The sequence below is a fragment of the Ylistrum balloti genome, unplaced genomic scaffold, assembly GCF_031769215.1.
Source record: "Ylistrum balloti isolate Yb309-2 unplaced genomic scaffold, AGI_CSIRO_Ybal_v1 Utg369724, whole genome shotgun sequence".
NCBI lineage: Eukaryota > Metazoa > Mollusca > Bivalvia > Pectinida > Pectinidae > Ylistrum > Ylistrum balloti.
In genome coordinates this window covers 1,745,895-1,817,983 of record NW_026781942.1, presented here as the reverse complement: position 1 = coordinate 1,817,983, position 72,089 = coordinate 1,745,895, and the positions used below count along the sequence as shown (strand labels likewise).

The 72,089-nt window shown below is 34.9% G+C and overlaps 3 protein-coding genes across 3 annotated transcripts; 1 reads left to right on the top strand and 2 right to left on the bottom strand.

The window, feature by feature from the left end:
• Positions 1-17,172: 17,172 nt before the first annotated feature.
• On the bottom strand, positions 17,173-30,971 carry LOC132565511 (uncharacterized). Its single transcript, XM_060230162.1, has 3 exons — positions 30,801-30,971; positions 19,283-19,568; positions 17,173-18,407 (listed from the first exon to the last, which is right to left on the bottom strand). The coding sequence occupies exons 1-3, from the start codon at positions 30,969-30,971 to the stop codon at positions 17,173-17,175; spliced, it is 1,692 nt and encodes a 563-aa protein (XP_060086145.1).
• Positions 30,972-33,789: 2,818 nt separating this feature from the next.
• On the top strand, positions 33,790-40,570 carry LOC132565510 (sodium-dependent glucose transporter 1A-like). Its single transcript, XM_060230161.1, has 4 exons — positions 33,790-33,865; positions 37,361-37,562; positions 38,839-39,121; positions 39,501-40,570. The coding sequence occupies exons 2-4, from the start codon at positions 37,374-37,376 to the stop codon at positions 40,568-40,570; spliced, it is 1,542 nt and encodes a 513-aa protein (XP_060086144.1). The 5' UTR covers positions 33,790-33,865; positions 37,361-37,373.
• Positions 40,571-42,042: 1,472 nt separating this feature from the next.
• On the bottom strand, positions 42,043-55,466 carry LOC132565509 (solute carrier family 23 member 1-like). The gene is made up of 12 exons (XM_060230160.1): positions 55,284-55,466; positions 53,132-53,289; positions 51,731-51,819; positions 50,966-51,078; positions 49,505-49,686; positions 47,155-47,275; positions 46,775-46,931; positions 46,299-46,552; positions 44,267-44,540; positions 43,425-43,520; positions 42,681-42,854; positions 42,043-42,194 (listed from the first exon to the last, which is right to left on the bottom strand). Exons 1-12 carry the CDS (start codon positions 55,464-55,466, stop codon positions 42,043-42,045), a joined length of 1,953 nt encoding a protein of 650 aa, XP_060086143.1.
• Positions 55,467-72,089: the final 16,623 nt, after the last annotated feature.

The following is a 72,089-nucleotide window of genomic DNA, read 5'->3' as shown; positions in this document are numbered from 1 at the left end:
CTCCTAATCTAACTAATCACGACTAATCACGATACTCCACTAATTATAAAATTACGACCACTCCACTAATCACGACAAATTATAAATTACGACCACTCCACTAATCACGACTATTTATAAATTACGACCACTCCACTAATCACGACTACTCCACTAAATCACGACTACTTATAAATTACGACCACTCCACTAATCACGACTACTTATAAATTACGACCACTCCACTAATCACGACTCCACTAATCGCGAATACTTATAAATTACGACCACTCCACTAATCACGACTACTCCACTAATCACGACTACTTATAAATTACGACCACTCCACTAATCACGACTATTTATAAATTACGACCACTCCACTAATCACGACTATTTATAAATTACAACCACTCAACTAATCACGACCACTCCACTAATCACGACTACTTATAAATTACGACCACTCCACTAATCACGACCACTCCACTAATCACGACTACTTATATTAATCACGACCATTCCACTAATCACGACCACTCCACTGATCACGACTACTTATAAATTACGACCACTCCACTAATTACGACTACTCCACTAATCACGACTACTTATAAATTACGACCACTCCACTAATCACGGATACTTTTAAATTACGACCACTCCACTAATCACGAATACTTATAAATTACGACCTCTCCACTAATCACGACTATTTATAAATTGCGACCACTCCACTAATCACGACTATTTATAAATTACGACCACTCCACTAATCACGTCTATTTATAAATTACGACCACTCCACTAATCACGACCACTCCACTAATCACGACTACTTATAAATTACGACCACTCCACTAATCACGACTACTTATGAATTACGACCACTCCACTAATCACGACCACTCCACTAATCACGACTACTTATAAATTACGACCACTCCACTAATTACGGCTACTTACACATTACGACCACTCCACTAATCACGAATACTTATAAATTACGACCACTCCACTAATCACGACTATTTATAAATTACGACCACTCCACTAATCACGACTATTTATAAATTGCGACCACTCCACTAATCACGACTATTTATAAATTACAACCACTCCACTAATCACGACCACTCCACTAATCACGACAACTTATAAATTACGACCACTCCACTAATCACGACCACTCCACTAATCACGGCTACTTATAAATTACGACCACTCCACTAATCACGACCACTCCACTGATCACGACTACTTATAAATTACGACCACTCCACTAATCACGACTACTCCACTAATCACGACTACTTATAAATTACGACCACTCCACTAATCACGGATACTTGTAAATTACGACCACTCCACTAATCACGAATACTTATAAATTACGATCACTCCACTAATCACGACTATTTATAAATTACGACCACTCCACTAATCACGACTACTTATGCATTACGACCGCTCCACTAATCACGACCACTCCAGTAATCACGACTACTTATAAATTACAACCACTCCACTAATTACGGCTATTTATAAATTACGACCACTCCACTAATCACGACTATTTATAAATTGCGACCACTCCACTAATCACGACTATTTATAAATTACGACCACTCCACTAATCACGATTACTCCAGTAATCACGACTACTTATAAATTACGACCACTCCAGTAATCACGACTACTTATGAATTACGACCACTCCACTAATCAAGACTACTCCATTAATCACGACAACTTATAAATAACGACCACTCCACTAATCACGACTACTTATGAATTACGACCACTCCACTAATCAAGACTACTCCATTAATCACGACTACTTATAAATAACGACCACTCCACTAATCACGACTACTTATACATTACGACCGCTCCACTAATCACGACCACTCCAGTAATCACGACTACTTATGAATTACGACCACTCCACTAATCAAGACTACTCCATTAATCACGACTACTTATAAATAACGACCACTCCACTAATCACGACTACTTATACATTACGACCGCTCCACTAATCACGACCACTCCAGTAATCACGACTACTTATAAATTACAACCACTCCACTAATTACGGCTATTTATAAATTACGACCACTCCACTAATCACGACTATTTATAAATTGCGACCACTCCACTAATCACGACTATTTATAAATTACGACCACTCCACTAATCACGATTACTCCACTAATCACGACTACTTATAAATTACGACCACTCCACTAATCACGACTACTTATGAATTACGACCACTTCACTAATCACGACCACTCCACTAATCACGACTACTTATAAATTACGACCACTCCACTAATTACGGCTACTTACACATTACGACCACTCCACTAATCACGAATACTTATGAATTACGACCACTCCACTAATCACGACTATTTATAAATTACGACCACTCCACTAATCACGACTATTTATAAATTGCGACCACTCCACTAATCACGACTATTTATAAATTACAACCACTCCACTAATCACGACCACTCCACTAATCACGACTACTTATAAATTACGACCACTCCACTAATCACGACCACTCCACTAATCACGACTACTTATAAATTACGACCACTCCACTAATCACGACCACTCCACTGATCACGACTACTTATAAATTACGACCACTCCACTAATCACGACTACTCCACTAATCACGACTACTTATAAATTACGACCACTCCACTAATCACGGATACTTGTAAATTACGACCACTCCACTAATCACGAATACTTATAAATTACGACCACTCCACTAATCACGACTACTCCACTAATCACGACTATTTATAAACGACTATTTATAAATTACGACCACTCCACTAATCACGATTACTCCACTAATCACGGATACTTGTAAATTACGACCAGTCCACTTATCACGACTATTTATAAATTACGACCACTCCACTAATCACGACTATTTATAAATTACGACCAGTCCACTAATCACGACTACTTATAAATTACGACCAGTCCACTTATCACGGATACTTATTTTCGGTCGCGTTTTTTTTCTGCGTACAAGGATCCCTTCTTACAGCTCTAACGACCAGTAATAAAAGATATCTTACCAAACCATTGTGATGCACGGACCGTTATCGCTAAGTTTCCATAAGTTTCGAGCTCATTACGCGCAATGGTTTATTTTTCGCGTTTTGAACCATAAATAGTATTCCGTTTTCTACTCCAAAAGAAAATTTCGATCAACACCTGAATTCAGATTGTCATTGGCAAATATGTCATTTTCACCATTTTAGCCGTTCTCTCTAATGCAACTTAATGGCATCAATTTGGATAACACTTCTTCGGGATTGACAGTTTAAAATGTTTGACAAAGTAACCTGCGATAGACTTTGCGTGAAGTTGTACTAAACTCTCTGGTAAGTAATCCCACAAAATGGGAAGCATACGGACAAAAATGTTATTTTTGAGAGATTCTAATTTTCATTTTTCGAAGCTATAATAAAATCGCTGGAAAATGAAAAACTTGGAAATGAAATCAATCTTAAACGCACACACATACACACACAACTGCCACCACCACACACACACACACACACACATATGTATAATTTTATATTCATCGTCTGTTTCCTAATTACTGTGAAATATGCAAGGAAAAGCAAAATTTGATCAGTGATGATATGAGATATACTTTGCGTAGTGTAAGTGTATTTATCATATAACTTACCTCTTATCCAGTGAACTCGCCCACGTAAGATCTTTGCTAAATGTCACTAGTGTACTGCATCCTTGAGCGATTTTTCATTGGTTGTGCTGGACAGAAATCGATTATGATATCACAGTATAAGCAATGGCGTTACGTCACCAATTGGAAATGGCGCAACAAAATGGCTGCCTCATTACGATTTCTTTTGCTTTATATTGTGACATGAAAATCTGTAAAATTTTTAGAATTTTAAAAATTAAAAAAAAAAAAAATTCATTACATATTAATTAGTCTATCTAAATGCGAAACAACAAAACGTTTTCGCTAATAAATGTAGGTCAACTGACATCCTCAATACATAAAAATAGCTTTTTAGTACAATAGTGTTTTCTGTGAGAAACACTTACTTACACGACAATTGATTATAATTGATTGCAGTCAGTATATAGATGCATGTAGCGCTACAAGAACGCGAAGAAGCCTCGTTATGAACTTAGCTAGAATTAATTGGGTATTGATATCACTCATAAAAATTGTATAGAAATCATCCCGCATGGAAACATAGTCACGTGGTAGCAACGGAAGCTCGAGGAAAGTAAACAAACTGGTGTAACCGTACACTTTGTGTATGTGCACAGGTGTCACTTACATATTGTGAATACAGATGACACTTGAGAATTCATCAGAATTTTAGATTTAATAAAATTCAGACTACACCAGGTGATATCGATTAATTATAAGATGTAAATGATAAAATAGAATTTAATTCTTGACACGTTAAATTAATCTGTTTAAAAGATGAATATTTCATAACAGAAAAATATGCACAGTAAATCAAAAATATCATATGTGACTTAAGCGAACAGTATGCATATAACTGTACTATTGCCGATAACCGGATGTCAGTCTATACATAAATATCGATGCTTTTCAAACATAATTTAAACTCTAAATCTTAAATATATATCACTTACCTTTAATTGATGTTAGAAGGTAAACAAACCGGCAAAGAATAAATGAAAATTGTGATATGCTGTATGTACTGAACACGTGTACAATACCCAACACCTGCACTCCCTCAGGGACAGTGTCTTCTCTGTTTGATGGTCCGGAGAATTAGGCAAATAAATAATACTAACAGAACTTTCAAAATCAATAAATGACCCAGCCTGTGGACTAGAGCGTGAATCCACTCATGGAGATATAAAAAAAACGAGAGAAATTAATACGATCAGGATATTTAGGGTAGAATATCTATCACGGTTTCACGCATGGATGATTTTCATTTATAACCGTCTCATATGAGACACATAAGACCAAAAAGCAATTTAAATGTTAAAACTATTAATCTTTGTGTTATCTTCAATTTATCTTTTGAAGACTTTAAATTGAAATTCAATTTATTCAAAAACCAAATTGTTCCGATGTACAAGTTTCAACAAAATTTTGGATCCTTCAGAATATTGCTGTTTAACGAGAGCTTGATATGAAGATTGTACAAAAGACACACAGAGAACATTTTAAGACAACGATAGAGTAAGATAGAGAAAAGCCAAACAATGAATTAAACTGCATCATACAGCTATTTCGTCCTTGTAGAAATCTTCATTGATGCGAAGGGCCTGGATTTTGAAGCATAGGAGGCGACTTAGGAAAATTCAAAGTGATAAATAAAAACAAAGTCAAAATGTAGATGAGTAGGTGCGCTAGCCCTATAGTTCAATAGATGTCGTAATTTTCATATATCTGATAACATAATAACAATAAGTACACGTGTATATTCTAAACTGTGCCACTATTAGAATGAATTAAACTCGGAGACTAAAAGTCCACCTGCAGAGTCTACTACCTCCAATCTAAAAATTGTACAAAAAGCACACAAGCATTTTTCAACACAATTTTAGGACGAAGGAAATCTCATAGAACGAAGAAGATGACATGCCTGATTCACCAGACTTTGTCCAAACCTGACCGCTTCTTTAAAACCAAGTCGTCTCAAATATACCAGGAAGTCGATGAAACAGACTGAAAGGGATCCGCATCAATGAACTGACAGTGTTCAATCTCTCTCATTTCGTTGAGTCTTATTTCAAGTGTTACTCTTTTGTGAATAGTAGTCGCTTAATTCACTGTCTTTTAGATATCTTGTCTCAACCATGGACAGTTGAAAAAAACATTGAGGTGAACGTGTGTCACTCTGTTGGCTGACTTGCTTTTGTTTTTACACGAGGCTGAATTTATTGAAGAGCTTATCAAAATATATCATAACGACCTGGCAAAGTCGTTTGATTTCCGTTTTAGATGACGTCTTCTATCTTAATAAAGAGAAATTTAGGTGCAAGTGCTTGATACTCGTTAGTATGCCTGTTGGTTTCGTTGTTGTATACCGTTCTCATTAGAGATGGTGACATGACTTAGATGTCGTCGATGAAGCAATATTTTCATATTTTAAGACAAATTGGAGACAAATCTGGTGACACAACCAGCCAGGGTAGCTCGTGCTGTGGTAGATATACCCCTACAACACGTGTAGGAAGATAACGTGCGTTGCCCTATATTCGTTGTCTTAAAATATGAATATACACGTGTACTTTTCGGAACAAATATAATTATTCTCCCTGTACTTTTTCAGGAGTCTCCATGTTAGTCTTTCTTTTGTTCATACTTTGCCCTAGTTTTAGCTAATTGACTTTGGATAATGATTATGTTTACGTGTTGGTGTTTTCGGTTCCTTTGTTTTTTACATCGCGTATTTGTTCAACAACAGATAACTTATTCAAACTTCTCATAACCACGTTTTTGTCCACGAGTTGTCACGTTAATAAAGTAATGCGTTTCGGAAAGGTTAAGCATGTGTAGGGTAGTCGGGTGGGCTACTGGTTACGCGCTCGCCTTACACCAAAGTGGTCAGGGTTCGCGCGGCGTAAAAATGTATGGGGTTACCTGCTCTTTAAACTACCTACTGGGATTTCCTTTGGATAATCCGGATTGCTTCCATTTAAATATATCTGGCGCTTCCATCCGTACCAACAAAAGCGATTGACATAGTGACAACATGCTTCGCAAATATTGTCAAATAGAAAAAGTTTATGTAATAATGCAAACAAGAAACTATGTATTTCGACTGTTTAATTTATAAATTAATATCTTATATCTAATCTATAAAATGCATAATCGTCATAATGACATAGTGAATCGGGCAATCTGGCAATCAGCCAATCGGGATTGAAATTTATAGCCAAAGTAAAAAAGGAGTGCGAATTCAGTTTCACAAATTCAATAATATTCACCATTCCCATTACTTCATACAGCTTATATACGACGCAAGGAACTGGTGAACTGAAATGCTTAGGTAATGTTCTGTCTCTTGTTTGACGATGTACTAAGCAATGCGTTAGCACCTCAAGGGGATTTGGCTTCTGAAGCAGTCTTCGCTCTATTTCACCCCAAACATGCTCGATTGGAGACAAATCTGGTGACACAACCAGCCAGGGTAGCTCGTGCTGTGGTAGATATACCCCTACAACACGTGTAGGAAGATAACGTGCGTTGCCCTACTGCAAACTACTGTTATGATACTTATTACAGAAGAACATGATGGCGTATACTTTCGTAGCAGCGCATAACGGACAAGTTGCCTTCCACTATAGCCGAAGGGGACCTTCTCTGCGTTGTAATGCTACCACAGGCCCAACCACCCTCTTTCTGCCGAACTGACGACTCTGAATTAAATAAATTTGTACACTTGATACACTGGTTAAAATATTTCGATTATATTTTGTCTGAAATGCATGCAAAGTTTTTGCCCCTTTAGTGTGGTTATAGTCTTCAAGTCAGTCAAGAAAACCAGCGATCTCGGTTTCTTGTCCTTGAGAAACATCACAATATACAGATACATTACAAGATACGATCACATTAGGATCCTCATTATATTCATTTATGTCGATCCGTGTTTGAATTTGTTTACATTGAGTAACAACATATGGCAACTAGAATTGATGTAAAACGAATCTTGATTTAACGTCACTCAATAAGCAAGTTTAATGTTAAATTGCCTAAATATTTTAATTTAGCGACTCGCTTGGTCGACTACAGTTTATTTAATACCTGTTTTCAAATAATACACCACTTAAACTTGGTAATTACCTCGAAATCGAGGACAACAGAATGTATGGCTGAAGGCGTAATCACCGAAAGGCATTTTAACGATATTTTTGTAAAATCAAAGACTTAGCGATTTTTTTCAATTATTCAAAAGTTCAGCTGATAATTCGGCTGGTGCGGCAGTGCATAATGATTTACATATCGATAATAATGAGTGTGTTTATCTTGTGCTTGATGGAGTATCTAGTATTCATGAGTTACTTGGGTTCCTTAAACAGAAGTCTGCTGGTATGGACTTGTTGCTTAATGGTAATGTTATTGAATATTGCGAAATGTTTGAGTCTGTGTTATCAATACTTTTAACACTATATACTTTACATGGGATGTTTTTCCAAAAGATGGACACCGTGTGTTATTGTACCTGTATATAAAAAGGTGATAAAAATATCTTAACGAATATTGTGGTACTACATTTATTACTCAATCAAATATGTTTATGTCTCTTTAGGAGTAAACCATTAGTGTCATGAAGCGAGAGTTAGGATGTCATTTCGACATCCACTTTGGATTTCGGCATGGAATCATGGAAAGCTTGAGGGATAAATTGTGGATATCATTAACTTTCTATATTAATTGTACATTAAATCATGTGATAAATGGTAAACTCAAATGTACGAAATCTATATCAATTTATTATAAATGGAATTTATCACCAATATTATTTTCTTTGTTTGTTAATTTGATAGACTTAAATTAGAGTTGATTAATTCTAATTTCTAAGCAATCAACTAAAGCTGATTGGTTTGTTAATTATAATGTATGCTTACGATACCTTTCTGTTTTCAAAAGACATAAACGATATCCCAATCATTCTACAATTTAGTTTTTTGCATTTGTATTATGATTTAGATGTTACTTGACCAAAACCAAAATTGTAGTGTTCAGGGAATGTAGACATATTTATCAAATGGTATGCCCATTGAATTGTTATCTTGGTTTAGGTTTTAAATACAATGATGCTTTACGTATCTTTGCTGCTCAAGACAGAAAAGTTCGTTTTCTTCTAAACAGGATATTTAAATCATCCATGTTAGAATGAGAAATGAAATTGTTTCTATACCTATATTGGATGTTTACTTAAGAATGGTTGTGATATTATAACGAATTTGTGGTGCTTATTATAAACAAATCATATCTTGTATGGCTTTGGTTCATGTAACCTTACCAAAGTCATTCACCCTGTCAAGTATCGCTATACCATCTGTACTGACAGCGTGAAACGAAGGGCGGTAATTCCGCGAGATCAGAATGATGTGTATAAACCAATTCATGATCTGTCAGCAGACAAATAAAGGTCGTCTCCCCTTACCATAAGATGAAATTGAAAAGGAGGACTATTGGACTGCTTTTTGTTGACATGCCTAAGCATTATGAATACCGTCAACATGAAGCGTGTTTCATATTGCCTATGAATGTCAGTACAATCAAACCCTTAATTGCGAACATATATGTCGTGAGCATGGCATGTTCTCCATTCTTTTCCTGGCTCGTGTTCGTTACAATTCCTATACTCGATGTATTAAACAAGCCGTAATTGTCAATGTTGGGATCTTAACTAGTGAAATATGTGTCATGCAACAGCGACAAACACAGCTTCCGATAACTGAATGACGATTCGTTATGAAGAGGGTGAGACTGATGGAGTCGAATAGCTAGAGAAGAAACATTTCCACCAATTTTTTCCTGGGTAAATGAAGAAAGTGTTTGTACTCCACATTTTTCAGTATAGAGTAATGTAGGACATTATTATTATGAAATCCATGTTTCAAAATAATGACAACATGTGATAGCTTCGGATACAACTTTAGTTAGTTAAAGTTATCCAGAAACAGACCAGTAATATTACAGAGCAAGGTTCTGCAATACAACAAAGTGTACTTTAAATTTCGACTATTGGGTAGCTCGGAAAGTCTTAATGTACGCGTTGACCGTTGTTTTGTTACATTAAAGCCGTGTAAACAACAATGTACAGTCAGGACTTAGTCACTAATGTTGTTTTGTTTTAGATATTTTCAATTTGTAGACTAGTAAGCGCAAAGTTTGTTATTTTTGGCTTTGGAGTTAGTGCTGCGGCCTTGTAACAGCTATAATGACATATGACGATGTTGCCCATAGATGATGGAGTTGGCTGGTTGGTTAGTGCAAGATTTTTTTTTATAGCCTGGATACTGTAACAAAAACCTCCATCAGGCCACATTCTTATACCGATAAGATAGGGCCAGAAGAAATGTTCAAAATGTGAAAGCCAAGAAGGTTTCAAATAAACAGATGTATTTTTAAACCTGACAACACAGATACATGATTATTTAGTGTGTTTTGGTACATGTAACTTTCATGTCTTCAAGTAAGTTTGATAAACTTGTGAAAAATAGATGTAATTATTTTTGAAGGCTGCTTTTGAGAAACCAAGCAATGATGAGGATATTAACCAAGGTATCGGTGTATATGTTTATATCCAGGTCTGTCCGTCACGTCACATCCGTCCGGTTTCGATACTGAGATATTGAGAACACGAAAAGTCATAAAACCTTACCTTTTTATAATGCGTAGGATTATATAATACTTTTTTATGATTAATTTTCGCTGTTTGTACGCAACATTCTGCTTTCTGATTTGTCCTTTTTCATTCATCTACGAAAAAAACCCACCTAGCTCCGCCCGCTTAATAATGATCGGCAGGTCTGCTGATACTCCTTTTTAATGAATTTTCTTTAATACTATCTACTGCTGATTGATGTTTTATTGTTATTATTTTGAGTGATAGCACTCTTCCAAAACAAAATAGTAATTATCTACTGCTACTGTTTCTATAAACAGCTAAAACATGCACGGCGCGCTATTATTCATTGATGTCAACAAAACTAACAACAACAAGAAATATTAAAAAGGATATTCTGTACAAGTTCACAAAATTCTGCTTTGCACCTTTTTATTAATATTTCTAATGACTTTAAAATAATTATCCTTATCAATATATCTACTAAAATAAAATTGACTTTGTAAATATCAATCGGAAATCCGAACCTTTCCCTGGATCGTAATTCCATTCCTTTGTTTGGCTTATTTCCTGTCGATTTTGAGATATACAAGAATGTTTCACACTGTTTGATCGTAATAAAGTAAACCTGTTGTGGCTCAACCATGGTAATCTATCCAGACCAAGGTAGAATTTTCACTAATTAGATATCTTACGTCAGCGTGATATGAGGCGTACCATTTCCGTAACATGTTCAGTACGTCCTTTTGCGGTTTTTAATCATTATTATTTTCCCCTTTTTTTCTTTCTTTTTTTTCTTCTCTCACAAAAAAAAAAACAAAAATCTTAAAAAGTATATACATAAAAATAAAAAAATAATATATCATGAAGAAATGAGTCCATTTTTTATTACAGTGTATATCAGCGTACTTTATTGATACTAAAATATTTGATTAAAGTTAAGCGTATATAGTCTGGTAGGGAGATATGTATCGTTCATGCGTTTGTTTGATCATTACCCTGACTGTATAATGCCGAAGTTGTAAGGTTTATAGAATACCTGATGTCCTATCCTTTTGCATATATTTGCAATAAATCTTTGTTAAATCGAAAAATAATGGAAATGTCTGAAAAATAAATATAATTTATTTACAATTTCTGAACTTCGCGTTGAGTCCATTACTACATCACCACAACAAAACGTCACCTGTTTATCAAGTTTGGTTGTAACAGGACGGATTTCAATCTTGGTGATGTCTTTGGCTTTGATGCCGAAAATGATTTTTTGGAGGATTGATTTAAATGAGAATCTGTCATGAATAAAACCAACAAGGAAACCTCAGTAACACCTTATCTGTTGTATTCGAATCAGTTAGGATTACTAACGAAGTTGCTTTTCTCACACTGTCACAAATCGCTGCTGCATATATATATGAGTATAGAAAATAAGTGAAGAAAGGAATGAGGGAGAAAGGAAGAAAAGGGAACAATAGAGACTAAATGGAGTAAGATATGATATAATATACAAAAATGCTTCTGATCTTTTACTATTTTTTATGTATGTTTGAACGACAAGAAAAATACTTTCATTATCTTCATCAGACAGGTTTGGAGAACCAGAAAGAATAACATTAAGAGAAACGTTACAGTAACGTGTGATTCTGTCAAACATCGTTTGTCGTTGTTGTGTATACAGCACACAATCAAAAGAAATAATGTATTACATTTTCACACCTATTACCACATGCACATGTAGGATCACTTACAATATTAACTCTATACAAATCATATTTTAAAATACTACAAGAATGACGCAATCGTGTGTGTAAAATATTCAGTTTACGATTTCCAACATCAAAATATTTAGGTAACAAGTCATTTTCATTATACAATAAATGATTTAAAACTGTTTATGGATGGCTGTTCTCTAACACTGTTAGGTAATTCATTCCATAGTCTAATAGCAGACGGAATAAAAGACTGAAATGAACTAGACAGTCGGAAATTGGGAACAGTGTAATTTTCAATGTTTCTCACTCGATAGGTATTCCGTTCGTGTACTTTAGGAGGTAGAAGGTTAGTTAGATAAGAGGGTGTTACTTTATTGTGGATTTTATACATCAGTGAAAGTTTCTTAAGTTTTCTTCTATCAGACAGAGGTTTAAGTTGAGATTCATGATATAATGACTGTTTACTAGAAAATGAGGGCAGGCCCGTTATGATTCTAGCTGCTTCCAACTGAACGTGTTCAAGTTTGGTGAGATCTGCTAAAGAACAACCATCCCAAACTTCACAGGCATACTCTAATACAGGTAAAATAAATACTTTGTATATTCTTAACAAAGTTTTCTTGCTCAATAAAAACTTAAACTTCCGAAGTACTGATACCTTTTTCATACAGGTTTTTTGAATTTCGGATATATGTAACGACCATTTTGCATCTGCACTAAATACCACGCCTAAATGTTTATGACTTTTAACACAATTTAGGGTTTCATTACCAAAAGTAAGTTGTAAGGGCAAAATATTTCTTGAATTTGATATTAATGAAACATTAGTTGTCTGTGGATTGAACTTGGTGAGCCAATTTCTAGACCATTTATCAAGTTTTTCGAAATCTCTATTAACAGACCTTTCCATATCAACATAAGACGATGAAGAATACATCAAAGAGGTATCATCAGCAAATAAGCGTGAAATACTATTCAAATTATCAACAATATCATTTACATATATCAAAAATAATAGAGGACCTAAGACACTTCCTTGTGGAACACCAGCATTTGTATAACTTATTTTGGAATATGCGTTTTTTTACTAGAACCTGTTGTTGTCTGTTCGAAATGTAATTTTCTAACCACTGTAATAAACTACCTCTAATGCCATAACCATGTAATTTGTGTAATAAACCTTTATGCCAAACTCTGTCAAAGGCTTTTGATATATCGCAGAATATTAAACAAGTATGTTTTTTTTCTTCCAATGAACAACATATGCTATGATACATTTCTATTAATTGGTGAACAGTTGAATGATGAGTCATAAAACCAGATTATTTTTCATAAAATAGCGAATGATCAATAAAGAAATTACAGATATATTTAAAAACAACTCTTTCAAAGACTTTACCTATGCAAGACAACAAAGTAATTGGTCGATAATTCGACACCAAATGCCTATCGCCCTTTTTGAACAGAGGTAAAGTAATGCCTTTTTTTCCACTTTTCGGAAATATCTTATGATCAAGTGACATATTGAAAAGGATTGTTAATGGCTTGCATACGGAACTCGCTGTAAATTTTAGCATGTGATGACTTATAGTATCATGAACAGATGCTTTTCCTAATTTCAGAATCTTCTGGTCTATAAACTATACATATTAATAAAGTAGTATTGCCTAAATCAATCTGTATCCAAATCACTTCCCCGTCCAGAAATTCCAGATCATTCCTCCGGACACATTTTAAAGAATTAGAACAATATACTAAGATACCACCGCCAGAGAAATTTCTGTCTTTTCTAAACGGTTCTGCAAAACCAGGTAGAATTAACTCAGTAGTAGGTACATTCATATCCAAATGTGTTTCAGTCATACATAAAATATTAAATTCATTTGTAAGGTTTTCAATATATTCTATTTTATTTCTTACAATTCTTACATTTAAATGGAAAATAGATAATTCATTTACTGACGGACCCGAATTAGTTTCCACATCCATATCCAATACAAGTAATAATAGCAAAATAAAACAAAAATTTATGTTTTGAAAGTGTGACTGTAAGCACATCAGCATGAGAGAACATACGCCTGCTTTAACAGCAGTTAATAAAAGGTTTGTAAACAGTGTATATTCATTGAAAAAATAGTCAGCATTTAACTGTATCACACAACGTACTTTTTTAAAAAACAGTCCTCCATATGATTTGTTATAAAAGCACCCGATTGAAATCCTGTGCGATATTGCTGACAAATCACCGACTAACCGTTATCAAAAATAGCATATTGCACAGGATTTCTCCCGGGAGTACTCAATGAAAACGCATACATGTAACACCCATCGTAAAGAAGAATTTCTTTATTTATACCCATGACTGACTGCATGTGCCAGGTTGTCGATATAAGGTCAAGGTAGCTAGGTAAATAGAGAGGGGGTCGAAAGAAGAAATAAAAGCAGAACAGTAGAATGAAAAATGAAAGAAAAAGTAAACATGGCTTCATTATTTTTCTAATTTGGAAAACATGAAATGGGATTGGTTGTTATATACAATATGTTCATTAAATTGTCAATAATATATGTACGTAACACATACATATGTGTCATATACAGATATTTGTCTCTGACTATCAATTCGATGTGTTCAATAAATGTATATTAAAATAAACATGAACTATATCCAACTATATATAGATATGTTTATATACAAGAATATGTACCAACCATAGTAGTACGGACTCCTTATATACTATGTATATATATTATACATTATGTATAGAGTACAGCAATAAATACAGTAATAAATGGTATGTTTAAGGTCAGTACACGGAATGGCAAGTAATATTAATTTTGCATATTGATACGTATATTTGTATATATACATGTACATGAATACATAAATCATATATATATATCATTAAAGTATTGATTTATTATTTACATATTTGTGAGGGTTTTTTTCCGGAAAGCCACTTTATGTAATGTTTGGCTGTGTAAACTATGACAGTCACTCAATGGCCTTCTGGTACAAGGTCGGATATGTCACTGAAGGTCTTGACAAGGACTTTGGGCGAATTCTGCTCTCGTTTATAGAATACACGTCCGTCATTTGTCCGATATGAGTGAATGTTTTTTTCTTTTCTGGCCTTGCCTAGACTTTGAATCAGAGCCTGACGATGTGTTGTTAAATCTTCCGATATAAAAATGCCTAGTCTGGAATCCTTCAGCTTACTTTTTGCCTGAAAAAATTGATTTTTGAGCGTCTAGTTTCGCAAGCGACAAATAATCTGAGCTTTGCCATTCCTCACTTTGCCTATGATATGTGACCTATTGATGTCGTCTGTAGAAATAGGAATACCAAGTTTCGAGACACATAGTTCTACTACTTTCTCGTCGGTCATTTGGGTCTCCTCTGGCTTCATCGGGACTCCGTGAAAACATAGCGAGGTCCTCCTCCCATATTGCTCAAGCTCCTCCAGAGAGGACTCTAGATTATCAACCTTGGACTCTAATTGCTCTACCTTACTCCTGAGAGATTTATTGTCACTTTGTAGAGCAGCCATTTCCTCGGTTAATTTAGAAACTTTAGTAGTGAAGGGAGTCATAGCTGATACAATGAACTCGTTAATGGATGGACCAAGAGCCAGAGCTAAGGATGGGGCAATACTGCTAGCAAAACCTGGCGATGTTATAGTTGCTTGGACGAGCTGGTTTAAGTTTATGACTTGACCCTGGCTCTGTATAACGAACGATTCCGACGGGGGGTTTGCTTGGGGTGGACATGGTAGATTTTGCAGACTTTGTAGATTTCCCAGAGTCACTAGAAATAACAGACATATCAGGTAGTGAGTTGCGTCGACGTAATGATACTTTGTACAGTGTAGGGTTAAGAATGACCGACATAGGCGCAGATGTTGTAAACAAATAAAGTACTCACTCACCTCGCTCACCGGTGCTTGTACGTGAAGGTCACCTGTACTCGGGTACGCAGTTCAAAACACGTAGCCACAAAAGCAACTTTCAGGTCGCTAAAAACATCGTTTCTCTGGAGTTTTCCAAAATTCACATCGAAATATATCAAGGTATGATAAAATTTGACTTCACATAATGGCAAAATATCATAAATCCCAAGGTTTACCTGGAGAGCTGTTAATAGCGTGCGGTCATTGTTGTCACGTGAACTCAGGCTTGTTGTATGTGAGAAAATACTTTTGAACAAAGCTGCTACTGGTGTAAAATGGTCTGCAGTCCGTGTTTCTAACAAGGTAAACAAGGTAAAAATATATATCACCTCAGTAAAACTAGGATTAGGTATGAGGTAAGATTGACAGTGCAATCCCTGAAAAAGTATAAGACCAGGTGTCCAGGAAGAGTAAGCGTCTTTTGTTTCATCGACAACATGATGTAGATCTTGGGCAATCTAAATGTAAGCTCTCAATTGAAAACAAAGTAAACAATAACGGAAACCAACAGGCGAACTAACGAGCACCAAACATGTCCACCTTTATATCGTACAACGGAAACCAACAGGCCAACTGACGAGCACCAAACATGTCTAATTTATATCGTACAACGTAACCAACAGGCCAACTAACGAGCACCAAACATGTCCAACTTTATATCGTACAAATAAAATGAAGATTTCTAAATAAATGGGGTAGGTCGTTATGAAATCTTTGTAATCAAAACGGATCAGTAGACATGCAAAACCGGAATCCGCCTGGCCACATTTCTTACGAAGTTCCCCAGTATTAAACTGAATAACAGGAATAAGAAAAAAAGCTATGCATTTTTTTAATTCTTAAATTATACAGAAACATTTTCTGATGGTTATATTCTAATATCACATGAAAAAATCTTCTCATTTTTTCTTTAACAAACCTGGCGGTTTCGTCGTTGGCAAACTTGTTCTGATTTGGGAACGTGCCATTACTCATTTGGATTGATCTTTTCACGGCAAGCGTTATAAATGAAGAAAAATACGCTTATTCCTTCGGTACATTTGGTCTTATTCTCGTCTCATCGATAGCGCGAAATATCGATCTCGCGAACTTTTCAAATTGAATTAACCGCCAAAATTTGGTAAAAAAAAAACTGTTGCATGTACTGGATGTTGCATTTCTACTCTAAGTAGTAATGTTGTTTTTCTTTTCCAGTCTGTAAACATAAATTGCCATAAACACAACACAAATAAAAGCGACACCGGACATGAATAACATACCGTAACAAAAAAATAAGTGACTATAGTTTGACATAAAAAAACTGAACACGGGTGGCGCTACCACCGAACCTATATACATCGTGCATAGAAGTGTAGCTGTCAGTTTACCGGTCAATGGTACTAGATATTGACTTGTCCAACCCAACTGTGACGGATAACACGCAGAAATTCCAAGGCCGATAATTCCTATGGAAATCCAGGTTCCTGGTGTTGAGTTGAAAGTTGTACTCATAGACAAAACAGCACTTCCGGCAATGATAAAAAGTACAAAGATACCTATAATTTTTGTTAAAGATATTACCTTAAGAAGGAAAGCACACGTGATCCGTCCTAGTGTAAGGAATAGATATAACAACGATACTGTAATGGCGGCTTGGGATGCGGGCCAGTTTAAAAACTGTTGACAGAGTGTAGGCATTAAATCACTCATAGCAATTTCCAGTCCGCTGTGTAAAGCTCCAAACACACATATGATAATAAACATGAATATGAATAGCGGCTGAGAACAAACAGAGGCCCAACTAAATAAGAGATTACCACCAGTCTTCGACAAGGCTCTATCAACCTCTTCATGGGTTGATTCAGGGAAAAGGTCATGATTTTCTGCATCAGATTTTGTTTCTTTTGTATGATGGCATGAACAGTCGGCTTTTTGTCCTTCTCCCAAATTTGACAATAATGATATATCGTTTGATATATCATCCTTCTGGCGCTTTGGTAATTTTGCAGGACTTTTTTTTGAAAAATAAAAACACGCAAACGGGATTCCTCCAGATATGACAAGAAAGGCAGCCAGCATGAATGCTATATAAAGAACTGAGTGCTGGTCGTTTAAAGCGGTGGATGATATGCTGATATTTGAAAACGTCTGATTGTCAATATTGGTGGTAAAGGACATGCTCGTTGTATCAAAAATATATTGAGTTTCAGATCTATTAAATTCGTCTGCAGCGTTTCGTAAGTTTCTGATTTCAATTCCTTTATTTATATTCCCCGCTACGGTTTTCAGATTTGTCATAAGGAACGGAATAATTGCAAGGGGTGATACGATAGTCGAAATTGCAAAGATAAATGTTGTAAATTGAAGGTAGATCTGCCGTGCTTCCTTGTTCCACAAATTCACAGATTCTGTTATTAATCCTGCAACAAAAACATGTAAGCAATTAATGACAACGGTTGTAATGGACGTAAAATATCCAATAGAAGGCAGCAGAGATTCAAGATAAACTATGGAAGCTTTGGAAGTAGATATCGGGAACATAGAACAGGGTATTTTATACTCCGAAAGGTTATGTTTATATATTCAATAAGCGTATTTGATAAGAATATCTGAGTGTCATAAATATGTATATTCACTGGAGTACATACATAGATTATTTGTCTTATGGAATGTGAGGTAGATATTGTTTGTAGATATAATCAGTATAGATTAATTTTTGGACAATTTCATATTGTCGATAATGCGAATTATCGCGGTTTCACCAGAAGCTTGACGCAAAATAGATGTGAGGATAAAATGATTTACCATTTCTAAATGTTACTTTTATCTTATTTCTTTGTGATTGTATTTCATTTACGACAATAACGCAAAGTAGGACCTTGTGAAAAAGCAGATGTAAGAGTAAATAACATTATAGTTATCGAAACTTATTGGACTTAATGGTGCTAAACTGAACACAAACTATGTCCCCGTGAACAGAGGATTTCCAAAGGTTTTTGCCTGTACCCCAATTCGTTTTAATCTATGTAATGAAACATTGCCGATACGTTTGTGCGTTCGATCTACAAAATGGAAATTCGGGATTTGGACATTACGTAATGATACCTGATGGTGCATGGTATTGATTGGAATATTGTTGGAAATGAAGTGAAGATATCGATTGAATTTATTTCGAAATAAAGAAATATATTTATATTTATCTCCTTTCGAAACTTTTCGTTAGTAATTGCAACCCATCGAATGTTCATCTAAAATGTCCTGGTGGTCAATTATCTAAATATAGCATTATAATTACCGAGTTCTAGGGCTGAAATCACCAGACCGTGTAAACCATACATCATTATCATGATGGGATACACGCGGCACCATGGCAAGACGATTAGCACAAGGGCGTTGACGACGGCCAGTATAGCGCTATATAAGTCTCGGTCCATTCGGTCGTACACCAATCCGGCAAAGGCATGACCAATTATCTTACAGGCGTACAGAACTGTCAGATAGGCTGATCCTTGCTGCAATGAGGTGTCTGTTAGGTATAAGATCTCAGGAAACGACGGACCAATTATACCTTTTAACCATCCCTGCAAACATTTAGAATAGAAAACATGATGCAAGTCATCATCAGTGGGGAAAAAGAGATCTTTTTCAGGTGATTATTTGATAATTAGATACCGTAGAGCCAGGTTAGAGAGTTAACTGTCCCATACAGCTGTTTCGCCCTCCTGGACTTGCCTGTAATTCTAGGAGATTAGTATAGTCGTAATAATGGCAAGTTTGGAAATGAAAAATTGAAATCGGTTTGCCGTAACTGGCATGCCACGTATGATGATGATGATGATGATAATAATAATAATAATAATAATAATAATAATCTTTAAGGCATCTATCACTTGGTCCTCTTGTTATTGAAATATACAAATACTTAAATTGGTAATTAAAAACAACAGATATGGGGAGAAATAATAGTAAAATATGAATACCTACTATAAAATACACATACATACATTGTCAACTCCTTGATGAGAAAGTTTCTGTAAAAGATTAAAAAGGATTTGGGGAATTTTCTTCAATTCAGGTTAAATGTTTGACTAGTTTTTTTTAAAGTAGTGAAGCTGGTCTCCTTAAATACAGGAGGTTAAACATTCCAGCCTTTCTCATACTGGATATAAAAAAGTGGTTTGAGCAAAACACGGTTTTTTGTTTTGGCACTAGAACGCTGTTGTCTCCCCTGAACGCAGATTATCCCGCGCACGTGAAAACCTATGTAAGATAGAATTTTCTTACATCGCTTTTTTTTTTTTACATTCACAAACATGATATGAGATATGGGAATAAAAGCATTTCTTTAACATTACTCTGCTTATTTTGTCACAAGACTTCGTCAGTGCTAATAGGAGCCTAGAGTATCAGAATCTATGAAGTTTGTTTATAAAATTGTTTCCTACTCTCCAGTACGACTGTTAACGTGTTGTAGGCTAACATGATTTATCACAGTATGCGACCAGCATATTTCATGTTCCCTAGGCTAACTACTGATACAGATCGGACATTAAACATGCACGCTCGACTGATCGACGGACAAAGGCTATATATAGCCTTTCTCCGTGTCTTGTCATCGGTATATTCCGTCTTCCTATGACTAGCTGGCAAAATGTTTACTGTTATAAAATCTACTTATGATAAAGTTAAGTCACGCGTGAAATACAATTCAGAGTTATATACCTTCTTCTAATGCAAAGTGAAGGGTTATCTACCTTTTTGTTTTTTTATATCAGAGTTTTTTTATAATGAATTGCTTTCAAATACAAACGAATGTGTTGAAGCAAGTGATAGATCATTATATTTGCTTATGCATGCTGGCGAGCTGTTCTCTGAGTCTAGGGAAGGGCTTCAAACTGTGCTGAATACTTTAAATAATTATAGTGCTGCCTGGAATATGTAAAGTAAATGTGACCAAAAACAAAAATGTTGTCTTCAGCCATTCTGGCAATCTGTCATATAACAATAGATGGTATTACCACGAAAAAGAAACTGGAATTGTTGATTCTTTTAATTATTTAGGTATTTCACTTATTTAGGCAAAGTTTAATAAAACCTTCAGGTATTATTGGCCAACAGGGGCGAAAATGTGTGCATCGCCTGATGAATATACGTTATCGTGCTTTTTTAATATTGAAACGTAACTAGATGTCTTTGATACTTATGTTTCTTGTGTAATGAACTACGGTTGTGAAATTTGGGTTTTTCAAACGGCCCCACACATTGAAAAAATACATACAGATTTTTGCAGACGTGTGTTTCAGGTAAGAAAATATACTCCTAACAACATGCTGTACTCTGAATTGTGTAGAAACTTTTGGAGACAGAAAATTGTATCTTGAAAGCCTTGTATAATGTCGTGTTATCTGTATCTTATTCAAAGACAAATTGGCTCAGTAATGTAATAACTAATGTCTTTAGGTTTTGGATATGTTTAGTTTAACCGGAATGTTTGTTGTAAACGCCAGTTTATACTCGACGTCAAACAACGCTTTATTGATGCTTTTGTATAGGAAGAGGAAGATATGAAAGTACACCAAGAAATGAAAGAATATGTCAAAAATGTAAATTGACAGATATTGAAGATGAATTGCATTTTATTCTTGTCTGTCCATTTTATAATGTTCTTAGAACTCAATACACTGATAGATATTATAGAGTACGGACATCTATGTTCAAACAAGCAATCTTCTCTCTGTTAGAAATAAGAAAACATTAAGTAAGCTAACAAAATTTCTACTTGTTGCTTCTAATGTTAGATTGAATGTCAGTGCAGATCCTACTGTCCATCCTCCATGCCTGCTTCACTGTAATAATTCCCTATTGTAACATAATATATTGAAACTGAATATGCTGAGTAGCCGAATAAATAAGGCCCATAAAACTGTTAAATCTGAGAAGTCATAAAAACCACAAACGACAAGGTAATTAAATACCTCTAGTCTACAATCTCTTAAAAGACATTTTATCACTAGTATCTTGGTTTCGGGGGTGTTTTAAGCAACCCTGGGCATTTCAGTTAATTCTGAAAAAAAATGGGGAAAATGTTATTGTTTGTGTTTTGAAATATCAGCACTAGTAGATTTGTACCATATTCATAGACAGACACTTATAATCATTTTAATAGGTTTAGTGTACCAGCATAAAAAGTTAGGATACTCCTGGAGGTGGTTAAGGCTTTTCCAATAAAGAATAAAACACAGAAAGATAAATATAGCAAAACAAAAATATATAAACACGGAGTAACCCAGGACATCCTCAGAGCAACAGCTATTAGCATATTATTATATGTATGATGTGATAAACTCGATGACCTACCAAACTAGCTGCTACATCCGCATAACACTCGTTGTTGGTTATCGTTTATTGTTACGGTTAAGATACAGATAACATCTTGGGTTCGATTGTAATTCCAAAAACTACCGATAAGAAAACAAATGGCTACTGTTAATTTGAATATGAAAAGTAGCATGGATATTGATTAAGAGCTACAATATTGACAAGCCATATAGAGATTTGTAAGTAAAATAACAATAAGCTTTGTGTCAGCTCAACACGTGATGTATCCATGTATTCGGTGAAATATAAGTAACGGGTGCGTGATGTTTTTTTTCTGTGTAAAAGACATGTAAAAGTTATATATATGTTTCTAGACAGTTAGATGTTCTATACAATCTATGATCGAAAACAAACTGCCCAGTAGGTGAACTCTGAAATACGTGACGATGTTTTGACGAGAACTTGTATACAAAAAAATAATAATTTCAAATTTGTATTATACATCAAATAATCACGTATAACTGGCGAGTAAAAACACGAATTTATCATGAATAAACATATTGTAAGCGCAATTTATATTGCGAATTAATTTACTTAATGAGATCTTAAAACTCGCCACTAAAGAAGGAAACGACAATAAGATAATATATGCACAGGATTTCTGTGTGGTTTATCACCGGCACACAAGTAGGAGAGATATTTGTATTGCTCCTATATTTTGACAGTATTGTTGTCAGCTTGGCTAGGCTTAGTATAAGACATACAATCCCGCCGTCGTTTCAAGGTAACTTGAGAAGGAACGGAACAGGCAAACTTTGTACAGGTAAAAAGTACACACGGTTCAGAAATAGAAAAAAAGTTTAATAACCTGCCAGATTGTGGTTTTCAGCTATTATATGTGTTAAGTAAACATTACAAACGGCAATTATTGCCAAATATTTGTATTTTCCTTCCAACAAATTTTCAAATTTAAGACGACTATTTAAAAAAGAAAAGGGTGTCATCGATGAAGCAGAAGACGCTCACTCTTCCGGAACACCTAGTCTTATTCTCCCTGTACTTTTTCAGGAGCCTCCGTGTAAATTTTTCTTTTATTCATAGTGTAGTGATCTAGGATGCATGGCTGTGTGTCGCGGAACATTTTAAATTTGCCGCTTTTACGTGTATGCATGTGAACTAGTGCGCATGTCAACGCGGAATAAACCAGAGTCTTCACGGCCAGCCATTGTTGTTGCGTTGTTTGTTTTCTCGTGGTGCCAAACGGGACCCACAACGCCTTGCAGACGAGGTAATATCGTCGTGAGGCATCACACTGGTGGCAGCGGCGTTTACGAAGACTAACAAACACTTCCAGGAACTTTTGAGAGTCGGCATCCTTGACCTTGGTGCGAAGCTTATGCTTGACTGATTAGGGACACCTCGAGTAGAGACCCTCGGTTACGAGCTTTGTTTTGCGTTGTGGATCGGGTGAGACGGTTCCTGTGTTCTTGATTGTTGATAAACATTTTCTTTGTAATAATTACTCATTTTGACAATTAATGTATTAGTGTTTAATTACTATTTATAGCTGTGTATAACTGTTTTCACTTTTACAGTCTGTTTCAATTTCTTATATATTCATTAGTACTGTGCTGGACAAGCAATGTCCCGATAGAAAAAAATCAGTTATAGTCTGTTTCAGAAAACTTAATTTTTATTTTTTGCATTTTGTGTCCATTTCGTCATAATTATACATGAGTCTTATTAATTTAACGTCATATTTGGATAAGAATCCATTGTCTGTACCTACTACTGAGTCCGATCGTGTTGCAGTAATATCTGACAGTAAAGGCAGGTACTTGGAGCAATGTAGGACTAATTTCAACATTCCACTGACTATTTTGTCATATTCTGGTGCACAGACTTCAACAGTAGTGGATAATTTCATTAAGGCCTATCCGAAACACAGCAAGGATCACAAAATTCCTATTGTTGTTTATGTGTGGACAGGAACGAATGATATTACTAAAAAGCATTCAAATATTGTGGACTTGCAATACCGAGAAAAAGGGAAAGCAACACAGTGCATAATTCAAGAGTTCGAACGACTAATAACATTTGTTTGTTCTAATGGTGGATTTATTAAATTCATCTGCTCACCTGTATACTCCTGTTCAATATACAACAACAGACGAAGAAGGAAAAGCACAGAAAGTTACAAAGTAATTGATTCAGTGATTATTGAGGAATCACAGCTGTTAAATTCACATATCAAGGGCCTGAATGATAGGTTTCAGCGTAACACTCTGCATTTCAATTTAGATTTAGTCAAGGAGCGTTCCAGAACTAGGAAATCAATTAATTTCCATCTTCTGAAGGACGGTATACATCCAGACACTATTTTAGCAAAGAAATGGTTACGGCGTTTGGAGCTTGATATAATCAAAGAGTGCTGGATAATTAACAATTATGTTGTATCTGTTGATCCACAAGAACTATTGTCCATTTAGTTTCAAACTTCTATCAACAATGGCAGAAAGCACTGAGCAGATTGATGAACTCACAATGGAGATGCCAGCACAGAATGAAACTTTCAATGACAGGACATTGCAAATTTTAGAAAGCATGGGGAGGGAACTTGGATCAATCGCGGAATCTGTACGTCAAATATCTGCTTGCTGCGATGATTCAAGGAAAATGATGCAAGAGACATGCCAAGAGAACAAACAGACATTACAAAAGGTACTAGATAGACAGGATAAGAATTTTCATAGGATGATGTGTGCTCAGGAAGAATTCTCTCATAAAGCAAGCTCCAGTGGTACTCAGTTTCCAACAACCCCAAGCTTTTCTTCTACTAGGTTGTCAGGTTCAGTATCAGAATATGTGCCAATGTCCTCAACTGAATTGTCACATCAGGAAGAGTTTAAACCAGTACTGGATACAATAAACCGATGGGAGTTGAACCACCCAAGGTCAACAAAAGGTCAGTTAAGTTCAAGTCAGTCAAGCAGGAGCACTATTAAACAGGACATACCAAGGCAAAAGCTACCACTGTTTGATGGATCAGATGGAAATGCATGGGATGGTTTCATACTACAATTCAATCGTGCAGCAAGATGCAATAATTGGCAACCCATTGAGAAACTAGACAGATTTATAGAGTGTTTAAGGGGGAGTGCCATTAAGTTTCTCTCAATGTTACCGATGGAAGAGCAAGAGGATTTTAATGTGCTCATTAAGCACATGGAGAAACGGTTCAATACAAAAGACCCTGCTGGTACTGCTTGGAAAAAGCTTTCAGACTTAAGACAGAAAGCTGAGAAAAAAATGAAGAATTTGCAGCAGAATCTAGGCGATTAGCGGCGCTTGCTTATCCAAAGGTGGATTTGGACTTGAGAGAGGAACTTACAGCAGCAGCTTTTCTGAGGGGTCTGAAGGATTCTCGAGTTTCCTATCATGCCTTGAATCAAAAACCTAAGACAGTTTCTGAATCACTGGACTTCGTGACACAGATGGAGAATTATAAGGCTACTCTTGGTCATGATGTTGCTGACCGACAAAAAATGCGGCGTGTGACCTGGGAAGAGGATGATAGTGATTCACATGTGAATGCTGTTGCAAGAACAAACAGCATACAAGAGGACATAAAAGCACTTCTTCAGATGAAGAAAAAAATGACGAAACCAACACCATCCTCAGGTTGTTTTAATTGTGGAGACAAGTCACATTTCCAGTCCAACTGTCCTAAAAGGTCAAGTAGTCCACAGAGAGGAAGGCCCTTATCACCTACATTGGCATGTTATACCTGTGGTGATAGAACCCATCTCAATAAAAACTGTCCAAAAAGGTCGAGATCACCGAGCCCACAAAGGGTCAGTCCTACATGGGATACAAGACCAGTGTATGGAATTGGAAAACCTGGAAACGGTCGAAGCATCCAGGTACGGGTGGAGGTTAAAGGTTATCCGACAAAGGGAATTGTGGATACTGGGGCAGATGTAACAGTTGTATCATCAGGATTGGCTGAGAAAATTGGTCTAGAATTTGATACTGCGACCACTGCCAGTCTTCTTAATGCAGAAATTGGAAAAGTGATGGAAGCAGCCTGCAACATTCCAGTCGAGATCAAAATTGGAAAATCGTCAATTAATTGGTATGTGTGTGTTGCCCCTATAAGAGATAACCTTCTGTTGGGAATGGACATTTTGGAGGCTCTTGATAGCATTGTAATGGCACGGCAAGGAGATCTTCCTGTCCAAGGGACACTGGTCCCGGGGCAAGAACGATCAGACTCAAAGTACCATGTAGCTCGAGTGTGCACCGACACCACAATTACTCTTCCATCTAGAAGTGAAACAATTATCTCAGCAAAAGTTGATAAACCCAGTGAAGACCTGATTGGAGTATTAGACCCAGCATCACTTGGGAATGGAGCGCAAACCGGTTCTGTACTTGTTGGAATGAATCCCAGAATTCCAGTCCGGATGCTTAATCCAACAGATCATACTATTGCAATGAAAGGTGGCACACACCTCAGTAAATTAATTGAGATGGATGCAGCAGCAGTGGAAGAACAAACTTCCTGTTTGGATTGGCCCACTGAGAAGCCAGAAGATTTAGAAGATGTTCCAAAGCATTTGCAACGACTGATTGCTGATTCATCTCAAAATCTGGATCAAGACCAAACAGAGAAGCAGGGATGCAGCTATACCAGGCAGGTGCTTTGTGGAAACTAACCAGTCTAACTGGGATGAACAATTGCCTCTCCTAACCGGAGCCTATAGAGCTACTCCACATACCAGTACCGGACTCACACCAAACCGCCTGATGCTTGGACGAGAGGTACGACTTCCCCAAGATGTTATCTTTAGTAAGCTGGTGGAAAGAGAGATTGATATAGGAGATTATGTCAATAAAATACAGGATTCGCTGCAGGCATGCCACCAGGTGGCAAGGCAAGCTCTAAAGGATGCAGCACGAATCCAGAAAAGGGGACATGACCTCCGTATAAATCAAACTTCATACGGCCCTGGAGATCTTGTCTATCTCCTCAATGAAGAAAGGACAAAGGGCAGGAGTCCAAAGTTACAGCCCCAATGGATCGGTCCATATGTCATCGTCAAACGCCATGGCCATGTTTTGTATGAGATTGAAAACTAGCAAGAAAACGCCGAACCTTGTAGTCTTCAGACAAGGAGCTAATTCCAGTAACAGAAGGAAGCAAGGACTCAGAGGAGATAACCTCTGAGGAAAACAGTGCTTACCAGGGAGTCGGTTCTGCGAGGACACAGTGTCCCGTTGACTCGATCTCTACTGACAGTACGTGAGAAAATTTGTGCCTGACAACAGACCCAGTTGATGACCAGTTGGATGTGAAAAAGGCTGAATGTCCACCTCAGACCAGATCGCGCTATGGAAGGCCTTTAAGGACACCGAAATGGTTACAGGACTGAGTTTTAAAAGAGGGAGCAGTGTAGTGATCTAGGATGCATTGCTGTGTGTCGCGGAACATTTTAAATTTGCCGCTTTTACGTGTATGCATGTGCGCATGTCAACGCGGAATAAACGAGTCTTCACGGTCAGCCGTTGTTGTTGCGTTGTTTGTTTCTCGTGGTGCCAAACGGGACCCACAACGCATTGCAGACGAGGTAATATCGCCGTGAGGCATCACAATATTTTGCCCTAGTTTTATGGTATTTTAGTTTGAATTATGCTTATGTTGCCATGTTGGTACTTTCCCGATGTTTATTGAGAAAAATGTAAACAGCAATGGAAAATAGACAAACTAACGAATTGAACGGAGTAAAACATCACACACAATACAACAATATGAACATGTCGATACGTTTCCACAATTGAAACTTCCATTTAACAAGCGCAAAGAATGAAAAAGGCACCAGGTGACCCTGTAATTTTCATATATTAGATGCTTTTAGAAAAGTGTCAAGTGTATATTCTTAACCGTATCATAATTCGAATGAATTAAACCATGTCATGCAGGTTTCTACAAACCTTGGCGTCTACCACGTACAGTCCCACAGATTGTACAAAAGACACACAAGTGAATATTCTCATTTAAAGATTTAGGATCGCGTACAGTAGAGCAAAACAATATATCTAAACAAGCGCGTTTTGCCTCGTTTTAAAATACAACATGTCTTAGTTAAAGAGCAACTGTACTTCTATATGATATATTCAGGTCACTTAGAAACAAATTATTACATTTGTGAATTACTTGTATGATTAGTAGAGGAGATGTTTCAGTCCATATGATTAGGTTTTGATTATATAAAGGGCATAATTTCAACATTTTTTACTTTTCTATCTGTCATTATTCCGTAACTTCATCACTTGATGTAGTCTTCCGAATTTCCAACGGTAGTATAACCATTAATGTTAAGTGAACAGACCTAGTTGGTAGCCAAAGCCTTGAAAACGCAATTGTAAAGTACAACTCGCACTTCATTTCCCTATAATGTCTTTGTTCGTGATTGCTCGTCCAAGCAACAACCAAGTCTTAGAGGAAAATGTGAAAATATATACTCGAGGGATAAAGAAACGGAGGGTGACATCATTTGCAATATCTAGCGCCCACATTGATAAAAAACAATGAAAATCGGCCAATCAACTATATAGGTTACAAAGCACGTGGTTCCGTATCGAATGTTGCATTATTGTATTGCGTGACGATATCTTCCGGGGAAAGCATGGAACGGGAACATCTCAAGCACGGCAGTGTTATGACATTGACTTACACTGCTGGTTATAACATTAGGTAGTCTTTATTGAAACACATATTTTTCCGATATTTTGATTAATTTCTGTTAGCATTAAATAATGTAATAACTGAAAGGTCAGGCCATTGCGATAATTATGCAACGACATAGGCAAATACAGTTGCCAGGCATTTCGGTGTCTATATTTGCACAATAGAACGCCTTGTTAGAAGTCTAAGGAAAATTGAGCGACTTTCTGACAGACCTAGATATAGGCGTCCGCTCGTGAAGTCACAAGGTCAGGACAGGTTTATTCGCATTTGCGCCATCGGCACCTCAGTGCCACTGAATCTGCCCTTCATACCAAAGGTACTCATAACCGTCCTATCAATACAAAAAACTGTAAGGATACTATTGCTTATTGGTCTGCGCGCATGTCACCTATTTGTAGGGCTACCCTTACCCATTGGACTAGCCGTCATACAGCCCCGACCTATTCCATATTTAGCACTTGTAGGACCATCTGTATAGACATGTTCGACGACGCCAGCCTCCCCTTGCTACTCTGGCATAACTGAGAGTAGCCCTCTCGGAAAATGGGCAAACGTTCCAATGAGGAGGATAAACTCATTCATGAACTCCATAACTAGGAGAATCAGGGCTGTGAGGAGAGCGAATGAGGGACATACGCGGTACTGACTAGTCTCACAATCAGTCCATTTCGATTTCAATTCCCTTGGTTATTACTAAATCAATCACCAGATACAAATCGTTGATTTTTCGTTCTGTATGGATTGATGTTCATTCTTACTTAAAGAAATTGAACATTATACTCAACGTCTTGCCTAGAATTATCTTCAAAATTTACGCTGCGTTTCTGTATCCCTTGAGTATATGATAATTATGATAAATCATTCAAAATATAATCAGACACTTCCTATAATCTATTTTAAAATATGTTTTAGATTCAGCCTTCCAAACAAAACAATACGGAGACCGAACAGTGAAATCTTCTTTAAAGAGTTTTTGTTTGCGAATCTTTCAAAAACAAATACAAAGCTTACCGCTGAAAAAGGCCATTATTCCACCTCTGTGGATTTCAAATATTTTAACGAGCATCCAACACCTTCCGGAAAACATGAAAACTGGATACATGTGGCACTTAATGCTTTAACGGTTTCAAATGATTTTACAACCGCCAATGTCATCTGAGGATGTGTGTCAAAAGGGTCACCACAAGTTGAATGTAAAACAGAACAGGAAAAACAACAGGAAGACGAAAAATTTTAAAAAAATGAATAAATAAATTAAATATATAAGTTTGGGACAGAACATCAACTTGTGGTTTCTTCAATGTACTCATAATAAAAAGTAAGATTCTGCTAGGGATCCTTTTTCGCCTTTATGACATATACAAGAATACAGTAGAACATTTGCCTGTACTCGTCGATGTCCTCACAAGAGAAATCACCGCCGACATGCAAGAGCTACCATACAATAAGTCACCTTCACGAAAATACAGTACGATACACAGACATATCCATTCGTGGTTCCCGTACCTGTTTGAAACATATATCTGTGCTAGGTCATTCATTAGTGAAAACCACATGTCTGGTTGAAATATTAATGAAATTATTAATCAAATTAACATCGGTTGCGTCGAGCAAAATCCTACATGGGAACATAAACTTTTTGCTGTTATTTATTAAGTTATGTTTTGCATAGCATTTCATTTCATGAACACCATTTCATGTATCTTTCCTCTGTGTTACACTAATTTATATAATTGATACTTACAACTACGAACATGTCATATGTAACAGCTGCGCTTCGTCTGAGTTTGTTCCTAAAGGCTGTGTCCTTTCGAATTCGATAAGGAAGTGTTTTTTGTATGTTTCCATGCTGTAAATGTTCTTCCTCTAATGTCCCGTGTTTCTTCTCATTTACATCCTCGTTAGACGACTGCATTTCAAACCGGTTGTTATTCTGTGTTCTAAGTCTTTCCAGTGGTCAATATACTTATCTATTGAAGAAATTATCAGTAATTGCAGATCTTTGTTGTCATTTAACCGTGTTTGATTTTCACAACGCCTGTACAAAATCTCGGTAATCGGTTAAAAATGCTTTCTTCTTATATTCTTGTTACTGAAAAATATGTTTGTTTCGTTCATAAAAAATAACGACGTACCGGATCATATACTCTTCATACACCCCAATTGCTTTCACGACCTAAGTGTATAATTGCTAATATTCTTCTTTCAGCTGTACCGACCTACAAGCGACGGATGATAATTTTCTATTTATATTCTGTTCAGATCTGAACTCACGATCTACGACACTCTATGTAAAAGCCTCCCTTTACAACAACATGCATCTATGACACCTCCAATGCACAGCTATCATACAAGTACTAATCAGTATCAAATCATCAATATTCACCGCTTCACTATTTTCCAATAAATATCAAATATTGCTCCAGTTTTGTACAGGTCTAATCCAACGTTGGTTCAGTCTACTTTAAATAGGTAACAAAGAAAAACACCTGGTAGTAAATGTTAACGGTGTTCACAATCACGAGATCATCGTTCGAAAAATGAATAATGTATTTTTATTGAAACAGAATCAAATATGCATGTTCGAGGACCTGTCCTGCTATCGAAACGACGAGTAGATTTTCAGTCGAATGTGGACGAGCTCTAGCAATCAGGGAGGGATCTGAATCACAAAGTCGTGATTAATGCATAAAGCGTGTACACGGATACGTGTACGTATGCGATAGTTTGCAGCAGTTGTATCTAGACATCAAACCAGAAATCCGAGCTATCGAACAGGACCTTGCACGATGATGTCTTGATCGAAAGAGATTACCTCACCATGTAGACATCAAAGCAATGCAAAACAACGGTTTAAATGATAAAAAATCGCATGCTTCTTTCATATAACTCAGGACATTGATATATTAGATCTTTAGTGGTTTTCTGTTTCGTTGTTGATTAATGTTTAATGATAAACAACTTCGTATCCTCTGTGTTCTCCATGAAAAAATGTCGATAGTTTCCTACTGTTTTTAGACGGGGTCGCCCTGCAAAAACCCGTTCATAATCTCATTTAACGCTATACAAAAGGCGCGTACAATGAATGCTACAACACATTTTGATTCAAATTTCACGGTCAAGAACACAAGAACAAATGCACAAAATGGTTTGTGATATTGGTTTCCTGACAAAAGGTAAACTGCCTCAGGTACGAACCACACACCTTGGATCTCCAACTGCTGCGGATTGCAATAACAGATAATATACCAACTGAACTATCGAAGCCTGTGATACAGCGTAACCAGCGTGAACTGTGAACATACAACAAGGTAACCTGTAAATACCAATTACTAGGTGACCTATATCGGTACTTGGTGTGACGCGATCGGATATGCATTCCGTATATTCACGTACTAACATTTAACACACTACAGTAAGGATAATATCTTTTATTTTGAGGACTTACGTCCTTGAAACAGCTTGTATCAAATGATAACCTTGCTCATACTAATGACGAACGGTATCATATTGAATAATGCTCCCTGAATCGGTAGCATGACACCAAGTCAGGTCACAGGAATTGAAAAAGAACTCCGGTGCTGCACCGATATATCTAAATTTCGTTTACGCTGACACTTGGCATTGTTAGCAAACTTATTATAAAATTTACTGAATTTTATGCCGGACGGATTATATACAAATCTTGGCACTTATCACTTTAAGGTTTCAGTAAGTCCTTCGAAAATACCAGCATGTCAACATGATTATGATAAAAACTCAATACAACTAAGGCAATATATGAACAACAAAATTTACGTAGTCTCCTGAATGAGTACAAGGAAAAGCAGACCAGGTATTCCGGAAGAGTAGGCGTCTTCTAATCTATCGACGATGACAACCATGTAAATCTTGGTCAGTCCTAATTAGTAATGTCACGTTCTCAAATGAGAACAAGTTATGGATCATTGAGGAATATTTATTCCTGGAAAAATATGAATATGCTCAGTGTGGAATCGAATTTTTGTCTGATTACATTAAAAGTTAGTTACATTTTTTAAGGAGCTACTGATAAAATCGACTTAAAAACTGAACAGGTCAAGTATGGGTGTTTATTATACATAACATACATTGAGTCTCTGTTGATTTTAAAGACGACAATCATTGGCCAGTTTGGAGCTTGACATTTTAAGTTTTCTATCGCAAATACTGACGAACGGATGCATGGGTATCGTTGAAGTAATTAGATCAAAACGTTCACTATATATGTATCCCAGGCGTGCATACTAAATATAAACTAAGATTTGATATAAATGATGGCTACATATGTAACTTATTTGGTTTTGATTAAGTAAAGTATTATAGCCTTGGCAGAGAGAATGACAAAACAAGTTCAGTGAAGTCAAGTGACACATAAGTGTCCATGAGACGAAAATGTTTGTGATGTTTATCAACGTATTATGCTTGTTAAAAATCACATTTCTCGCTGACGCGGTAAAATCTGTCAACAGACTATTGGAATACCTCGGGGAATAATCTGTGCCTTTCTTTTGGCTGTTGCATGTACCATAATCAATGCACGGATAAATACACATTTAGGTTATTTTTTATAGAGGTAAAAGAATCACTATCAAACCCACACGTGTATACAACCGTCAAACGCCTAAGTACACATAAGCTTGCAGCCGACAAATGAGCATATGATCTACACATATTTACACTGTTCCCATCTCGATCGCCTAAGAGTTAGATGGACTAGAATATCTGTATTCAGTGATAAGATTCATGGATGACAGCTTTTACGTTTGAGTTCGACTGGACACCTCACAGGTATGATTGTCGGCTGGGTTTTATTATATGGGTTTATCTATATTTACTTCTTTGTTTAGCGAGCAAAACAATATACTTCAACGTCACACTACTGTAATCAAGCACGTGATCTTATATACACACACACATATATATATATATATATATATATACATTATTAATGTAGTTCAGCTGTTAAGTATCTATGTCTGAGGGATATTAATTCCGTCGATATTAATTGTTAGCCGGATTGATCACGTGTACATACACATCATATCTTAATCTGTGTGTTTCGAAGCTGAAAACGGCATCGTGACAAGCTATAATAAACACATATGTTTCCAAGTTGTTTTCAATAATTCACATCTTTTATTGACCGATCATCCCAGTCAACCTGTGATTGTGACTATGTAGTCTAGTAGTGTCGACATATTTCATGCGTAGGGAAGTAATGTTTCTTTGACCTACCATTTCAAAAGCAGTCTGCTATTTAACATAACTAGCGTTTTGCACGCTCCAGTGCCTTTACCACATTTAAGGTATGATACAATCATATAGTAATTTGTACTGTAATTATCCTCTTGTTTGATAGATGTAATGCAACATACACTTCATAACTGTGAAATATGGAAAATCTTTTTATTGTTTTGATATCCTTTTTAGCATATTCTGACACTTTTAAAAATTATTTGACGTTGTTTAACCAAAATAGGGACACACAAGACTACCCAGTTAATGTACTTTACAAGTGACAGCTGGTAAACATGTTTATTATGAAAAAAGTGTTAGTCGGTCGAAGTATCAAAGCTGTCTCAATCTGTATACATCTACAACAATTATGACTACACGTCAACAAGTTACATTTCAAACAAGTTTGTCTGGTAAGTTGATGCCCGAGGATTGATGGCATGATGTAAGCGGTATGTCTATACATAAGGACAAGGCGAGTTCATGTGACATTCGCAATTGATTATACATTCATGTGAATTTGAAAACAGCATTTTAACAAAATATTGAGTTCGTCTGAGTTTTTTTAGTCACTTCAGTTTGATAATCACTGTGGAGGTAGGTTATAATATTTCATTTATCTAACCCAAAGCAACGTGTTACTAATGTCAGCTTAAAGTTACTTAAAACTCTCAGTTATCTGCTTTATTAAATACAAATGTTCATCAATTGTTTATACATGTTTATGTCAAACAGCATCATTATTTATGGTAAAGCTAGCAATGCACAATGATTGTAGATATGAATTGACTTGTCTCATTATTCGCGACAGAAAATATGTTTTCTTAACTATGTAAATTATCTTTTGCTGCTTTTCAATTTCTGTAAATCAGAATAGTATAATGATTCATATTCCTGTATAAAGGGTTCCTTTATACTTCAGCTGTATTTAAAGACATTATTAACAAATTTGTCTTTACAAGAAACCTCAAAATGGCACGAATACCTTTAGTGGTTACATGCTCTAGAGTTCACAGTACATGTACTGATCATGTTTATTTTGAGATGGTGCCCCGTGAGTGACCTCGGGGTCAGCCGACATTATCCCGAAAATTGTTGATATTATTGCGATGTAACAACCGACATTTGTTCTGTTCAAACACGTTTTAGGAAGTGGTTTATGAAATTCTATATAATGGAGTACTTGACGGCTTTTGAAGTTTGATAATCCAAGATATTGTTTAAAAAAAAAAAAAAACACCCTTTTAATCTAAACTAGGATAGCTGATATTCAGTGCCAGAGGTAATGCGTCCTGCTCAAGGACACCGACAGCGTAGTCAGAATGATCCGAACTAGCTAAGCCTAAATAAATAAAATACCAAGGACACAACTTTCACGATTGGTATTTAAAACAGGTTAAACGTATTATCTGAGTCTATTTTTATATGACATTGTACTACTTTGTACCGGGTAAAGGGATATCATTTGAAAAAAAAAAAAAAAACGAAAGCCATGTTTCAGGCCAAATAATGAGACTAAATTCAAATATTCACGTATATCTTTCATCCAGATATGAATAGGATGTTTAACATATACTGCGGAGTTGAAATTCATTTGGCGGAAAGCCCTTTGTAAAAATCGTCTATCACATTCAAATTACGATTTAAGGGAAACCTTTAACTATTGCCTTTGCTTCAGGTCTTTTGCTGATATGTTAATGATGCATTGAATTACATTGACTATAAAACCAATTCGGCGTAAGCGGTTGGTGACCAAAACTGACAAACCCGAATTCAATTTGTTTACGAATGTCATGCTATGATATATATGCGAGAACGAGATAAATAAACTGATGAGATTTATTCAAACTTGTGAATCAGAAATGACACATTTTGTATTTTATAGTCGAAATAATTGATCAAATATATATCAAGATACTTTTGATATGTCTACTGATGAGAGATTTTCCTGATGCAATGCTATTTGAAAAAAATGTCACAAATCATAAAATATCGCGGATGCGTTCACCTTTAAATGACCTTAGTTAATAGGACATTAAATTGTACAAGCCTATACCACATCGTGGCAGAAATATTAATTGCAAATATCTCCAACGCCTAGGTTGCTTGATGGTACAGAAGGTAACGTAAAGTACCCACCTGCCTTTTTAGCCGGTAAAGATCAATTGGACAGGAATCGATATAAGGTCGTTTGCCTGACCATGTGTTTTCACTGTGTGCTATGGTTTCCTTACCCATTGCGGCCAGGATAACACGAGCAATTATTATAAGATAATGGTCTTATTTGAAAAATAATAATATTCAAAGTTAATACATTGAAAACCTAGCCTTACGTACATTGTAAATGTTTAATTGTGTGACACTTCAAACAACAATGGTATCAAACGGGCACTGAAGTATGGCTCAAAAAGGACCTCAAGAACAGCGAACTCAGTATCAATGTAGATAAAAGGCAATGAGCATGTTACCCATCAAATCGAACAGCATTAAAACCACTAAGAAATGTTCACCTTTTTCTCCTGTATCACATATCCTGATTCACATTTACCTAGGAAAATTTATCCAAAAAATGCACAGTCATATTTGGGAGCAGTTTTAGTTCTATGTAGAAAGGTAATTACTCTCATCATAGTAAGAGCAATTCTCCAGGTTTCCTGCAAGGACACATTTTGGTAGGTAGTTGATGACCTCCTCAGCGTTAAATGTGACTGGTAAGTCAGTGATCATAATGATGTTGCGGGGTGGTGTGTCTCACCGTGTCATGGTTAGGAAATCTCATCCATCAGTTGTCTCTACCGTATCTAAATTTGTATTGAAACTTGCTTTTCACGTTTTGTTTTTAGTACAATCTTCAGTGTGATTGCACTATAGCGGAGTCCGTCAGTGCACGAATACTCCGTGGACACTGTTCATTTTACCCTATTACAAGGGCGTAAACTTAAATGCCTATCACATCGAACATTTGCAAAAGACACACAAGTGAATAAGACCTTTAAATACAACTTTATGATTTAATCTAGTTAATTACTGTTCATTTATATTTTTTAGGTTTTGACTGAAAATGGAAAATGCAGAGAGCGGTTGCGAATATAAGAACGAAAATGGAATTTCCTTATTAGGCAGCGATTCAAAGAGAAAATTTACCAACGCGAATGATAACGGCGGCGCTATATACAGATATATGCACGACTCTTCGTTTCGGTTGAAAATACAGCTTAGTGTGTGCATCGGGTATCTAGCTTTCACGTTGGTAAGCAGGATGATTGATTGTGAATTGCTGTATCAGTTCACCTAACCTTTTTATTCTCAGTTGGTATTACATAAATACTGATCATATTATTTATGCCTTTTTTTCCTGCTATTTACTGTATTGTGCGATGCTGCTATCTTATACCATCTCTTCCTCATCTGGTTATTATTATCATTATCATCTGAGTTCAATAACTATTTCATGAATCTCGAAATTCGGAAAAATAAATTGCAAAAGAAGATTAATCATAGTAAACAGTATATGTTGGAATCTGATGTTGAAATTGCCATTAGGACTCACGCAACTAAATCAACCAACTACTGGGATTCTGTTTTGTCTCGGTAGAGTCGCTATAATTTATGTCTTTAACACTATTTCAGTATATTGTGGTTGCTTTAGACGGGCGTATCTGAAATTGTCTATACATTGGGTAGTTATTTTCACTTGTAAACTTCCAGTTGTTGACTTCAGAGGTTCATGATAGTCCGTGGTGTTATCTAACCTTACTAACTTAGGTCATTTGTAGCCTTTGACAGACATGATAGTACGTGGTGGTATCTAACCTTACTAACTTAGGTCATTTGTAGCCTTTGACAGACATGATAGTACGTCGTGGTATCTAACCTTACTAACTTAGGTCATTTGTAGCCTTTGACAGACATGATAGTCCGTGGTGTTATCTAACCTTACTAACTTAGGTCATTTGTAGCCTTTGACAGACATGATAGTACGTCGTGGTATCTAACCTTACTAACTTAGGTCATTTGTAGCCTTTGACAGACATGATAGTCCGTGGTGTTATCTAACCTTACTAACTTAGGTCATTTGTAGCCTTTGACAGACATGATAGTCCGTGGTGTTATCTAACCTTACTAACTTAGGTCATTTGTAGCCTTTGACAGACATGATTCTATGAATCTATACAGTTGTCTCTTGTGTCGAACTTTAATACGTTAAGCTTGGATGACAAGTGATGACATATAGTGATTGATTTAGTTGTACTAGTCCTTTATATCATTTGATAAAAAACAAATTGTGGTATGTGACAATGTATATTAAGATTAATAGCTATGTGGCTATCTGGCTACGGTTCATTGCTTAAATATGCATCAAACAAAATGGTTGATTTAATACAGATATTAGATGAAAATCTTCTCTAACTATTACATATTTATGTTATTTAACCTAGATAAGGAATAAAAACGATAACTGAATTATTAGTAGTCTAACACTCTTTTTTCTACTTTTACCATTTGCTTATTTATCTATTTTTCAGGGATGGGTCAAAGGTCAGGTTGGTCCAACATTTCCTGACATTCTCCAAATAACCGGAACGGATCTAGAACGAGGCTCCGCGTTCATTACGTCATTCTATGTTGGGAGGATTGTGGGATCGCTGTCGGGTGTACTGTACGACAGGTGCAACAAACATCTGTTCTTGGCGACCGTCTGCATGGCTAATGGTATCGTAGTAGCGCTCATCCCCTGGTGTAGTATGTTCGAACCGATGGTCGCCGTATATCTCTTACATGGTGCATTTGCAGCGGCCATGGATGTTGGTAAGGGACTAAAACTTCCATCTAAAGTACATAGTACATCAGTAAAATTTATGGACTTACTTACATACTACAGAATTCATTACAAATAATAGAAAAAAAAAAAAAAACATTTGTAATATTGATTGCTGGTTTGGAAAAACGTTTTAGACAAAGTGCAAAACAGTTTTATTTTCTAAATAATGTCTTACTTCCTCAAAAATTATGTTTTAAATATCTTTTTTTGACATACCAGAAAATCCCAAACAACTTCAATCATTATGATATAGAATGTACTGAATATTACTTGTTACGTAGTTTTCACAATGTGCTCGTTAGAATTTTTTTTACAAAGTACCCAGTGTTATACAGTATGATTAATTTCACTTTCTTCTTTAAACAGGCTCTACGGCGACATCTTTCTCAGTGTGGGGCCGATCAAGTCTTGTGTTTTATCAGGCCTACCAATTCTTTGTTTCAATTGGCGGAATTTTGTCCCCATTGGCAGTTGCTCCGTTTCTTGGCAAGTCAGCTCATATGCCAATGGGCACTGGATTTAACAGGTCTAGTAGCATCGCAACCATCAACTCATCGTCTCTTGATATGTTTCAAGCGCCAAACATCACCTTTGCGAGTTTAAGGAGTGCAACAATCAATGGTTCAAATTTTGACACAGAAGGCACTACAGAGGAGTCTATCCTGTACATAGCGTATTTTATAGCGGCCGTTTTGGTGTTTGTGTCAGGGGTGCCCTTCATTTTCTTCTGCAGAACATCAATGAAAACAGAGGAAGAGAATATTGTGATTGAAAATTCCCCTGAAAAAGAAATCAGCGACGGAAAAACATCTCGAAAAGATTTTAGCAAAACAGCAAAAAATATGGCAATTTTAAACATGTGTGTATTTAGTGGTTTATACACAGCGGTGGAGTTAGGCATGGGAAATTTTTTGACAGTTTTTTGTCTGCGACATATGAAATGGTCTAAGTTGAACAGTGTGTTTGCTGTTTCAATATTTTATTTGCTCTTTATGATTGGTCGGCTTTTTGGGATTGTCATTGTAAAATTCTTCAAATCTTTAAAAATATTGGGGTTTTGTATGATAATGACTATCATATCGTTTACAATTTTTCTCATATGTGCCTTCTACTTGTCCGAAATTGGGGTGTGGGTGTGTACTGGTGCAGCTGGTCTTTCGGTATCCATACTCTTTCCAACAGCAGTATCATGGACAAATAAGGCAATAGCACCAATGCTTGGTACGGTATCCACTCTTGTATTTGTGACATCATATATGGGGCCCTTCATCAATCCTCCACTCATGAGCTTCTTGATGGAGTCCTACGATTACATGTGGTTTTGTTATATTCTCCTGCTTGAGTGTGTCTTGATGTTCCTTACATACTTGGTTATGGTGTGGTTTGGAAGGAGACGCAGAAACGACGTTGTTTTATGTAAGGAATTTGAAAAATGAAATGTTTGTTTTTATGGTAGATATGGATCTATTTTTATTTCTATTTTTTATACATATAATATCTTTTGAATATATGTATCTGTTATTGTAAGAAGTATATACTTTTTAAACAAATTGCTTAAACAGATTAAATTAAAATTTCAAATCAACTCTAAACAAAGTATAATATATGACAATTGCGCGCCCAAACAACTTCATTGCCGTAAATTGTTACTTTTTGCGTAGTATATTTTGTCATAGATGAGCATTAATTTGACATATTTAATTATTACCAAATTGCCATATACTATACACCATATAGCTATATATTGATTCTGTCTGCTGATTCTTGATTCGTTTTGTACTCATATGATGGTTCAATCTTCCAGTAACCCTGACATTAATTTATCTGCGTTGTGACAATGTTTCGAACCGAAAACTCAGGAGTAGTGTATAGAATTGGTTGATAATTAAATGAAACAATATTGTTTTCAATGTGTTTAGTACAATTTTTTTCTTTGTTGTCCTGGTTATATTTATATTGTATTCAGAATAATGATGTAAAATATTTTCAAGTTTTTATAAAAGACATCAGTAGTTTTTTTTCCTGCAACATTATGTAAATGGCTACTCCAAAATGTTGTTCAGTATATTTGAATACTTTGGCTGTATCATTATAGTGTCCAGTTTTGATGTTTCATTATAATTATTATATTTTTTATCTTCGTATTTACATAATCAGATGTCAAAATGCACATCATTTGTACTGAAGCTTTGTTAAAACGATTCATTGTGTTTACGTATGATTTGCAACAATTAAAAAATGAATTGAAGAAATGAAATGAATAAAAAAAGGTACAGAAAAAATGAAAAATAATTGGTTGTACAACATAAAGTCAAATGCATCAAACAAACAGCAAAGCCTGAAAGAGTATGTTCAGTGTGTATTCAGTCATGTGTTTCAATTTTTATGTAGTATATGCGTGTATGTAAAATGTGTGTAAAAGTGTATATTTTCTCGGAATATGTTGCGAAGTCGTGATTTCATCATAATTTCCAGTGTTGATGGAAAATTTCTTTTGACAGAAATAAAAATCATAACAAAAACAAAAAACAACATAGAAATGAAATCAAAAACAGAATACGAAACAATTACTAAAGAGAAGAGAAATAAAAAAAATGAATTTTTCAATTAATGCATTTTTTGTTCGTAGAACTAACTGTTAAGCAACTAAGAAATCGTAAACGTTACATTTGTTCCAAATTCCTACATTTGTTATATCCCTTACTTGATGGCTGGCACTGAATGTCAGATTTATATACTATTATCACTAATGAACTTGATATGTATTATTTGGTACCACGAACTATGAGAAGAGAGAAATACATATAAGATATAGCTATTTTAAAACTTAAAAAAATAATTAAAACTCCTTTACATCACAACAACACTATGATGGCTGAGTGGTTAAGGCGTCAGGGGGTCTTTATCACTAGCCCTTAATCTCTGAGTCGCGGGTTCGAGACCTACGTTCAGCAGTCGCTAGGTACTGGCCGCAGGTTGGCGTTTTTTCTCCAATGACTTGACTTTCATCTTCTTCCCACCCCTGGAACGTCCTTAAATGACAGTGAACCTTAATGGGACCTAAAGCAACAATAATTAATTGTGGAGTAAACCATGGATTGATCAAACAATAGGAAAAGCTAAATATGAAACCCATTCAAATGATTATGAGGACATGAAACATAAATTGTGGTCGCGTTTTGCTGTCATTTTACGTTTACAATATATAAAAACAGACTGTCTAAATATAATCTCTTAATGAAGTTTATTATTTTTCACTTCAGTTGATTCATTCTCATTTTTCTTAGATTTTCTCAATGTTATATTGATCAAATATGAAAGTAGATAAAGGGGAATAACTCAAATAAAAATGCAATATTCGTGTATAACTCTCTGTTCAGTCCTAAACTGAAACCAGAAATTCTAACTACTTGGCATCGTATGATAAAATAATTAAACAAAAATTAACATGATCGTTATCATAACCGGCTCCATTATCCCACTGGCGATAGGAAATTCGTTGTGTTATTCATTGCGGCAATGGAGTGATATCCGCATCATAATAACCATTGTCCCCTGTGCGAGGCTGGAATGGACAGAATGGGAGATATCGCATGATATTATGCGACAGCCACTTCCTTGGCACGAGAGGTTGGTAAACTTCCAATCCCTCGCTGTATTGGCTATTTTTAGCCTCGTCCGGTTTTAACCACCCAGCTATTCCTCTTTCCTCTACAGTTCCTGATGGCACAAAGCAAAAACATATTTCAAAGATATCAAATCATAAATGTATCTACAAACTACAAAGACTGTTTTATTTAGTTGTTAACGAGACTATGGAGACAGTACCAATGATGATCTGGACAGTAGACAATACTTTTCTCATTTACTGCACTTATTTACGTTCATAGGGAACAATCGACGAAAACTGTAACTTTACTCATTTCACATCGCACTTACCTCAAATATCTTAATTATGAGTTCTTTATTTGTTTATTCTTTTACTCATTTCATTTTGTAGGGAACATTTTATAGTGTCCTTACAAATAATGTTTTATCTCGGACAGCGTGGCGTTACATTCCACTTGGTCACTCGTCACACCTCGGCCGATTCCGTAAATATATAATCAGTAGTTACCGGAATCAGCCGACGTTAGACGAATGACTGCCCGGTCATATCATACTGACAAAGGATGGACACTTCTTTACTACCGACTCATTTTAGATATATGTTAAGCAAATAAAGAATTCTTGCATGAAAATGCGTCATAGATATTCAGTATATTGTATATAAAAACAAATGAATCATACCAGGCACTGTGTTATCGAGGAAGCACGCTAGAATTCCGCAGCACAGATTTGGGTTGGCCATGAGGTTTTTTATAATGCTATCACGGTAGGCATTGCCTAAATGGAAACGGATAAGGTTATTTACAATAGAAACAGCTAATTGAATACATAGTGGGTTTTCATTGTACCTAATAACAGTTTTATACCGTGTATCATTAATTCTATTGCGTTTGGTATTCCTCAAATCAAGATGCTAGAATTTGTAATCGAATTTTGAGAAAATTGAGAGATATCCATCCCACAGTGCTAATATAAATCCGTTACTTCATGAAATTGACAAAAAAGCAACTGGATAAAGATATCAGATGACAAACACCAATAGAAAAAGCCTAGTCGTCTTGAAAGGAATCAATGTAAAACTTACAGAGCGAATTTCCCGAGAGGTTTGCCACCAAGGACAATTTGATAGTGAGATAAATACGAGGTCAACGTATTGTACACGTAATGATTGTGTCTTCTTGATAATAGGATGATAAAACCAGAAATTTGATGAATAAAACATTGTTATTCAGAAAAACTCAACCGCGTGTCATAACACTGTGCTTTAAATTTGCAAACAGATTGAGACAGAATTAATTATAATATAGCCTGCTAAACTGTCACAATTTGTGACGGGTTCAGTGTTATTTGTAGTTATGATTCATGTCTTGTCATAACAGGATACATTTTACAATGCTCATTTCATTCATTATTGTAAACGTACATAATTTATTGCGCAAATTTGTCATTGCACTCTTTATTCATGAAGTGATGATACGATATTAAATTGATAGTGCAGAAATAAGTATGTATACTGTGTCAACCTGTGTTGATGTCCTCCGGGTTGTGCTCCAGCCAGTACGGTATCATTATTCCGACAAGTAAGGCGATGCCTATGATGGCTATATTACGGGTTGATGATAACGAGACAGCATGGAGGTTCGACAATATGATGCCGTTGAACATGCCGTACATGATGATCATTGCACCCCCTAAGACCGGATAGGGCATGGTGATGAAAGCAGCGGAAACCTTGCCCACTACACCGAAGATCATGTATATTACACCTACCCATATAAACACATTCCGACTTGCCACCTGTTAACAAACATTTAAAATATATTGTACTCTTGAATGGTATGCTACGTGTTTTAAAACGTAATTTTTACAATGGCAATATAGAAAACGATTGTACTATTTACGAGTGTCGTCAATGTAAAAACATGCCCTTCCGGAACACCTATTTTTACAGGCTTTCTTGTGCAATATTCTTTATTAAGGTTTTACTAACATGCCGATATCTTCTTCTCTTGTTTCAGCTTTGAGACATGAACCTGAACTATCTGATCGGCATAAGTCAGATTTTACATATGATACACAACTCAATAACATCATATAATAAAAGTTAGATAAGAAACAGTAGAGCTAAAGTATGAATTTAACTCCATCATACAGATATTTCATCCATCTAGGACTTGCCATTAATGCTAACAGCCTAAATGAAACCCAAACTGGAATGTGAAAAGTTAGATGGGGAGGTTAAATGACGAAAATCCAGAAAAAAACCAACGTGGCAATATGATCATTATTCAAACTCCAATTCTATAAAACTAGAGTTAAATGTGAACAAAAGAAATATTTACACGGAGACTCCTGAAAAAGTACAAGGAGAATAAGACCAGGCGTTCCGGAAGAGTAAGCGTCTTCTGCTTCATCGATGACACCCTCAATGTAAACCTTGTTCAATCAAAGTAATAAATGTCACGTTCTCAAATAAGAACAAGGCATATCTAACGAGCATCAAATACGTCCAGTTTCATGGTGCACAAAGAAAATGAATATTTCTCAATGAGATCACTATGGCGACTATAAAACTTCCCCATATTTTTTATATCATCCTGCATCTTTTGTACCCTTGTGATACGAGTGTGTCAATCAGTTGACGAATTCTTGCGTGAAAATCGTGATAGTGGGAACAGACTCTTGAATATCGAAATCATAACGTTCATCGTACAGCTTGGTGAAAAACAGTCCATGTTGGTTTCGTTCTAGAAAAAGACCGAGATAAGCAGCCGATGTAGAAAAGTCTATTATGTCTGATTTCCAGTTCTGGTGGATATATATGATGAATGTAGTCAATACATTTCTTGTTATTTTAAGACAAGACGTAATCTATATATATCTGAAGGTGATATTAAACGATTTCGCAAGGTCTTTGTGACCTGTTACCATAAGTTCTACAATGAATAGTCTCGTTTGAAAAAAAAAACAAGTCAGCAGAGAGGCGCAGTTGGTTCCCATAGGTATGCTAACAGTCTGTTGGAAGATCTTACCACCAAACCCGAGATATTGTCAACCAAACTTGATCATATTTATGATTTCCTCCTTCGTATGTTTCGTATTTGATTTGAACGTAAATTTTACGAAATACCCTTCAGTATAGTTCACAACCATATATTTATACCGTCGTTTACCTTTCTTGGAGAAGAAAGCTCTCATAACAAGAGAATGCATATAAGGTTCACAAAAGCAACAGTCAGTACAAAGACAATATTGCTCTTAAGCTTGACCACTTTTTGCAGTCATTCTGGTTTTGGCTTGGTTTGGAAATATTTTATTTTTTTTAATCAAAGCATTAGGCACAAGTTATATCAACTCATTTAACCATCTCCTAAACAAATACATACAGTAATATTATACAAATGAATTACGTGACAACAAAGCGACCAAGCCCAAGATATGAACCCATTAATCAATTCTAAAGTAAATATTTGAATTTTGAGCCCAATGACTTACTAGCCCAGTAATTGTAATTGTATTGGCCAATTGATATTTGTTTATAGATGGTTTACTCACTCTTGTAACACCAACTGCGCCAATATTCGCACCGATTGTACTTGTTGCGTGTCCGCACCCAACAGCGCCCGATAACGCACTACAAATTCCCTCCACTGCGATTCCTCGATTTATGCTATGCGCAGCTGGTGGGGGGACGTTACATGTTCGTGCGCATGCGTTGTAGTCACCAATGGAATCTAGGATTGATACTATTGTGCCAATCATGAAAGCTACAAAGAATCCAACGTTGACGTTCGGGGTGCCAAACTGATCTGAAAGATCAATTTTAAATTATCAGGAGATTAAAAATCCTAATTGTTTTCGCTCGCAAGTAAAAAAATAATCTGTATCACAGCAATTGGGATAGTCGTTTCTGCATGTTTTGACAAAATATTGGCATTTGCTATCATAAATCAGTTGGAGAAAACATTAATTGATTAGAGAATTATAATATTTCTTATAAGCTAAACGTAACAGAAATGCAATATTATTACTCGGATAAGGAACGCGAAACCATGTGGCATTCGTTATAATCCCGGCCCTGGCATCCGTTCTGGCAAGATATTCTACCTCCTTCGGATTATCTGTCAGTGCTCCGGCATGTGTCATTATGGCTGACACTGTCCATCCCACGAGCATACCGATCAGGATCTTAGGAGAAACAACAGTTATGCTCATAATTGATTATCTATATTTTCAGTAGTAACAGCTTCCATGGAAGTCATTGACATTCATTCATGCTTGCTTCTCATTATTGATTATTTATCATTTTGTTGACATGTGGTAGTGATTTATTGCGGTATATATGAATAGATTTTGCATTAGGATATAATGTCATTTTAAATTATTCTAGATGCACAGATAAAGATCCTACCGCGAACACTCTGTGTAAGGGGTACCAATACACGTGGAATCCCTTCTTTTTGGACCAGGCAGGACATGGCATGTTCAACTTACTCAAATACAGGGATAGAACGATCGAGGTTATTGCTGTCCTGGAAACAATAATAATAAAATTCATTATGATATGATCAAAGATTCATACATTTTGAAAAAAAACAACAACTGTAAGGTCATGATATTTGGCGAGGTTATCATTTTCATGATTCACGGGTTTTCTTGCCCGAAATATTCAAATGTCGATGAATTTTGTTCAGTTTAAACTTTTAATATTTATTAGTACATATTAGACAGGAAACCAGTAAATTGTTTACCAGTCACATCATAAGCATATTAACTGTTAAACGATCATTTTTGTGGGGCTTAAATTTTGTGGTTTTCCAAAAATACAAAATTTTGTTGGCATTTGATTTCGTTGAAAAACTTGCTCACAGAATTAGCTAATATTAAAATCTTTGTCAACTTTTAACAATTTATCAATTTGTCGACATCTAATATCAATAGATTTCAGCTGAACAAGTAGCGAGACTGGAGGTTGCTTATTTCATTCTGTTTACTTTATCACCCGATATGCAATGTTCCACTGTCATTACATACATCGGAATGTATTGTTGTGATGTCAAGAACGCATGGTAAATTGATTGTCTATATTCTATTTCACCATATTATTGAGACAATAATTCTAATATATGGAAAATGTATTTGTTACGAATTATTCAATATGCAGCATAAAACGAGTTGAGTAATATTAAGTGTCTCTCTTAATATTTTGTTCTGAAAACATAATTATTTTTACTTATAATTTCTTGAATATTTCCTGAACATTTAATACATAATGGATTTATAATTTTCAAATTGAGGCTAACAGACAAGTACTTACGTTAATTTGGAAGTAAATTCAACGAAATTATACATGTTAGATATACAAAAAATAAAATATTAAATGTCAAACGTCAGTTCATCTTATATATGCTATTATTATCATTATGCAAAATGAATAATTGTTTCACATTTAACAAATACAAAAGATTAACCACCGCTATACAAACACGAACGAAACATCACGTTTCGAAATGAAATAAAACCCCCGGAGTTTAATATTGCTTGGTTTCATTATAGCGGAGCATATAAACAATTAGCTAAATATATTTTAAACGAAGAAAACATGCTACGTATTCGTGAACAAAGTTAAGCAAAATGTAAAGTACCATATAGTCAAGCGTAAAATGCAAGTTAGAAAAAGAAGTAATTTTAAGATCAAAAGAAACTTTCCGTTTCCGAAATGCTTCGCAAATGCCTCCTATGATAACGAAATCTTCCGGTCAGCGTATTTGAGGAAGTGGTCGACATTTTAGTCCAATGCATCTATCTATACATACCTGTAGATTAGTCGCTTTACATCCAGATTGGAATAATGAAACTGGTTCGACAGGTTGCAGGCCTTGTATACCGCAGGATGAAAATACACGTTTCCAAGCAAGTCTTGGACTAAAATGTCTACCCCTTCTTTAGATACCAAGACCGGAAGAGCTCGTTAGCTTAGGAGGACGGTCACGATACGATTAATTCAATAAGTTAATATTCATTATCTAATACGGTTAAAATCCATCCAACACGATAAATACCAAGTCGTAAAGAGTTGTATGAGTTTTTATTTTCATAATGATTATGTGTTTTACGAAATGAGACGTCCGAACTCTTCCAAACTTACGGTAAGGTTAAATGCTAAAAATATAAACAAGTTCCCTACTTATATTGAAAATTGAAACTAATGTCCTATTCTGTTTATAACATAACTTAAACACAACAGAAAACATTAATGAAAACAGTCTGCCATTAGGTTGATATATCTAAATTGGCGAGAATTGTGTTCCATAGCTCTTCCTTTGCTGACTTCAGAGACACAAGTCGGAATAGAACTAATCGATACCTTCCGCTAGATGCTTTTTACACGTAAGGGAATAACAAAACTGTGATGACGGACGTTAGTATTGTCATAACAGTGAAATCATACAATAAGACTGTATCCACTAGTAATTTGGTCCATTAAAGGTCGAATATATATTACGTTAAATACTATGTTTAAATTCCTTTGGAATTTGCTTGATTGAAAATCATTATATCAGATCAGTGCCGAATTCCTGTTTCCAAATAACCCTTTAGATAATTGATTTCTCTGAAGATTCACGGACATTTGATACAACCTTTATATAAATAAATAAAATTGACTCTTGTCAGCTCTTTAAGTAAGGCTACAATTACATTACTGTATCAATATTTGTTTATTGTGTATTCTGAAAGAAACCTGGTAAGTATGTACGTACACTGCAGATATCCCCCAATGTGCTTTGGCGAATTTGCTGGAAGACCTGGATATGAATATTCCGCCTACAAGTATGGTCGGAACGATGGTGACAGGCCCGATGAACTTCATGAGAAATCCCACGGTTCCCGTAAGTCCAACTACACAGTGGATAAGACCGACCAGGATCAAAGAGCCTTGAAACTGTGTCAACATAATAAATGTTTGTTAGTAATGACGTAACAAACTTTTTGTCGGCGTGGTAAAACAGTGATAACGGAAACAGACCTGTAAATACTATAGGTTGGTGATATAGGAATGATCCTATCTAGAAATGGAAAATTTACAATAAGGGCACAATATGAACAAAAGAAAGATTTACACGAAGACTCCTGAAAAAGCACCAGGAGAATAAGACAAGATGCTCCGGATGATTGGGCATCTTCTGTTTAAGTGACATCACCCACCATGTAAATATGTCAATCCAAGTAAGTAATATACGTTCTCAATGGAAAACAAGGTATACAACAACGGGACCAGCAGGCAAACTAACGATCATCAAATACGTCCAGCTTCATGTCACACACAGAAATAGAGATCACTATGGCGACAATAAAGCTTCACCATACTATTCATCAACCTGCATCGTTTGAACCCTTGTGTTGAGTTTATCAGTCAGTTAACGACTTCATGCACGGAAACCAAGATAATGGGAACTGGTCTTTGAATACCAAATCAACTGTGATATGTAAATACTATAGATTTACGGTGAAATAACATTGTTATTATATACTCTAATGTTATTAAACATATGAAGAAATAAGATGAATATGTATTCATTTCCATTCGTTTACTTGCAAACATTTTTGTCGTAACTATATTTTTTTCATTAAGGTTGATATGAAAGGTAGTCTATCCAATATCCAAAAACTTCTGAACTCGTTTTATCGTGGTGCTCATCACATACCCATCTGCATTTTAATACTGGACATGCCCATTTTCATTACACGACTTTAACATCATCAAAAATCCATCAAGGGGACAGTTTAATTCTTAGATCATTTACCTGTTCACCTGTTTATTTCATTGAGTCTAGAACAATTATATGTACCAACATAAAAGTAATAATAGTAACCTAAGCAGATCAAAAGAACACTGATATAAGAAGTATGTATATTTACAATTCTTTAACGTTTTGTACTTTGTTTTGTTTTAAACAACTGTTTAATACCAAATTAACTTACACACAGATGGATAGCATCTTTTAACAAATTTATAAGTAGACACAATAGAACCAAATAATGAGCTTAAATGGATTATAATCTGCTTAGTCCTTGTAAGACTCATCAATGATGATAATTGACTTCGGTTTGAAACCTAAATAAAAGGTGAAAAAGGGATCGAAAGAAAAGTCAAAATTAAAATGCAGAGGTTCACTTGCTTTATTTTAGATGTAAGGAGATTCACGTAGACAAAAACTCACCTCCCGCAATCTGTAGAAAGCGAAACTTCGTTTCATTTCCATTTCATAATGAGAAGTCATATTTGGAGATGCCAAGTGGTACTGTGTTTCATTTGTAATTGTGAGACTAGTCTCTGAAATATATTCCATGAACAATGTTCAAGAACATAACGACTTGTTTACATTAGCAAATTACCAGCGGTACGGTATATAGCTGAATATTGTTTATACAAATAAATACAGGCAACTGCTCGTATTATAAGGTTATTAATTTGTGTTTTGAGTACTTCAACGAAATCTTCAGTAAGGCCCGAAATAGCTAGGCCAATAGTGAAAACACTACGTAGTGATCATATTATTAATTAAGTTGTCCATTTACGCGTAACTTAATTGCCACGGTAGATCAATTTCTACTGTAGTATATTTTTTGTCATGAAAACGTACAAATTTGTAAGAAGCCTTCCATTCTCGCTTACAAATAAACCAACGGTGTAATGGAAAATTGAAAATCTTTTGGTGGTTTTAACTACAGAATTTGCAACACAGTAGTTAAATTTCATTGAGCTAATATTTAGCAGTTGTCCCGTTTTCAGCTAGTTTACGGGAATTAAATTTCGTCCATGTCTATACATTGATATTTATATATACATTCGTACAAAAAAGTTTTTTTTTATATATCAATTTTATACTTTTAAGGTTACCTTTATTCGCGCTATCTTTAAATGCTGCGATGAACGTGAAGTTATATCCCCGATAATATTACTAATAGTACAGTAAATATCCTACCTGGAACGGTACAAAAGTTTGTGTCAAGGCGCTGTAAGGCCAGAAGAGGTATTACGTAAACAGGAGTTGCGCCCTGGAACAGTGGTAATCTATGGATGTAAAAAAAAAGACAAAATACTTCATTTCATCAATTTACAAGTGTGTATTAAGAAATCAATACTTCATTTCAGATTAATTTTATTGCGAGTATCTTAAAGCAAAAGGAATTGGACAACAGGAAAAGTCAATGAAAGTCCGCTCCTTTTAAGATTCTACAGAATACACATCAACTTTACTTCAAAAGTACAAAACGATGACTCTAGATATCAACATTACAGTTATATTATAATTTGAGAAATGAAAAAGTGAAATATGACTATTAAACTTTATAATGCTACAAACTTTTTCATAATCTACAAGAGCTACCACAAATATCAGTCCGTTCCTCAGATTTAGTCAGGAGGTCAGCACAGATCACTGTCCATAACATTCTTCGCTCTTTGCCGATCAATACGACAGTTGAAGAATAGACCAAGATTTGTGGCAACATGAGTATAAAATTAGTTCTGTAATAAAAGCGATTTGTATCGTTCATGGATCTCTGAACTAATTCTAAATATATTTATTGGTGTTTTCATCAAAGTTAGGTCAGCCATGTAAAAAGGGTTTTGGACAGCAGGCGGGATACATCACTAAGAGCAGAAAGAGAGTTAAAGAGAAGTGGTATTTGATTAGTATAAAAATGACACTGGGGGAAGAAGTAAGCATAACCTTCTACAGAAAAATCACATAAGCAGACAGGTCTGCCAGATATTTAAAGATATCTGAAAAGTGTCACCCACATCAAGTTGACTAGAAACAAAACTTGTTTTACAGCTCAAATGGATGTAATTTTGGGAAACAGACAAAAAGGATTATTCCAGTCAGATATAAGTTTTAGAAAGAAGCTAGTATTATTTAGGTGGATTGTAGGTAGTGCCACATCAGATAATACATTTAATGTGATGTGATCAGACCAAGTAGCATGACTTTAGATGTTTTCTCTATTAAACCTGTCAGCAGCTTCCTGTCTGTCTCCCTCAATCACGCCATATAAAGATATGTCATCCACAAACAATTTTACCTCAGACACTAAAAACAAAAAAATAAAATTTTATAATAATGAGATAATGGATATGATAGGTTAGAAGAACAATGTTGCTTCTTTTGTCTACAGTACTGTAAACCGAGTTTCGAAATTAAAAACCAATTTGCGAAACTTTATTGCCAGATACTAAGATAGTATGATATAACAATAGGGTAGCGAGTACAAGTTTTTGCGAAAATTATGTCGAAATCGCGAAAGTTATTTTTAGTCTATCGGAATCAGTTTCAATATGTTAATTTAACAGATATAAATTCTAATTATCACCATTGTCTAACCTTATACCAAGCGTGACTTGTAGGAGAGTCGTAATCCCATTCATGAACATGGTGGAGCTGAGGAGATCTGTCTTTATGTCCGGGAAGTCGGATGCACAGGCCACTTCAGCCACAAATGTGGAAATTGCAAGCGATCCTGATAAGGATAGCAGTGCTTGCTAGAAATACGAAAAATAGCATGTAACGTCAAGCAACGTAATCTACAAAGTGAGATAAAAATAGTATGAATACACGGAATGAAGACAGGAATGCATTATACAAAATTATGGTGAGAAAGGTAGACAACTGTATACTTGTGCGTATTGAAAGAAAGTTCTTTCTTGCCTTATTGCTCGAATGATTTGAAGGCCAACGTAATTGTTATAACTATATTGTTAAAGGATAAATTCAAGGAATGATAGAGAGACAGGAAAGGCATTATATGAAGAATAGAAGACATCAAAATCCAAAGTTCAGTTGACTATAATTTTTTACAAGCTACCTACACAAAAATATAACTTCATACATATACAGAAATTTAGCATGTGCGTATTAGAATGACGTTTGCAGGCACAGATTGGTTGTATAATATAGTGTATTTATTATATGTCATAATATTTACCAATAAGACATGAATTAACAGATCAATAGAAATACTGACTTTCAGAAAAATTCGTTATCCAAACTCAAACTTAATGCATTGTACCAAAGGAAATATTTACAGCATTGAAAAAGAGAATAATTAAAGAGCATTTTGCATCATCAACAATAAATGACAAATTCTTTTCCAAAGTAAGGTTGTACATACAATTTTGCAACATAATTTACATTCGAAAAGAATAGAGCTAAAGTATGAATTAGACTGCATAATAAACGTGTTTCGTACTTTAAATACTCAACAGCGAGGCTTCGGACTTAATGATTAAAATCCTTGGAGGCGAGTGAGAACAATACAAAAAAAAGGGTAGTTATGTTCATCCCTAAATTCAATAACATTTGATAAAATATTGGGTTATTTCTGGAGAGCCTCAAGTAATTTAACAGACAATGATGAAATTAAGACTAAGATGGAATGGCTAGGAGTTCTTTCCTAGTGCTGTGTAATATTGAAATCATTAAAATATGCTCCTTTGCGCGCCCTACAAGGGTCAATGACTAGATTAGCTTGTTGTCAGTATGATATGTCCGGTCTGTTCGTCATGATACTTCATTTTCAACAAATTTCATTGCTCAAAAAAGGGCAAAGGGATAGTGCATCAGGCATTGCCTATTTAAGCCAGCAACTTCTAGATGGCAATTTGTATATATAATAAGTCCACCTCCAAAACCAAACTGCCTATCCTTTCGGTAAATATCATGAGAAAAACTGTCTAATAAAAGGACAATGTCTGGTATCGATGGATTAAGTTTCTGTAATACATATCACTTTCGGAGAGTTCACTTTCTAAAATATTTTACTTTTTGCTAATAGATCTAACATTCAGATGAGAAATTTGAAGATTGCGTAGAGGATCAGGATTTAATTCTCTATCATAACCCAATAGCAAAAGAATTACTAAAATCAGACAAAAATGAACACTGTTATCAGGAAACGTTAAAACATAAGTACAAAGTATCTCAGAAAATATGCAAGATACACTGTATAGTACATTACTCCCACGCACCTCCTACATCCATAGCTGAATTAAGTATGGATAAACCATTAACCAGTATCTAAGTGATATCGACCAAGTGGTACACGAGATAAATGGGGAACAAAATATGACAAAATAAAGTAATACTTTGGTGGATACACATTATATACAATATTACATGTATATTTATATTCAGAACCAACAAAGTCATGAACTGGGTACGTCAAAATCTGCTTAGGGCTAATTTATACACTATTTAATAAATGTTACTTTTTCAAGAGTCGGAAGGACAAAAATGTATCTTCAAATTGTCAGCGATGGAAATCATCTCAAGTAACCTGCCCGCTACACTACACTACGTCATGACATTGCGTCTATGTTAAACGTTTTAGCGTGATGACACTCTAAAAGTGTCCAACATTGTCCTGTCAGTCGTTGATACAATATTTGATAGACCCTCTTTTGCAAGGAAGCAAAACATTAAACAAAACAAAACAAAAAGAAAACGAAAAAGAAGAATGTAATGACAGCATACATACCTGAAATGCAAAGAAGATTGTCATATAAATCGGTGGTGTATCGGTGACTTTGTACAACAGTGCTTCTGGCATGTTTTCCTGTTCATATTCTATTTCAGGTGTGCTGCTATCATTGTCTGGATTCATCAACAAAATAGCCTCTTTTTCTGCGAGGGGTTTCCCATTTGTTGCCTTTTCCTCCATGTTCACTCTCTCTGTCATCAAGAAAAATGAAGATGTCAGAATGGGTGGTTTGATATACCATTTCAATCCAGAATACCAATAGACAGTCATTAACAGATTTTCGGATCAAAAACCGAATATTGTTTTTCAAATAACTACAACTAACGGCCATCAGTACATCTAACACTGAAGTATGATTGAAAAAAGACTTACGTAAACTTTTTCATAGAACTTGGAGATTTCCATTAGACCAAGGAATAGATACGTATTTGACATATTTAGTACACATTTTTCATGTTCTCTTGTTTCAAAATTCAACTGGAATAAAGATATTTACTCTGGTATGATAACGTACCTTTTGGTATGATATGTCTGCTAATAATACATGTCTATCAAATCATTCCCTTTTTGTTTGAAGTTTTGAGTCCACCAAATATCGAAATTACGAAAAGATAAAAACACAATGGTGCATGATGTCATCACAATGAACAGTCATCCCATCATGTCCGGTTAAGTATACTTATTTATAGATGAACATTTTCTTGTAATCATAATACAAACATTACATACAATAAATATAGCAGGGTGAGAAACAAAGTGATTATACAAGCGCTCATGATCCATTGACCTTACATTCAAAGTAATACCGGCAATCAGTCATAAGTCTTTTCTCTTTCGTCAACTTTCGTCAACGCAACATAAGTTAGTTATTTCAGATCGTTTTAAACAGTGACAAAGTAAATGAAACTTACAATGAAAAATAATAGCTATTATTTATGTTTTCAATTTCGTAGCCAAAGTGATGATAATTTACTTACTTTAAACAAGATCTTCTGCAAAATTCGAACTCTCTTCAAATTCTTCTTTTATATCTGTGTTCAGTTATCCCATAGCAATAATATATTAAAATGTATGTGTCATTATATTTCCCGTTCATAAAGAGCGTAGTTAATATTTTTGAAGTACACGTGTTCTGCTAGTAGTTAATAAAATTGAAACGTATGAATTATTTCCTTTATTAATAAGTTTTTGTTTATTACTTTTCTGCAAAGCGTGTAAATCGTATGCCCATGTAACATCTGCGCGTAGGATTAAATTATATTGATTTATAATAAAAACTTTTGATGCAAGAAATAAAATAAAAAATAAATGAAGTTATGCGAGTTTTTTTCGGACAAGTCAATATCGATCAAATAAGTTTGTATGTTTGTTAGTGTTGTCTGCTGGATATTATAAATGTTTATGGTGCTATATATTACCAAATATATTCTTCACAGCCACGAAAAAATATTGAGTGACCAGGGGCAACATTCTTGTTCAAGCAAGAAAAATCTCGATTGTCACACCTTCAATGCACAATGACCTAACAAGTCCTTGAAAAATGAAAATATGATTTCAAAATTCTTACATACTTTATATATTTTCATTTTAAACACAAATATTGTTTTAAAGATTAGATTTGAAAGAAGTAGATTAAAGTCATATTATTTTGAGAAAAAAATATGACGATATTCAATATCTCATTTATCAAAAATAAGAAAGTGTGAACAAGATATCACATGAATCATTTAACCCTATAGTTAGTTTATATTCACACATTAGTATTACAATGATCTGATCCACAATTGTTTACCGGTCAAGGAAAAAGGATATCTTTTTTTAAATAAAAAGCATGTGAAAAAGACACTTCTTGAACCTCTCAACATATTCAGGTAAGTAAATTTAAAAGCAGATGTGTATGGGTAAATTGATTTGAGTGTATCCTAATCAGTGCTAATATGAGTATTTTTGTAGAAGTATTGTGGTGTTTATGATTAGCCGTGACTATTTCTGGATATCCATGTTTACAACGTGATGCAATACATTATAGATTACTCTTTACCTTAAATACTGCACAATACAATACTAAACACATAATGCAAAATCAAGTTCATCTCTACGTTTTATATGACTTCCCTGTTGATCAATGTATCTGCCATACTAGTTAATATGATCTGGCCATCACATAAAAGAAAATAATAATTTGGATTAATTTTGAGTCAAGGATTTCACCAGGTCGACAGAGTGAGTTTTTGTCTGAGATTCATTAACTTTCAGTAACGTCAACAGAAGATTGTACAAAAGATACACAAATAAACACCATTATTTAATACACAGCTGTTTCGTCCTCGGGCTCGACAATGTTAAAACCCTACATGGTAAAGTTAAGAGGTAAAGTGATCGAAAGATATGTCAACATCTAGATTGGGAGGACTAGTCCCATAATTCAGTAAATTTTGTAATTTTCATACATCTGATAATTTTAGAACAGTGTTCACTGCATGTGTATGAAGTGAGACGTGCCAAGCATTTACGGCAAACCTCGAGAACTAACAGTCAACCAGTCTACTATCAGCAATCTCGGAGATAATACAAAAGACACACAATTGGATAACACCATTTAATAGGAATTAAAATAAGATCCAATGGGTCCAAAAACTGAATTAAACTGCGTCATTGAATGAGGTTGTTTCAGCACTGTAGTGAAATAAGTAGAATTTACAGTCATAGATTATATTCACACTTAATGCAAAACGGAAATTATTTACTTTGTAACAACAGGTTTTTATGCATTCTTTTGATTGATATCCAATCTATCGACTGATTATGTTTATGTTACCCCGTCAGAATGATACTTTGACATATGTGTGTAATAACATTGTCTGAACATACAGATATAATATAGACCTAAAGAATGGTTTGATATCGAAATAAATATAGCGTGAATATTCTTCATTCATCTCAGTTATAGAGGTGTTTTATTTGTTCCTGTTGTGAAATCTACATATAGCATGTACACGTGGTGTCGTTGCAACACATGTGGGCAAGATAAAAAAAAACACGATAAAAAGTGCATATCCTAATATTACCAGGAACGAGAGAATGAGCGAAAGAATGCAAACAAAATGAATATTGGTTTACATTATACAGAGATGTATGGAGTGTAATCATCTCGAAAGAATAAAGTAAAACTTGTGTAATGTGAACGAAAAGAACCTTCCATTCTTTTCAAGGACAAGAAATCGTTAATAAAGTGGGCACTTGAGTGTTGTATATTCAAATCTATGTAAATATGGTGTCACACCAGAGTCTTCATTACTCAATCATGTATGTCATTATCTGCGGACAGCTTTTTATATCACAATTTGCTCAAGTTCGATTGTAAATTCAAACACAAACAAAGTACATCTTGTACATAAATAAAACTGGTCTACACTTTAACACCTTGGGTTGGAAAAAGATTATGTTGTTCAAACGATATATGCTTTATTTCATGGTTTATTTGTGAGAGGCTAAATATTAGCAAACGATCATTACAACAGCCAATTAATCTACTTAAAGTGTCCACAGGCAACTTGCTTATTCAGACACGCAATTAAACTAAAATGTCGCACGCTGAACATACTAGGCAGTGGTATCTAACGTATACCGAACTGTTCATATCTTGAAAAATAGAAGTTTTATTGCAAAAGTTTTTATCAACTCAATATTGGCGGGAAAATTGTAGATCTTTTTTTCTGCTAAACACATACCGTGTATTCAGAGTTATGTTGATAATATTATACAAAGGTAGATACAGGAGGTAAAAACTTATTTTCGATGACAAGTCTACTTGAATATTAAACACCTCATGAAAAAAATAATGTATACTGTATGTAATAAACTCCTTGCAATATCTAGTATATATTAACTCCACAGCATTTTATAAAGTATACATCTTTATTTCTGAATAACCGTGCTTAAAACATATTGCAATAAACATGGAAAATAAACAGAGAATACAAAATACATCTCCACGTTTTATGGTTCCTGACTGTAGGCTGATATATCTGCAGTACTGATTTACACAAGCTGACGACCACAGGAAAAGCAATGATTTTTATATAAATATTATTACTCCATTTTTCTCTTGAATATTCCTGCACTGTGTATATATCTATGTGTTTTTATGGCATTTATGGTCAGCATTTGAATAGTGGTTTTACAAGTAAATTATAACTGCAATCTCATTTCATTTTGTACTCTTTACCCTGAAAGCCCAAATCATCCCCCTTTTTGGTCCACATAGGGGCAAGTCAGAATCTATGTAACAGTGATTTGTTTGAAGAAGTTGAACATGTTCTTTGTGAAATGTCAAAAACATGTCAAAATCAAATTATGTGCAACTAGGGCAAAATGCGATAAAAATATATACAGGCTCCGGAAATCAGTATGAGAACAACAATAACAGATGTTCTGAAATGATGATTTCTTCTGCTTCATCGACGACAGCCATGTTAACATTTGGCAGTACAAGAAAGTGATGTCACGTTCTCAAATGCCAACAAGGCAAGCAATAGTGGAATCGTAAGAAATAGATTATCCTGTTCCTCTTGAAAACCTGTTTAGTGAGCTTGTATGTCGCTTGCTTCATCTTGCATTAACATCGTGACATTGAGAACAAGTCCTAGAATATCGAATCAGCTGCGACATATAATCACGCATTGGGAATGCGCGGGAAATTGAAATCATCACGCTTATCTTATAGCCTGAAGGAAAGGTGTCTTTGTTGGTTTCGTTGACGGAAAAGACCGAGATGAATTGCTCATTTAGAAGAATTTGTGTCCTTTGTTTCAAATTCTGGTTGGTTTATGTATATAAGATGGAAACTATCAATACATTTCTCGTTTATTAAAGACAGGACGTAATCAATATATCTGCAAATGAAAGATCTAACCATCAAGCACGCCGAGTATATTGTCAACCAGAAGTTCGGCTCTTTTGATAAATTAATCTTCTCTAATTGAATATATTTTTTTACAGCAGTTGGCTTATATGTTTTGATTACTCTATTTGCTCTCTGTGCTAAGATCAAAGAGCCCAGGGGTCCCTGCGCCATTTTGCCCACAATTACATCGTCAATAAATACCCGTTGGATATATAAAACGTTTAGAGCGTTTAAAATAACATATAATTTTCAGACGACTTGATCATCTTTTCATGCTAAATGATACGTTGAAAACGTTTTATTTACTTTATTGTAAATTCCATTTGAAGAAACTTCTATTGTGAAAATTTAGATGAGTGAGTCCGTAATGTCTGTGTGTGAATAGTAAATATTAACAACTAATGGACTTCCTATGATTGAATTTTACAGCGAACATATATTGATCGGTAATATCATCGGCAACAACAATATAGGGCTATTAACACAGTGGATACCGAGAGACAATGGACAGACTTTCTTCATACGTCAACACATTATAAACAAAGCATCATCTAGCATTATATATAACTCTGGCGTCCTGTTTCAACCGATTGTTTTCGCAAAGCCTGAATTTATGAATTGTCGCTTATTCCACGAGTACAAAGTTTCGGCAACGAATAGCTTTGACCAATATCGAATGGGCTAGTAAAACCAAATAAGTTACAAGATGGATTATGTGCACTTCAAAATTAATGTATTATGCGTGGTTTTGTTCATACCGTTTTCTACAAGTAATTCAGAAACAGGTCATGTATCCTACATTTTCAACAGACTGTGTTTTTATAACCAAATTAATATAACGTCGTCTACAGAACGATCAACACTGGAATGTGCCTTTTCCTGTTCGAAAACCAGCAATTGTCAGATATTTCGGTTTTGCTTATCAGAGACATCACGTGATTGTAGAATTCTGTATTCTTATCATCCAAACTCTGATATACATTGTTTTAATACTACGTCGACATGGATGTGCCAATATTCCGAAAAGGTAATGTCTGTAATAATATATTTGATTTACTATATATTCTGAAATACGTACCACTTAAAATACTATGTTACCTGCAACAATTATAACTATCACTTTGTACTTCCCTTTGCTAAAATATCAGGCTTTTTATTACCCGATACTGTAACCGTACAGTTTGGCGTATTTAGATTTAAACGTAAGATATGATTTCATTGAAAATTAACGCAATGCTGAATTAGTGCAACCTCAATTATTGCAATGTAGACAAAACACCGACACTTCAATAAGCGCAATTACATTTAAGCGTGATAACTTCAGCCTGGAAACTGTTACAAATATCTCAGCTACAATAAGTACGTTTACAGCAAGGTTTTACAGTACAAACTCATTTTATTTTGTCTTCTCTCGTGTATTTGTCTACTTGTTATCATACAAAGAGCCTGGTATATATCACTATTCAACAAAGGTGATGATGTTGTGTACGATTCCTAGTTATACAAAGATGATGATGTTGTGTACGATTCCTAGTTATACAAAGATGATGATGTTGTGTACGATTCCTAGTTATACAAAGGTGATGATGTTGTGTACGATTCCTAGTTATACAAAGGTGATGATGTTGTGTACGATTCCTAGTTATACAAAGGTGATGATGTTGTGTGCGATTCCTAGTTATACAAAGGTGATGATGTTGTGTACGATTCCTAGTTATACAAAGATGATGATGTTGTGTACGATTCCTAGTTATACAAAGGTGATGAAGGTGTGTTAGATCCCTAGTGATACAAAGATAATTAAGGTGTGTAAGATTCCTAGTGATACAAAGATAATTAAGGTGTGAAAGATTCCTAGTGATACAAAGATAATTAAGGTGTGTTAGATCCCTAGTGATACAAAGATAATTAAGGTGTGTAAGATTCCTAGTGATACAAAGATAATTAAGGTGTGTTAGATTCCTAGTGATACAAAGATAATTAAGGTGTGAAAGATTCCTAGTGATACAAAGATAATTAAGGTGTGTAAGATTCCTAGTGATACAAAGATAATTAAGGTGTGAAAGATTCCTAGTGATACAAAGATAATTAAGGTGTGTTAGATTCCTAGTGATACAAAGATAATTAAGGTGTGTAAGATTCCTAGTGATACAAAGATAATTAAGGCGTGAAAGATTCCTAGTGATACAAAGATAATTAAGGTGTGTAAGATTCCTAGTGATACAAAGATAATTAAGGTGTGTAAGATTCCTAGTGATACAAAGATAATTAAGGCGTGAAAGATTCCTAGTGATACAAAGATAATTAAGGTGTGTAAGATTCCTAGTGATACAAAGATGATTTATCTTCAGTGGTCGCTACTAATTTCACACCAAAGTATGATTTCATTTTTACGTAAGTAAACTAGTTTGGAATAAAATATGTCATAATTATGACTTTTTAGGTTTTAAGAAAAAATGGATGGCAACAGGGATATATTTGTAATTATTTTTATTTGAATGATAGAATCATTAAAATTAGTATCTAACTCAAAGTACAAGATTTGAAAGCGTTTTAAACATTAATTGTGATGAAAGTACAGGTGTATGAACAAACTAAAATGAGAAAAAACAGATGAAAACATCTGTGTGCATATTAACTCACTGACCCAGAACACCCTTTGATATGTAGTATATCAGTTATGATGGCGTATTATTTCTAATAACTATGAATATCTCTTCAAAATTTCACCTTTTTCTGGATTATTTGGTAAAATATTTCATATTCGGTATAAAACATCAAAAACAAATCAATTACTTTTCATCATTTATATTTTCCCCATATTTTAATCTACATATATATTGCTAGTAAGAAAATGTGTACTGTTTAAATTATACCGTGTAAGTTTGTCCAATATACATTCTGATTTCTCATTTGTAAAAGAGTACTGATATACTTTATATATATATTATACAGCAGAAAAGAGCATGAGACACTTACAACATGAGAAAATTGATGGTGTGATGACGAACCACTGACGAACACAAAGGATCCCTTGTAATGATAAGAAATATCTTTAAAAATGATATACGTCTGAGAGTTGATATTTGTGGTAAAATATGTAAAGCATGCGTCTGTTTATATATTAACACATCAACAGCAGTAAATACATTATTTCGTAAAAGCACAAAAATAAAATTAAGAAATGTCTGTAATACATATATGCCCCCGTTTTACCAACCTTTTATGAGAATTGAAGAATGAAGTCACTAGAACGTTCTCTGAGTTCTGAGCATCACCAGTGATGGATTTTAAGCCATAAGGACGTCTTTATCATAAATCTTACAGATCTTTGATATTGATGACGCATAAGCAATAAAAGAATTAATAAATTAGCGACATATTATTTAAGATTTTTCATGAATTAAAATGTAAACATTTCTGAAGATCGTCGATTTGGATAAATCCCGTATAAATTTTTCAGACAAAACATTGATATGCCAAAAACATCGCAACGGGGTGCACCTTTATATCTAAAATGACTCTTTTCATGGGATCCGCTTTGCGAATTTCTGCATTTGGTCAAGCTGTCATGCAATTACGAGAAATTACTCATTTGATAAATCAATCATATTCAACGAAAAATCTCTGTAGACAAAGATGTAGCATAGGTTTAGAACCAGATAAATAGAAGAAATTATGGATTAGACGACACCATACAGCTGTTGTAAAATATGTAAGATAATATTTGGTAATTTGGTAATTAAGGAATCGTTTTTATCAAGCTCTGCTATTGTCATACATATATATAAGGTAAAATGTTGGTATATCTGCTAATGCATGTTGTTGTACTTTGTTTTTGTTCAGTAACTGATTAGTTGTATTTAAATTATTAAAAAAAAAAAACAGTAAAAAAAAAACCTTTCTCTCATTTCCACCTGTGTCAGATAGGCCTGTCCAGGGTAATAAACATGGTCATGATAGACGTTTATTACACAGGCGCCGGTGTAATAAAGCCTCGCGCGCGGAGTAATTCATAGTTTTTTCCCTCGCACTCATCGACTATGTCCTCGTCAACCGCTTCATCCACAAACAAGCATAGTCGATTGGAGTCGTTGTTTGCAGGGTCGTATTTACAAAATTGTTCTATAAATATTAACATCACCAACCCTGGGACTCAGCCTTTCCACCGTCGTCCACGTGTGATTGAAAGTGACAGTGACTAACTTTCCTCCTGTCGGTATGGCGCGAAATGTGTGACGTAAGTGACGTCATCTCACAAGCAAACCAAGAATTCCATTCATAAATGTGTAAGATTTGTAAGATTACTATTGACAGTAAAGTAGTATTATAACTTGAACAACATGTTCAAAGATGTTAAATGTTTTTATGGTATATTATGCATTGAACAATAGTAAATATCAAAAAGAAAAATGTTGGTTTATTGCGTGTTTTAAGGCACTATATTTGAACGCGTATGCGTGTCTCTGGGTGACATATTTGACAGGATATTTGACCCGGCCTGCTTGAAGAAAAAACAGTTAAACACTGACGTTGGATGTTTACATTCACAGTCCATATTATGTTTACGACCGCAAACATAGTTTGCAAAATTTGGGGATGGAGAATCTATTTCAGCAATTTTTTATGTATATAACCCAAGGGGAAAAAATAGAATTCTGAAAAATGGCGGCATCCAGTGCTGGCTACCGCGAGGTGAGTGCAAATATTTGATAATATGAGATTAAAAATGAGAGAAAAAAAACTCTTTTCTATATGGGTTTGTAGGATAGGGATATTCCACCCTCGGGATCACAAAATGTGGTAAAAACCCTCGGCAAGCCTCGGGTTTTACCATATTTTGTGACCCCTCGGGTGGAATATCCCTATCCTACATACCCATATAGAAAAGAGTCTTATATTCTATGATGGCGACAGCGTCAAATAAAACGCTCGAACTTCGTCGAAGACAAGCATAAAGAATCGTCGTTTTCATAGGCGTGTATAGTATACACGTGTGTTATTGTATACATTTCAATAGTGTTGGTTATATGAAAAAGGGGTGACTTTATGATGTTATATTACAAAGTCAGTATCAGAAATTACTATTACAAATTTGGTCGATGTCTGATGTTAAATCAATAATTTGGTATTCGTCTGAAGATTAGTATTAGTTTGGTGCTATATTACGAATTTAGTACTTGTCTGAAGTTATATTACAAATTTGGAATCTGTATGTTAGTTTCAACAAATTTGGTATATATATATATATATATCTGTTCTCCACCACACTACCTGATACTCCTATCATATCCATGTGTTCTCTTTACATTTTCATATTTTATTTTCCTTTATCTCCTATCTTAAGACTTTTCTGTTTTTCACTCCTCTATGTTATTCTTAATACTGGGTATATTGTCAATAGTCTGACAAACTGTAAAACTTTGGTAGATGGAACTAATGGCTACTCTTTTACATATGTAACTTTTGGATGACCATGGGTGATGAATTAGCACAGTATAGAGTGGCTATCGGTTGCTTCTACCAACGTACACACGGTATATCAACTATATTATGTTTTTTCATCTCTATTTCTATTGGTAAAATGTTAAAAAGATGCAGGTCTAGCTTGATGCGTATCATTAATACATTAATATTAGCCATTTATGTTACTCTGTCTTCTATTACTAACAATTCTTGCTTTTTACTTATATTACAGCTGCTCATTCTATCTTGTAACGACGTTCATCCCAACCCCGGCCCTAACCAAAAACTGACATTTCTATCTTCCATTTAAACATTCGTAGTCTGAAAAACAAACTATCATTTCTAGAAAATACAGTTTCAGATTACGATGTTGTCTGTGTCACGGAGACTCACCTTGATACCTCTACTGTAGATACTGATATACTCCTAAGTGGTTATAATTTATACTGTAAGGACCGTGGAACACCGGGAGGGGGCGTAGTTGTTTATACTTCCAGTCTCTTGTGCACCCGTCGTAGAGCTGATCTGGAATTTCGGGAAGGTGAGATAATTTGGACAGAACTCCAGTTTTCAGAGCAGAAATATCTTCTCTGTACTGTGTATAGACCTCCACATTGTGTTAATTCCTTTTGGAATTTTTTCCGACACTCAATTGAAAATGCTCTTAATGAAACTTCACATGTAGTAATTGTTGGCGACATAAACGTTGACCTTTTAATTGCTAGTTGTAATCACGTACTTGTTGATATCCTCGACTCCTTTCATCTATCGAATATAATCCACAGACCAACACGTGTAGGACGTACTAGCTCGACCTTACTTGACCCAATTATACTGTCCGACACGTGCACTTTTACATATTCTGATGTAATTGAAGTAGACAGTGACATCTCTGACCATAAGGCGACAATCGTTGAATTAACTGTTAGGACGAATTTTAGAAGGACATACGAAAGGAAGATAAGATGCTATAAAGATGCAAATTACGAATTATTCAATTATAAATTAGACGAAACAGACTGGGTTGACTTATACGCGACTGCTAACTCACCTGATGATATGTGTGACATTTTCACAACACGATATCTTGACATAGCTAGTGAATGTATACCGACCCGGACGATGACGATTACACCTAATGACAAACCCTGGTTTGACTCAAACTTACGACGGGAAATTCGGAAAAGAAATCGACTACTGAAATCATATAAATCTAACCGTTCAGACATTAATTTAGCTTATTTCAGGAAACAACGTAATCATGTGAATAATCTTCAGAAACGAACAAAAGAACTTTTCTATGCTGATCATGGTATTTTAGACAGATATTCCAACTCAAATCCTAGAAATTTTTGGAAAATAGTCCGTAGATTAATAAAAACTTCCGATGTTTCTAACATTATACCTGCTATTAGAGATATACACGGCAATATTGAAATGGCCGATGATAGTAAGGCTAATATTCTAAATGATTACTTTGTTTCCATTTCTACTATTGACGGCAATAACAATGAAGTACCGACAGTAGAACTACGGACAGACTCCACTATCTCTGACATTCAGTTTGATTTGAATGACATAATTGACATACTGAAATCATTAAATATAAACAAAGCTGTTGGTTTAGATACAATTAGCCATAATATGCTAAAAAATACAGCAAATCCAGTAGCTATACCATTGTGTCTTATATTCAGATCTTCTCTGGAAACTGGGTGTTTTTCCTAAATTGTGGAAACACGCATTAGTTATGCCATTATTTAAAACTGGAGATAAACACAGTTTTACTAACTATAGACCAATTTCACTACTTAGTACTGTCGGGAAAGTTTTTGAACGGTTAGTTGTTAAATACCTTAATAACTATCTATTAGAAAATTCATTAATATACAAGTTTCAGTCTGGTTTTCAGCCTGGTCACTCGACGGCTCATCAGCTTATTGAAATTTATCACACTTTATGTGAAAATCTAGAAAAAATGCATCCTGCGTGTTTAGTTTTTTGTGATATATCGAAAGCGTTCGATCGTGTGTGGCACAAGGGACTGGAGGTGAAACTAGCAAATTATGGTATAAGTGGTAAACTTTTAATTTGGCTTGTAAATTATATAAGTGACAGAAAACAGCAGGTTTGCGTGGGCAACTCTAAATCTTCTATCGAAATGACTAAATCTGGTGTTCCACAAGGTTCTGTACTTGGTCCTTTATTATTTATTTTATATCTTAATGATATATATGATAATCTTCAAAGTCTATCAAAGTTGTTTGCAGATGATACATCGTTATTATATTCTAATCCATCCCCTTACAATGTTGAAACTGTAATCAACAATGATTTAGAGTATATTCAAAATTGGGCGAGAAAATGGCTTGGAAAGTTTAATCCTCCAAAAACAGAGGCATTACTTATTCATAACTCTGAACTAGATTATGCTATTGATATTAAATTTGATGATGTTAGTGTGAATTTTGTAGATAAACATAAGCACTTGGGAGTTATATTGGACGGAAATTGTAAATGGACTAGCCATATTGATGACATCTGTAAAAAAGTATCAAAGCAGATTAGTGTTTTGCGTAAACTAAAATTTATGTTAAGTCGGCAAACTTTGTATAGAATATATACATCTTATATTATACCATTGTTAGAATATTGTTGTGAGGTGTGGGATGGGTGCACTCTCGGTGATACAGACAAATTAGAAAAACTCCAATTAGAAGCTGCTCGTGTAAACACGGGATTACCGTCGTACACGAGCAAGGAGTCTCTATATTCCGAAAGTTGTTTAGAACCACTTACCATTAGACGATCTAGACGAAAATTGCAGCTTTTCTACAAAATTAAACACAATATAGCACCCAATTACCTAACATCTCTCCTTCCACCCCTAGTCTCAGAAAACTCTCAATATAACCTTCGGAATGCTAATAATTACTCTATACCCAATTACCGTTTACAGCTTACAAATTCCTCCTTCTTTCCCTCTACAATCCAACTATGGAATCAGTTAGATAATGAAATCCGACAAAGTGTAACATATTCGTCTTTACAACATTCTCTTCGTAGTGTTAGACATACTCAAATTCCCTTCTATTATCTAATTGGTGACAGAAAAAATAACATTTTACATTCTAGATTAAGAAACAGATCAAGCGCTCTAAATAATGATTTATTTCATGCTAATTTGGTTAATTTTAAACACTGTCAATGTGGAAATTCTATTGAAGATGCACATCATTTCTTTTTTGAATGCATTAATTATGCCGATCAACGTTTACAGTTGTATCGTGAGCTAAATGATTTCATCCCACTGGACCTGCACCTTCTTTTATTTGGAAATTCTCAGTTGTCTAAACAGGAAAATGAAACTATTTGTCAATCAACCCAACTGTATATTAAAAATACTAATAGATTTAATTAGACCTTATTTCATAGTAAATTTATATTTGGTCTTTCCTGACTCGGGTGACATGTTTGAGAAAAGTTGTTCCAGAAGGACCAGCAAGTGTCAAGGAGAAAGACATCGGTGGCACGGAATGTGATAGACAATAGATTAGTTTGAACGACAAGAACAGTGGATCAGTATTTATAATGGTGATTGTCACCCGAGTCGGGTTAGACAACATTACTTATTGTTCTTAGTAAGAATTATATGTAGTCTTCAATATGTATATTGTTTTTTTTGTAACTCTCTCTCTCTCTCTCTCTCTCTCTCTCTCTCTCTCTCTCTCTCTCTCTCTGTTTATGATTGTATATATATGTATATATAACAATAGGCCATCGTCAACATTTATATTAAATACTAATTACTTGGAACGGGCTTAGTATAAGTTGGAATCCTTTATGTATATTTATATGCAATAAAATATGTTTAAATCAAATCAATATTTTTATTAATATTTTATTAGTTTCATTGATTTTAGGTTTAAACTGGTTTTATTGCTCTTGAAATTATAATCAACCTTGGTTAGGTGTGAATATGATCAGTTTCACTTGAATACTTGAATGTATTGCCTCCGTGACTAATGCTTTTTAGTATTGCTAAACTGCCATTCGTCCGTGCCACATATGTGTTCAACAAATCTAAGATTTATGTCGTTATGAAAATACACAGGTTACTATGTTTAAAATTACAAGGTTAGCACGACCATCTTTATTTGTCATAAATTTGCCTTCGATTCGCCGATTTATGGATTTGCTGTCTTGTCGTTTTGATACAGGCAAAATAAGGCTGTTGTGTTATATATCTGTAAATCAGCGGCATCTTTGCTGTTGGTGGTCGATACAACAAGGGTTTATCTGGAAAACAGGCTTACAAAATGTTTTGACTTGTTCGGTTAGGACAACGTGTTAATCCAAGAAAACGAGTATCGCATCCATCCGTATAAGATTAGTCATTCTGTCGCAGCTGAATAACTTCGCTTATATCGCGTTTTATGGATGACCGAATTGTACTAACATCTTGTATAACACAATGTCTACACAGTGGGAATCTGGCTAAACTAGTCGATAAGTAATTACTTGCTTTTCTAAGTGCTGCGACATACTGGTTGATACCGATTTAACATTATTTTTCATCTTAAAGGCTGACAAACAAGTTAATGATTTGATTTTAGAATGAATAACTATATATATGACGACGATGTAACGACCTATTTTCAATTAATCTTTTATAGGAAAATTTTCTTGTTTCGCGCTGGTTTGAAATGAATACCCTATTTGCAAACTGAAAGAATGCCCGTTGCGCCTTCATGATAAGTTTGCAAAAAGGCTTTTGTTTTATATGAAACTAAAAAGCATTCCTATCAAAGCTTCTGATTATTTCCCTTTACCGGTTTTTCAAATGAATCAGAAAATAAAAAAAATTGAAGGCATATCACATTTTTAATTCTTATTGTAGTGTAAATGTTAGAACATTGTATCAAAAGCATTACTTTTATATAAGGTCATTAAAGTAATATACTAATAACCAAAACCAAATATAGATTATTCGTCATATAATTTGGTCCTTTTAAGATTCAATCAGTAATGACAAGGCACCATAGGGTTTGGAAATTAAAACAAGATATCAAACTCAACAGAGAACAATGCGATTTCACTAGGTCATCAAAACAAAATCATTGAATGTGAGGAAATATTTTGAAATAACATATAATGCTCTTGTATACAATTACATACTTTAAAATGGCATCGTTAGGTATATACATTGCATGCTTTATTATCTGCACCCTTTCGTTTGACCTCTGCTTTTTTCATATAAAAAAAATCATAAATCTATACATTGCATGCTTTATTTTCTGCACCCTTTCGTTTGACCTCTGCTTTTTTCATATAAAAAATCATAAATCTATACATTGCATGCTTTATTTTCTGCACCCTTTCGTTTGACCTCTGCTCTTTTCATATAAAAAAATCATAAATCTATACATTGCATGCTTTATTTTCTGCACCCTTTCGTTTGACCTCTGCTCTTTTCATATAAAAAAATCATAGATCTATACATTGCATGCTTTATTTTCTGCACCCCTTCGTTTGACCTTTGCTCTTTTCATATAAAAGATAATAAATCTATACATTGCATGCTTTATTTTCTGCACCCTTTCGTTTGACCTCTGCTCTTTTCATAAAAGAAAAATAAAAAATCTATACATTGCATGCTTTATTTTCTGCACCCTTTCGTTTGACCTCTGCTTTTTCATATAAAAAAAATCATAAATCTATACATTGCATGCTTTATTTTCTGCACCCTTTCGTTTGACCTTTGCTCTTTTCATATAAAAAAATCATAAATCTGTACATTGCATGCTTTATTTTCTGCACCCCTTCGTTTGACCTTTGCTCTTTTCATATAAAAGATAATAAATCTATACATTGCATGCTTTATTTTCTGCACCCCTTCGTTTGACCTTTGCTCTTTTCATATAAAAGATAATAAATCTATACATTGCATGCTTTATTTTCCGCGCCCCTTCGTTTGACCTTTGCTCTTTTCATATAAAAGATAATAAATCTATACATTGCATGCTTTATCCATTTGATTTCTTGCCATTTTACATTCTAAATAAATCAAACTACAAGCAACCAATGAAACTGGATAACAGACTTGGACAACATTATCAGTTTATATATCTGACACCATCTATAGTGTTGTCGAACTCAAAACCGATGTTATGTTTTATCTAAAATTATCACAGCTGTATATCAGGCTAACAAACCATACTTTTCGATCAATCATATAACAAATGTCATGAATGAAATAATGTGAAATCCTTTCAATAAAGTCATCCTTTGTGCCTTTATTTCCACAATTGTGTTTGTTTCTATCACAGCACAACTAACGCGGATTTTACACTTTTTCACGCATTCGCCACGGTCGCGTGCAAAGCGTGGACAAGACCATGAATCGTGACTGTCATCCGCGTCACCAAGGC

Coding starts and splice junctions, on each gene's coding strand:
- LOC132565510 (XM_060230161.1), top strand. CDS start 37,374: ATGGAAAATGCAGAGAGCGGTTGCGAATATAAGAACGAAAATGGAATT. Junction 37,563..38,838: donor GGTATCTAGCTTTCACGTTG/GTAAGCAGGATG, acceptor TCTATTTTTCAG/GGATGGGTCAAAGGTCAGGT. Junction 39,122..39,500: donor TGCAGCGGCCATGGATGTTG/GTAAGGGACTAA, acceptor TTCTTTAAACAG/GCTCTACGGCGACATCTTTC.
- LOC132565511 (XM_060230162.1), bottom strand. CDS start 30,971: ATGCAGTCGTCTAACGAGGATGTAAATGAGAAGAAACACGGGACATTA. Junction 19,569..30,800: donor CATATGACATGTTCGTAGTT/GTAAGTATCAAT, acceptor AAATGTTTGCAG/GGATGGTTAAAAGGTATAAT. Junction 18,408..19,282: donor GATTTCAGCCCTAGAACTCG/GTAATTATAATG, acceptor TTTTTGTTGCAG/GATTAATAACAGAATCTGTG.
- LOC132565509 (XM_060230160.1), bottom strand. CDS start 55,466: ATGGAGGAAAAGGCAACAAATGGGAAACCCCTCGCAGAAAAAGAGGCT. Junction 53,290..55,283: donor CAATCTTCTTTGCATTTCAG/GTATGTATGCTG, acceptor TCGTATTTCTAG/CAAGCACTGCTATCCTTATC. Junction 47,276..49,504: donor CATTGGGGGATATCTGCAGT/GTACGTACATAC, acceptor TATTGTTTCCAG/GACAGCAATAACCTCGATCG.